The 72089-nt window shown below is 46.1% G+C and overlaps 2 protein-coding genes across 4 annotated transcripts; both read right to left on the bottom strand.

Moving 5' to 3' along the window:
• Positions 1–20593: 20593 nt before the first annotated feature.
• Positions 20594–23545, bottom strand: LOC123158918 (uncharacterized). Its single transcript, XM_044576736.1, has 6 exons — positions 23312–23545; positions 23151–23201; positions 22975–23026; positions 22828–22886; positions 21941–21986; positions 20594–20986 (listed from the first exon to the last, which is right to left on the bottom strand). The coding sequence occupies exons 1-6, from the start codon at positions 23444–23446 to the stop codon at positions 20847–20849; spliced, it is 483 nt and encodes a 160-aa protein (XP_044432671.1). The 5' UTR covers positions 23447–23545; the 3' UTR covers positions 20594–20846.
• A 21766-nt stretch (positions 23546–45311) lies between these two features.
• Positions 45312–53497, bottom strand: LOC123158916 (uncharacterized). Of its 3 annotated transcripts, none has more exons than XM_044576733.1 (11): positions 53135–53497; positions 52190–52233; positions 51465–51591; positions 50803–50908; positions 49949–50457; positions 48860–49229; positions 48262–48526; positions 47979–48083; positions 47773–47874; positions 46089–46541; positions 45312–45885 (listed from the first exon to the last, which is right to left on the bottom strand). In XM_044576733.1, the coding sequence occupies exons 1-11, from the start codon at positions 53319–53321 to the stop codon at positions 45544–45546; spliced, it is 2610 nt and encodes an 869-aa protein (XP_044432668.1). In that variant the 5' UTR covers positions 53322–53497; the 3' UTR covers positions 45312–45543. The 3 variants fall into 3 exon arrangements, with proteins under 3 accessions (XP_044432668.1, XP_044432669.1, XP_044432670.1); XM_044576734.1 differs by having other exon boundaries at positions 47773–47871; XM_044576735.1 differs by having other exon boundaries at positions 51477–51591; positions 53135–53465.
• Positions 53498–72089: the final 18592 nt, after the last annotated feature.

Raw genomic sequence — 72089 nt, 5'->3', positions numbered from 1 at the left:
AAAGATCCATTTATCTCAATGGCTTGCCGATCATTGGGCAAGTCCACCAAAGTCCATGCTTTGTTCTGATACATGGATCCTATCTCGGATTTCATGGCTTCTAACCATTTGTCGGAATTTGGGCCCACCATCGCTTCTCCATAGCTCGTAGGTTCATTGTTGTCTAGCAACATGACCTTCAAGACAGGATCACCGTACCACTCCGAAGCAGTACGCGTCCTTGTCGTCCTACGAGGTTCGGTAGTGACTTGATCCGAAGCTTCATGATCATATCATAAGCTTCCACTTCAATTGGTGTAGGTGCCACAGGAACAACTTCCTGTGCCCTGCTACACACTGGTTGAAGTGATGGTTCAATAACCTCATCAAGTCTCCACCATCCTCCCACTCAATTTTCGAGACAAACCTTTCCTCGAGAAAGGACCCGATTCAAGAAACAATCCCTATTGCTTTCGGATCTGAATTAGGAGGTATACCCAACTGTTTTGGGTGTCCTATGAAGATGCATTTTATCCGCTTTGGGTTCGAGCTTATCAACCTGAAACTTTTTCACATAAGCGTCGCAGCCCCAAACCTTTAAGAAACGACAACTTAGGTTTCTCCAAACCACAGTTCAAACGGTGTCGTCTCAACGGAATTACGTGGTGCCCTATTTAAAGTGAGTGCGGTTGTCTCTAATGCCTAACCCATGAACGATAGTGGTAATTCGATAAGAGACATCATGGTACGCACCATATCCAATAGGGTGCAACTATGATGTTCGGACACACCATCACACTATGGTGTTCCAGGCGGTATTAATTGTGAAACAATTTCCACAATGTCTTAATTGCGTGCCAAAGCTCGTAACTCAGATACTCATCTCTATGATCATATCATAGACATTTTATCCTCTTGTCACGATGATCTTCAACTTCACTCTGAAATTACTTGAACCATTCAATAATTCAGACTTGTGTTTCATCAAGTAAATATACTCAGTATCTACTCAAATCATCTGTGAAGTAAGAACATAACGATATCCACTGCATGCCTTAGCACTCATTGGACTGCACACATCAAAATGTGTTACTTCCAACAAGTTGCTATCTTGTTCCATCTTACTGAAAACGAGGCTTTTCAGTCATCTTGCCCATGTGGTATGATTTGCATATCTCAAGTGATTCAAAATCAAGTGAGTCCAAACGATCCATCTGCATGGAGTTTCTTCATGCGTATACACCAATAGACATGGTTCGCATGTCTCAAACTTTTCAAAAACGAGTGAGTCCAAAGATCCATCAACATGGAGCTTCTTCATGCGTTTTATACCAATATGACTTACATGGCAGTGCCACAAGTAAGTGGTACTATCATTACTATCTTATATCTTTTGGCATGAAAATGTGTATCACTACGATCGAGATTCAATAAACCATTCCTTTAGGTGCAAGACCATTGAAGGTATTATTCAAATAAATAGAGTAACCATTATTCTCCTTAAATGAATAACCGTATTGCGATAGACATAATCCAATCATGTCTATGCTCAACGCAAACACCAAATGACAATTATTCAGGTTTAATACTAATCTTGATGGTAGAGGGAGCGTGCGATGTTTGATCACATCAAACTTGGAAACACTTCCAACACATATCGTCAGCTCACCTTTAGCTAGTCTCCGTTTATTCCGTAGCTCTTTTATTTCGAGTTACTAACACTTAGCAACCGAACCGGTATCTAATACCCTGGTGCTACTAGGAGTACTAGTAAAGTACACATTAACATAATGTATATCCAATATACTTCTATCGACCTTGCCAGCCTTCTTATCTACCAAGTATCTAGGGTAATTCTGCTCCAGTGGTTGTTCCCCTTATTACAGAAGCACTTAGTCTCGGGTTTGGGTTCAACCTTGGGTTTCTTCACTGGAGCAGCAGCTGATTTGCCGTTTCATGAAGTATCCCTTCTTGCCCTTGCCCTTCTTGAAACTAGTGGTTTCACCAACCATCAACAATTGATGCTCCTTCTTGATTTCTACTTTCGCGGTGTCAAACATCGTGAATACCTCAAGGATCATCATATCTATCCCTGATATGTTATAGTTCATCACGAAGCTCTAGCAGCTTGGTGGCAATGACTTTGGAGAAACATCACTATCTCATCTGGAAGATCAACTCCCACTCGATTCAAGTGATTGTTGCACTCAGACAATCTGAGCACAAGCTCAACGATTGAGCTTTTCTCCCTTAGTTTGCAGGCTAAGAAAATCGTCGGAGGTCTTATACCTCTTGACGTGGGCACGAGCCTGAAATCCCAATTTCAGCCCTCGAAACATCTCATATGTTCCGCGACGTTTCGAAAACGTCTTTGGTGCCTCAACTCTAAACCGTTTAACTGAACTATCACGTAGTTATCAAAACGTGTATGTCCGATGTTCGCAACATCCACAAACGACGTTTGGGGTTCAGCACACTGAGCGGTGCATTAAGGACATAAGCTTTCTACTGTCCGCATAATCGCTACTGTCAACTTTCAACTATATTTTCTCTAGGAACATATCTAAACAGTGGAACTAAAGCGCGAGCTTACGACATAATTTGCAAAGATCTTTTGACTATGTTCAGGATAATTAAGTTCATCTCATGAACTCCCACTCAGATAGACATCCCTCTAGTCATCTAAGTGATTACATGATCCGAGTCAACTAGGCCGTGTCCGATCATCACGTGAGACGGACTAGTCATCATCGGTGAACATCTTCATGTTGATCGTATCTACTATACGACTCATGCTCGACCTTTCGGTCTCTTGTGTTCCGAGGCCATGTCTGTACATGCTAGGCTCGTCAAGTTAACCTAAGTGTTTCGCGTGTGTAAATCTGGCTTACACCCGTTGTATGTGAACGTAAGAATCTATCACACCCGATCATCACGTGGTGCTTCGAAACGACGAACTTTCGCAACGGTGCACAGTTAGGGGGAACACTTTCTTGAAATTTTAATGAGGGATCATCTTATTTACTACCGTCGTTCTAAGCAAATAAGATGCATAAACATGATAAACATCACATGCAATCAAATAGTGACATGATATGGCCAATATCATTTTGCTCCTTTTGATCTCCATCTTCGGGGCTCCATGATCATCATCGTCACCGGCATGACACCATGATCTCCATCATCATGATCTCCATCATCGTGTCTTCATGAAGTTGTCTCGCCAACTATTACTTCTACTACTATGGCTACCGGTTAGCAATAAAGTAAAGTAATTACATGGCGTTGTTCAATGACACGCAGGTCATACAATAAATAAAGACAACTCCTATGGCTCCTGCCGGTTGTCATACTCATCGACATGCAAGTCGTGATTCCTATTACAAGAACATGATCAATCTCATACATCACATATCATTCATCACATTCTTCTTGGCCATATCACATCACATAGCATACCCTGCAAAAACAAGTTAGACGTCCTCTAATTGTTGTTTGCATGTTTTACGTGGCTGCTATGGGTTTCTAGCAAGAACGTTTCTTACCTACGCAAAACCACAACGTGATATGCCAATTGCTATTTACCCTTCATAAGGACCCTTTTCATCGAATCCGTTCCGACTAAAGTGGGAGAGACTGGCACCCGCTAGCCACCTTATGCACCAAGTGCATGTCAGTCGGTGGAACCTGTCTCACGTAAGAGTACGTGTAAGGTCGGTCCGGGCCGCTTCATCCCACAATACCGTCGAAACAAGATTGGACTAGTAACGGTAAGCATATTGAACAAAATCAACGCCCACAACTACTTTGTGTTCTACTCGTGCAAAGAATCTACGCAATAGACCTAGCTCATGATGCCACTGTTGGGGAACGTAGCAGAAATTCAAAATTTTCCTACGTGTCACCAAGATCTATCTATGGAGAAACCAGCAACGAGGGGAAGGAGAGTGCATCTACATACCCTTGTAGATCGCTAAGCGGAAGCGTTCAAGAGAACGAGGTTGAAGGAGTCGTACTCGTCGTGATCCAAATCACCGGAGATCCTAGTGCCGAACGGACGGCACCTCCGTGTTCAACACACGTACAGCCCGGTGACGTCTCCCACGCCTTGATCCAGCAAGGAGAGAGGGAGAGGTTGAGGAAGACTCCGTCCAGCAGCAGCACAACGGCGTGGTGGTGATGGAGGAGAGTGGCAATCCAGCAGGGCTTCGCCAAGCACCGCGGGAGAGGAGGAGTAAGAGAGGTAGGGCTGCGCCAAGAGGGAGAGGTTCTCGTGTTTTTGGGCAGCCCCCTAGGCCTCAAGTATTTATAGGGGGAGGGGAGGGGGCTGCGCCCCCTCTAGGGTTCCCTCCCCAAGGGTGGCGGCAGCCCCCAGATGCCATCTGGGTGGCGGCCAGAGGGGGAGAGAGGGGAGGCGCGCCTGGGGTGGGCCTTAGGGCCCATCTGCCCTAGGGTTTGCCCCCTCCCACTCTCCCTTGCGCCTTGGGCCCCTTGTGGGGGGCGCACCAGCCCACCTGGGGCTGGTTCCCTCCCACACTTGGCCCATGCAGCCCTTCGGGGTTGGTGGCCCCACTTGGTGGACCCCCGGGACCCTCCCGGTGGTCCTGGTACGTTACTGAAAAAACCCGAAACTTTTCCGGTGACCAAAACAGGACTTCCCATATATAAATCTTTACCTCCGGACCATTCCGGAACTCCTCGTGACGTCCGGGATCTCATCCTGGACTCCGAACAACATTCGGTAAACACATACAAACTTCCTTTATAACCCTAGAGTCATCGAACCTTAAGTGTGTAGACCCTACGGGTTCGGGAACCATGCAAACATGACCGAGACGTTCTCCGGTCAATAACCAATAGCGGGATCTGGATACCCATGTTGGCTCCCACATGTTCCACAATGATCTCATCGGATGAACCACGATGTCAAGGACTCAATCGATCCCGTATACAATTCCCTTTGTCTAACGGTATTGTACTTGCCCGAGATTCGATCATCGGTATACCGATACCTTGTTCAATCTCATTACCGGCAAGTCTCTTTACTCGTTCCGTAACACATCAACCCGTGATCAACCCCTTGGTCACATTATGCACATTATGATGATGTCCTACCGAGTGGGCCCAGAGATACCTCTCCGTTTACACGGAGTGACAAATCCCAGTCTCGATTCGTGCCAACCCAACAGACACTTTCGGAGATACCTGTAGTGCACCTTTATAGCCACCCAGTTACGTTGTGATGTTTGGTACACCCAAAGAATTCCTACGGTATCCGGGAGTTGCACAATCTCATGGTCTAAGGAAAAGATACTTGACATTAGAAAAGCTTTAGCATACGAACTACGATCTTTGTGCTAGGCTTAGGATTGGGTCTTGTCCATCACATCATTCTCCTAATGATGTGATCCCGTTATCAATGACATCCAATGTCCATGGTCAGGAAACCGTAACCATCTATTGATCAACGAGCTAGTCAACTAGAGGCTTACTAGGGACATGGTGTTGTCTATGTACCCACACATGTATCTGAGTTTCCTATCAATACAATTATAGCATGGATAATAAACGATTATCATGAACAAGGAAATATAATAATAACTAATTTATTATTGCCTCTAGGGCATATTTCCAACAAGAACACCATGTGAACCTTGGAGGTTGCAAATCTATGAATGACGAGTACAATGGACAAGAAGGAATTGGAACCACTCTGGTTGAAACGAGATAAGAATGAATAAGAATGATATAATTTTGACAGCACTCCGACTGTAAATGGAAGAAATTGAACATGAACTTGAGAAGATGGGATGATACTTGATGAAATCAACAACACACTGCCTCCGGAACTATTGAAAGAGTGGCATAATGGGTAAGAAAGATTTCAGACAGCTCTCCGGTTGAAAAGAGAGGCAAAACTTGATAAGATGAAAGAACTTGAATGAGAACACAACTCTCCTGTTAAATGGATAAGCACGAGAATAACATGATCCTCACAATTCGAGATGATGAGTGAAGAGCACAACATCACAATGCCTCCGGAAGGAAAGAATAGAAGTTAGATTGTTGGGATAAAGGGACGGAGAAGGAAATGAAAACTCCTACCACAATTGCATTTGGAAAGCATCCTTGCAAAGAAGGATTGAACAGAGTTGTTGCAAAATCAACAACGAAAAGCACAAGTTTGTTGTGGGCTTATGGCAAACATCTCAAAACTTGAGGTGAAATTCTGCCACTAACGAAAGACAATTGCTTGTTTGAGATCAAAGAAGAGATGAAAACTGCTTTCGCCGAGAGGATAGGAGAAAACTTGGATCAATGATAAGCACCACAAATAGCAACATCCCTTAAGTTAAGGCTTTAGGTGAAATCTGACACAAGATAACTCCAAGGAAGAAAATGATGGGTTTAAAATACCTCATTTTTGACAACATGAGAATCATCAAACACGAACTCGAATTGTCAAGAATGACATAACACCACCTCAAAAGATAAGGTAGAAAGAATTTCACTTTGGAATGCAAGATGAAGAATACTTGAGCTCCTCAAAACAAGACATGTGTTGAGCACCATGTTTAATTTTGAGTATAGCTTGGCAGATCATAACTTCGAGAGAAATCTTGAAGAAAAATTGAAGAATGAAAGGAATCCTTGACAAACCACCATGTAGAGCCTCCATGAAGAACTCCGGTAATAAAAGGATGATAGAAAGAAAGAGAAGTTGAAAACACAAGGTGAAGCCTTGTAATGATTTAGATGGAGCTTCGTGACGAGATAAAGCGGAAAACTTGGAACTCCGAAAAAGAAAAGATGAAGCCTCTCGAACCGAGAATGTGATATGATTACCAACTCCGGAAAGAAAGATGAATCACTTGTAATCAAGAATTTATTCATCATGAATAATCTCCGGAAGTAAAGAATTAATCACTTGGATGAAACAAGAATAAGAATTATGTTATGCCTATCCTTCACCAATTTAAATTGATGCCAAGCAATGGATTTGGCATACTACTTATTCTCGTAGAAAGGATTAAGAGAGATATAGTGCAAACTTAAGGAAGGTCTTGAACGAACCACCGGTAGGATTGGAAAGAACGAATGAATCCATATGATAACGGAGGAAGAGAAATCTTGAACAAACCGCCGTAAGAATTGAAAATGAACGAAGTAAAGGGGTGAATCGCCGGTAAGAATTAGAGAACAAATCTTCTTGAGGGGATTTAGATGCAAAAGAACGAAGAGACAACGAGCTGATAAAAGAACACTTGAATGGAGCACCGGGATAATTGGATAACGGTAGCTGAAATTTGAGGACGAAGAATTCTTCTGGAATGATAGCCTCCGGTGAAAAGAAATGGAAAGACAACTTCTGACAAACTCCGGATGGTTAAGAAAGAATATCTGACAAATTGAAATGATTCGAGAGGATGGCATGAAGCTAGAATCACGAATATTCGAGAGAACGGACAAGATTTAAGAGATTCTCTTCTTCGGTCTTCAAATGTTGAGAATGATGATGAGAACCACCATGAATTGTTGAGATACTCCGGGAGAATGAAAAGCGAAGGGGGTTGAGCCAACGATGAAGAGAATTTGAAAGCAATCTTGGAGAAGGCATGTGACTGATGGAATCCATTCTTACGTCACACCTTGAAAAGAATTGAGAATAACTCCGGGGGAATTAGAGGAGTCAGGTAAGATCCTGGGAAAAGACCTGTGGGTTAGGGCCCACTCAAAACAACCATCGTTGGAAATGATTTAAAGAGATATTGCACCGGTTGAATTAAATGACTTGAATGAGATAATAATCTCGAAATATCTTGAACGGATTGAGAATGGAAACACGAGCCTTCTGAGATAGTTCAAACACTCTGGATCAAATGAATAGCAAGAAGTGAGCAATTAAGAGGTGCATCGACATGAGAAAGCATTTGACAGGAGGAAAAGAATATGATCAACACTGAAAGCTTGAAATGGATCCACCGGAGAAGAAAAAGAACGAAGGATGATGAACTTGAAGCTCATGAGCATCTTCACAAGGGATCACCGGAACAGAACATTGATTGAAAAGAGTGAAGAGACTTCACATGAATAAATGGATACTTGATTAAAATAAATGAGTCCTTGAAGAAAAAGGGTGGGAGGGCGGGAAAACAAAGGCAACTTGGGTACGGATGAAACGAACAACGTTGGGAAACTGAGAGATGATCTTGCGAATGTTGAAATGATCGGATCCACTTGAAAAGAAGCACACCGGTTGGAAAGAATTGACATGACAACCTCAGTGATCAAAAGGATTAGCACTCCCATAGAAATATGAGAACACCATTTAGGAAAGGTATGGATTCAACACTTGACTTCGAAGCAACTCGAATACCACAAATAAAACAAAACAAAGGATTTGGCTTGCAGAATAAGCCGGAAACAAACATATGATAGAGATTCTGTCTGAAGTTTTCATGGTGGGGCCCACACGGGCTCGAGTGTACAGCACCATCATGTACAAGGTAGTGCACATGACATACGAAGTGTCCCCGAACCAGCATAGCCAAGGGTTCTTTAAGACACAACGAGACCACTATAAAAATGACCGTGGAAAGGCGGACCACTAGACGTCGAACCCCAATCTCATATCATGCATCTGTCGAAAAGATATTCTAGGAGCTACTTGAATTCCCACCTATAAAACTCCCAAAACTTTCTGGTCATGCAATCTAGTGTTGGGGATACAGGGGAAGCAATATATCTCACCCAAACTAACAATACCTACATCCAGCTGTATCCATCCGTCAACACATAACCAAGAAACCTTCGGAAATCATGTACCTCAACCTTCAAAAAGCATCCGTTATACGAGTTATGGCAATACTCCCGAGCTCGCCCCAGTACTGGGTTATCGGGGTTATCTCACCAACAACTGCATAAAAGAGATTTTCGATGTCGACAAAACTCAGGTATTCCAGAACTGCAACGATAAAATTGTGACGACAACACCTCAGAGCTCGACTCCCCAGGTCAAAGCCACATAAATAGACAGGAGGCACCAAGAACAATGTTCTCGTCACAAAACCATCGAAACGATTCCAAGATACCCGCGTGATCCTAAAAAAAATTGAGTGAAATTTGAGGAGAGGAAAGTCAAACATCTACGTCAGGAAACCTCACCAGAGCGACGAAGGGGCTGAGGAGTAAAAAGAATCATACTCTCTGATATATATAATCCTAAGACTCAAAATAGTTTTCTTCTAGACTCAACAACGGCCAACAATCAAGGGGGATCCTAGGGTCGGTCGAGGCTCTGATACCAACTTGTCACGCCCAATATGCGACCCTATCCAAAAGGAACTCGAAGGTCCCACCAAGGATAGACCCGCATATTGAAACGCTTTTGCAAGGTGGATATCATTACATCAACATTACATAATAGATGGGGATACATACATAAGGCATACAATGCCACATGAATACAACATCACAATACATCAGAGCATCATCCGACTACGGATGAATCATAAACAGAAACTCAAACGACATCCACCCTGCTAGCCCAGGCTGCCGACCTGGAACCTATCCCCTGATCGAAGAAGCAGAAGAAGAACTCAACGCAAGCAAGCATCGCTCTCGCGTCATGATCATCGCATAACCTGTACCTGCAACTGTTGTTGTAGTAATATGTGAGCCACGAGGACTCAGCAATCCCATTACCATGGGTATCAAGACTAGCAAAGCTTAAAGGGGAAGGACGGGTAAAGTGGTGAGGCTGCAGCAGCGACTAAGCATATATGGTGGCTAACATACGCAAATAAGAGCGAGAAGAGAACAAGCGGAATGGTCGTGAAACTAGCAATGATCAAGAAGTGATCCTGAACTCCTACTTACGTCAAACATAACCCAAAGACCGTGTTCACTTCCCGGACTCCGCCGAGAAGAGACCATCACGGCTACACACACGGTTGATGCGTTTTAATTCGGATCTGGTGTCAAGTTATCTACAACCGGACATTAACAAATTCCCATCTGCCTATAACCGCAAGCACGGCTTTCAAAAGATTATACCCTGCAGGGGTGTCCCAACTTAGCCCATGACAAGCTCTCGCGATCAACGAAGGAATAGACCTTCTCCCAGGAAGACCCGATCAGACTCGGAATCCCGGTTTACAAGACATTTCGACAATGGTAAAACAAGACCACCAAAGTCGCCCGATGCGCCGACAACCCCGATAGGAGCTGCACATATCTCGTTCTCAGGGCAACACCGGATGAGACATCCTACGAGTAAAACCAGCCCTCGAGTTACCCCGAGGTGGCCCCGTAGTCTACTCGGTTCGGACCAACACTTAGACAAGCACTGGCCCGGGGGGGGCTAAAATAAAGATGACCCTCGAGAGAGCGACTCCCAAGGGAAAAGGTAGGTGGTGGTGAGGTAAATGGTAAAACCAAGGTTGGGCCTTGCTGGAGGAGTTTTATTCAAAGCGACCTGTCAAGGGGGTCCCATAAACCACCTGACCGCGTAAGGAACGCAAAATCCGGGAACATAACACCGGTATGACGGAAACTAGGGCGGCAAGAGTGGAACAAAACACTAGGCAAAAGGCCGAGTCTTCCACCCTTTACCAAGTATATAGATGCATTGATAATATAAGAGATATTGTGATATCCCAACCAAAATCCTGTCCACCATGGAGCAATCTTCAACTTCACCTGCAACTAGCAACGCTATAAGAGGGGCTGAGCAAAGCGGTAACATAGCCAAACAATGGTTTGCATAGGAAAGGTGTCAAAGGTTAGAGGTTCATGGCAATTTGGGATGGCTTGATAAACAGGTGATAGGTAGCGCAGCATAGCAATAGAACGAAGCAACTAGCATAGCAATGATAGTAGTGAGATCCAGGGTAGCGGTCATCTTGCCTGAGATCCCGCACGGAAGAAGAACGAGTCCATGAAGAAGACAAGCGGACGTAGTCGAACGAATCCTCACAATCGCAACATAACCGGAACTAAGAAGCAACACCGGAAAGAAACAAACAACATGGTAAACACACAAGCATAATCATGGCATGATGCACAAACAAGTATGATGCATGTCCGGTTTAATGAGGCATGGCATAGCAAGTGCAACAAACAATACTACAAGTTAAGTGGAGATCAATATGCAACGAGTTGCATATTGAAGAAACACCACATGCAAGTATTTAGTTCGCTCTCGTTTAGGTACACATCAATATTAAATGTTGATTAACATGGCAAGAGGTGAAGCATAAGAAAACTACCTAACTAGGCAAGTTTAAATGAGGCCGGAAGTAACAAACAACAATTCCGGAAAATCCCCATATGCAAATTATGGATTTGGTACTGTTCTGCCCTAAACACAATTTTAATGTTGTTAAACAGGAAAATAAAGTGCACCATGTTAAACTAGGCGTTTTTCCACCCCATTTACATATCAAGTTTATTAAAATCGGAGCTACGGTTAATTAGTTATGAAATAAATCATTTTAACATGGCATTTAAGCAAACTAACACAAACAGCATTTTAAATATTTTAACATGGGATGAAAATGACATATTATTAATCTACACAATTTTCTGATCATTTTACATATATAAAACATTTTAATATGATGCACGGTTTAAGAGATATTAAATGCATGATGCTTAGGGGGTTTTCTGTAAAACTGTTAATCCTCGGATAAATAGACAAATCGCAGCACAGGAAAAAAACAAGACACGGGCCGAATCTGTCTGGCCCAAAGTGCACATGAGAGGGGGAGGGGTCTGCTCACCATGGGCCAAGCCCAGGTCGATGGAGATGGCCGAAGCAGGCCGGAGGAGATGGGCCAGCGGGGGGGCGCAACCCACGTGCAGCCCACACGCGGTGGCAGTGCATGTGCTCGCATGCACACGAGAGCATGCTTGCCGGTGCGGCCATGGCGCAGGGCGGCACGGGTGCGCTGGCCGGCGGGGAGGCTAGGAGGAGGCCAGGGTTGCGGGAACAGGCGGATCCGGTCGGCCGGCGCCGGATCCGGGCAACAGTGACGGTGGGCGGAGGTCCGGGAGGCGCAGCACTCCGGCGGCGGCACCATGGGTGGTGGCGCTTCCTGGAAAGAGGGAGAGAGAGCGAGCCAGTGAGGGAGAGGGAAGGAGAGGGAAGGAGGAGAAGGGGCGGGCGGCGCTGGCCTGGCAGGGCGGCACGGGTGCTCCGGCGAGGGTGCTCACCGGCGGGAGGCGACAGCGGTTGCCGGCGTCGGGCAGATCGGGCGCGACCGAGCCCTCCTGCTCGGGGACGAGGGGAGCAGGCGTTGGGCGCGAGCGAGTGCCTGCGGGCCAGGACGGCGGTGGCTCGGGCCCGGGCGAGCTGCGCCTGGGCCTGCAGGGCCGCGGGAGGTGGGAGGAAGGCTGCGGGGCGCGTGGCGCTCTCCCGTTGGCTGGGAGGCGACTGGAGCGGCAGCGCTGGCGAGTGGGACGGTGCCAAGTGGTAGACGGGAGGTGGTCGGGCATGAAAAACGAGGCGCCGGCGGCTGGGAGGTTAGGGGAGGAGGCTAGGGGTAGGTTTAGCCCGAAAATGGACGTGGGGGTGTCCATTTATAGGTAGGAGGGGCTAGGTTAGGGGGAATTGAGGGCTTTCGAAGCCCTCCGATCATGATCGTGCGCTCCGGACAGAGAGGGGGACTAGGTAGGCTGTGAAGAGAGGTTGGTCTGAGTGGAGAGAAGAGAGAGAGAGGCCCAGCGGCAGGTTTCGAAGACCGAAACATCCGACGAAGGTACCGGCAACGGTACCGCTATATTTAACGGTTGGGCTATCAAATGGACTCTGAATGTGATGAAACTTGGCAGGCGCTCTGTCTACACTATAATAAGACCGCACGACAAGTTGCAACCCATTCCGAGATCATTTTTATGCCACTTATAAAATAATATTTCGGAGGTGCCGCGGGCGCGTGTGAGAGTGTCGGGGCTCGGAATGGACAACGGAGAGAACCAGCGGAACCCGAACGGATGCAAGTTTTTATGAAAACGATGCCGATGCAATGCGAATGATGACATGAGACGAGGTGCATAACAAGAACAAAATGCAAAACAACAGACAAAAACCCAACCACGGAGAAAATAATAAATCACATAGCCGGAAATGGCAAGAGTTGGAGTTACGAATATGGAAAGTTGTATCCGGGGCGTTACAGGCTTGAAGCTCATTTGAGATGTCAGTGAGGCGATCGAAGGTTTGTTGGACATTTTCATTGTCGAGTCTCTTGAAGCGGTTGAAGAGATTCCGAAGAACATCAACTCGAGAGTCACGCTGAGTTGAGACTCCTTCATTCACTTTGGACAGCCTATCCCAGATAAGCTTAGCAGTTTCCAAAGCACTCACTCTTCCATACTGTCCTTTACTCAGATGGCCACATATGATATTCTTCGCTTGAGAATCGAGTTGCTTGAATCTCTTCACATCGGTAGCGTTCAGTGAGGGTGAAACAGAGGGAACACCATTTTCCACAACATACCAGAGATCGTTGTCAATTGCCTTGAGATGCATTCGCATCTTGTTTTTCCAGTAGGGGTAGTCCGTTCCATCGAAGGTAGGACACCCAGCCGAGACCTTGATCATACCTGCGGTCGACATAACTAAAACTCCAGGCGGTTAAACCAAAATCACACAGAACAAGGGAGTACCTTGCTCTGATACCAACTGAAAGTGCGTTATGTCGACTAGAGGGGGGTGAATAGGCGATTTTTATGAATTCTTCACTGAGGAATTTGCCGGTGAGGAAATTCCTTAGCGAAGAACTATTAGCAGCGGAATAAGTACTCAAAAGTAAGCATAACAGAGTGCACGCATAGTCATCATGATGAAACGAAGACTAGCACAGAGTACAGAAAGCGTAATCACAGGATAACACAAGATGAAGACAAACAGACTGAAGAAATTGAACTGAGGAAATTGAGAAAGTCTTCAGTCAAAGTCTTCAAACACAGATATGAACAAACACTCAACACAGTAATGAGGAAATGAAAGGGTTGAGGAAATAGAACCAGTTAGGTTGGTGAAGACATTGATTTGGTAGACCAGTTCCAACTGTTGTCTCAGTTGTACGTCTGGTTGGAGCGGCTGAGTATTTAAACTCGAGGACACGCAGTCCCAGACACCCAGTTGCTGAACACGTAGCTCAGGACACCCAGTCCTCACCGTATTCTCCTTGAACTAAGGTCACGCAGACCTCGTCCAATCACTCGTGGTAAGTCTTCAGGCGACTTCCAAACCTTCACAGACTTGGTCACTCGACGATCCACAATTCCTCTTGGATGCTCTAGACCTTCACACCTAACCGTCTGGAAGAAGCACAGTCTTCAAAGGTAACAAGCGTCGGATCCACGCGGGATCAATTTCTTCAGTGATGCTCAATCACTTTGGGTTTTGTAGGTGTTTGGGTTTGGGATTTTCCTCACTTGATGATTTTCGCTCAAAGTCCTCGGAGGATGGGTTGCTCTCAAATGACAAGTGTCAAGTTCTCTCGGAGCAGCCAACCAGCTAGTGGTTGTAGGGGCGGCTATTTATAGCCTAGGGAGCAGCCCGACATGATAAGACATAAATGCCCCTCAATGATATGACCGTTAGGTGGATAAGATATTTTGGGACAGCTGGCACGCAGCACAGCAATGGTCGGAAATTTGACTCTCAAATTCCTCAGGTCTATCATGTTCCTCACTGTGTAGGTAATTCGCACTGGCGAATTCCTAACTCCTCAGTCAGAACAAATTCATCAGCGACTAGAAGAACTTCGTCTCTGTCACTGAAGAAAGTGGCTGAACTGTATGAGATTTCCAAAGGCTTCACTCGAAGGGATTGGTAGGTGTAGGATTTTGAGTTGAGCATCACATGGAAATTTTTTCCTTAGTATTTCCTCGACCCCCTTTAACAGTACGGTGTTTCCTATGACTCAAGAAAGAGAAAATGAAACTACGAAAACAAAAGTCTTCACACTTCATGTTCCACAAATGAATACCAAGTCTTCAAGGTCACACCAATTTCTTCACTTTCAAAGTCTTCAGAAAGTCTTCAGAATATCAAAGTCTTCAGTTGAAGAACTTCATTTTTAGGGGTCGACTTTCTCTGTAAATATCAAACTCCTCATAGACTTATAGACCTGTGTACACTCACAAACGCATTAGTCCCTTAACCTATAAGTCTTCAATACACCAAAATCACTAAGGGGCACTAGATGCACTTACATATAGTTCAACAAATAAAAACTCATATTTCATCACACGTCGCGCCCGGCGTCGCCCTTGAGCCTCCATAGGTGCTCTATCAGATCTTGCTGCAGTTGATGATGCACCTGTGGGTCTCGGATCTCCTAACGCATACTGAGGTAGGCAGTCCAGGTTGCTGGTAGCTGGTGATCAACTTGAGCAAGAGGACCCTGCCTATGGTATGGTTCAGTGTCAAACACTGGCTCTTCCTGCTCGCTCTCAATGATCATGTTGTGCAAGATGACACAGCAGGTCATGATCTCCCACGTTTGATCTTTCGACCAGGTCTGAGCGGGGTACCGGGAAACAGCAAATCAAGATTGGAGCACACCAAATGCCCGCTCGACATCCTTCCTACAAGCCTCCTGAATCTTCGCAAACCAGACGTTCTTGCCTCCAGGCACAGGGTTTGAGATGGTCTTCACAAATGTCGACCATCTTTGATAGATGCCATTAGCTAGATAGTACCCCTTGTTGTAGTGCTGCCCATTGATCTCGAAGTTCACCGGAGGAGAATGACCTTCAACAAGCTTGGCAAAGACAGGAGAGCACTGCAGCACGTTGATGTCATTGTGAGTTCCTGGCAATACCAAAGAAGGAGTGCCAAATTCAGAGGTCATGTGTGGCCACCGCCTCAAGTACCACACTGCAACTGCTTTTGGCGCCTTTGTACATCCCCTGTCAAGCAAATGGGCAATTCTTCCATTTCCAATGCATACGGTCAATGCTTCCAAGCATCCCAGGAAATCCTCTTGCTGCATTCTGTGCTAGGATCCGAGCAGTGTCTTCCGCATTGGGTGTTCTCAAGTATTGTGGTCCAAACACTGCCACCATTGCCCGACAGAACTTGTAAAAACACTCTATGCTGGTGGACTCGGCCATGCGCCCATAGTCGTCCTGTGAGTCACCGGGAGCTCCGCATGCAAGCATCCTCATCGCTGTCGTGCATTTCTGGATAGAGGTGAATCCAAGTTTGCCGGTGCAATCCATCTTGCATTTGAAGTAGTTGTCGAACTCCCGGATGGAATTCACAATCCTGAGGAAAAGCTTTCTGCTCATCCGATAACGGCGCCAAAATGTTTTGTCGCCGTGAAGTGGAGCATCGGCGAAGTAGTCAGAGTAGAGCATGCAGTAGCCTTTGAGACGATGACGGTTCTTTGCTTTCACCCGCCCCGGCGTTGAACCACCTCGCCATGGCTTTTCATTGCTCGCCAGCAGCTGGGCGAGGGTGGCGAGTACCATGAGATGCTCTTCTTCCTGGACGTCGGCCTCGGCTTCCTCCTCCAGCAGCGCGGCGAGCGCTTCCTCGTCATCCGAGTCCATCGCCGAGGCAGGCAAATCGCCGAACACCTTGCGCCCGGTTGGCGTGCACCCGCCGCCAAACTGCCCCTCCACGGCCGGAAACGTCGGCCGGAAATGCCCAGCTGCTGTGGGAGGGGCTGCCGCGGCGAACCTCTGCTACTTTTCCAGCGGGAAATGGCTATCTAGCGGTGAAGGGCAGCGGGCGGCGCCGGGATATAGCTAGTGGCGGCCGAGAGCGCGGGGGGTGGGAGGCGAGTCGGGGAAGAAAATCTTGACTTTTCACCTGACGGCGTGGGCCAGTCGCGCTTTTCCCTTGCGTCGGAGCTCCCGAGCGCCCCCAGTGCGCCGGGTTCGGCCTGCAACCGCCGGGCAGAAAAAAGAATCGAACCGGCGCTTTTCGTCGTCCTGGGGGCGCGACTGGGGCGTCTTTTTGACACCGGCGCCAAAAAGTCGCTCTGAAGGGGTCTGTTGGGGGCTCGGCTGGAGATGCTCTAAGGCCCTCAACGAGTGCAGCTAGCTCACCCGCAAGATCTAGCCTTAAATGACGCGTGGCGCTTAAAGATTTTCTTCTATAGAAATATACGCCTCTAAAGGCTAATATGGGATGGTCTTGTTTTTTCTAATTGTTATTTAGCCCATTTTAATATGTATATGTACGTACAGGGCCCAGCTAACTTCAATAGCTCAGTCGCTCTGCATGCATGTTAGCATGTAGATATAGTGATGTGGCATACCTACCACTATGGATGGCTTTACTTAATCTCTGCACTCCACGGACCTTTTCAACACAACACACACGTACGTACGCCCCAACCGATGCTGCATGGATGCAACCATGCAAGCACGGTGCGTCGTCGTGTACGTACGTACGTACCGGCACCGCGCCGGTCGACCGTGAGCAATGGACGTACGCGTGCGCGGGACAGGCCGGAGCGTTGGCTGGCTAGCCCAACTGGCCAACTAGCACAGGGATCAAAGCTAAGTACGCGTGTACGTGTACGCGCGCAAGCACGTTGGGATCAAAGCCGCTCACGATGTAGTAGCAGCAACCCTTTTGTGCATTTGTGTGTGCTGTCGGTCCTAACAAAATAACCGTGGCGTGCGTGCAATGATGCGCTGTATCCACACGTACGTGTACCTCGCTGCATGTCGTGTCGTTTGCCCATCTCCATATCTCTGACTCCATGCACTGCTGCGTACTACGGTACTAGTACGTACTTATGTACTGGTCCAGCATATATGGGCGATCGGTCGAGCTTATTGCTCATGAAACACCAACACTGCACGTACTTTGTACTCCGTATATACAGTGTTTTACCGGTAAAGTACGCACGCTGGTCGTTTCCTCTCTCGGTAAAACGATGAAGTTAACTGTGCCAAAAGTGTGGGAGATCGATCGACCAAACGGCGGCTCTGAAGTTTACGGTATGGTCCATGTACGCCTTGTCTAGTGATGTTTTTCTAGTACTCCAGCAAAGCTCTGATGAACAGATCTGACACAGACGGACAACTACTCCTGCTTTGCAACATGATGGTTGGTTGACTACATGTGCATGTACGCGGTCTTGTTGCCCGGCCCGACTGAGTTGGTGTGTGTCCTAATAATTACATATGATTCTGATCACGGCCGATGATGCATGTTACCACCTTGACTCTGGCCTCGGTCACACCATCGCCATCCGAGCGCGTACTTGAAGGTCCAGATGAAGTGGTGGCTATACACACATCGGTTCCACTGTTAATTAATCTCATCCGGACACGTGCAGACTTTTCAGCTTAACGCGTGCCACTAAGGCAGAGGTGGGTGGTATCAATCCATCGCAATCACAAAGTCTAGGGGTGTCAGTGAAGTTGCTTGCCGTATGCGCATGTGCCTTGCGTTCCTTCTGCGTGTTTGCTACTCCCTTCGTCCCATAATATAGAAATATTTTTTCATATCTTGATAATAGCGGGTTATCATTCGATTTTACTAGGAAAAGGACACGTGACATGGAACTCTGACTCCCCGGCAGGAGACAAGGACGTCCTTGTGACGTTCCCATGACAATGAGTTCGAGGCTTGACTGTGCGGGTGCGCAGGTGGTTGATGGTGCCATAGCGAGGGATTACAATGATGGTCAGACGGCGACGACTCATGCAGAGTCTGGGGTTTTGGGATGGGCAGTGTTGTCGGTTATGCAGGTCTTGGAAGGCAGCTCGGGTGCAAGCTGGAAGACAGCCAGGAGGAAGAAAGCACCATGTACCGGAATCGACTTACACTGATTTTCTTTTCCAAACGATTAAATATGACCTATCCCTTCCGTCCTTAAATACTTACCCATATTCATACGAAGAACAAATGAACAATACAACAAGATAATTGACAAAATATGAGTGATTTATGTCTCAGATCATCCTTAAATGTGAATCGCCGATGTTCATCGAAGAACAAATGAACCACACAATGAGGTAGGTGACTCTTTCCTCTTCTTTTTTTTTTGAAAAATGGTCAACCACTATGACAGTTGGGGGCAAAGGTGATCACGCCACAAGCCTGGGCGACCCCGATGAGAAGAAGTTTTTGGCCGGTGAGACCAAATTGTGAGCTCCTCAATAATTGAGCGGATTGTATCCACATGTGAGAGGCACACATCATTAAAGACCACTTGATTTCTCGCCTCCCAATTTTTCCAGAGCACTGTTTAGAAGGATGAAATCATTGATGGTGGAAGGCAAAAAAAAAATGAGACAATGTTAAGGCCCGCAATTTACTGATTTGGGTAGCTCAGATTCTCCTTAAATTTTGGAAGAGCGATGGTACTACAACTCCATTGTGCGAAGAGATTTTGTACGTGTGCGGCCCAACCGACCGACCGACCGACCGACCGGCCGGCCGAATCGAATCGGGTCCGATAACACGCGGAAGCGGAAGCGTGGTCGGTCGGTGTTCCGTCGCGCACACGTGACGGAAACGAAGAGACGGTCAGACACGACGCGCCAAGCGGCGCGAAGGCACACGCCACCGACGTCGTGCGTGCCTCCATAATAAGCGCGCGAGCAACCCCCCGCCGCCAATCCCCAGCCCTGACCGGCGCGATCAACCGACCATGGCCAGCGACGAAGCGCTCCGCCGCTTCTACTCCGACGACGACGACTCCGACGGCGGCATGTATGCGTATCACCACTACTTTGACGACGGCCAGGATGACGCCGGGAGGGACGAGGAGGGGGCGCCGCAGCAGCCGGTGGTCAGGAGGAAGAAGGCCGCCGACCGCAGGGCGCCGCGTGGGCCGCTGAGGTCGGTCAGGCGGCGCTCGGGGCTGCCGACGGGATGCGGCGACGGCGCCGGGCCGTGGGGCGGAAAGCAGCGGAGGAAGCTCCTGGCTTGGCGGCTGCGGTGGAAGGTTCAGCGGCGGCAGGCGAGAGAGAAGGCGCGGTGGTCCGGCGTCAAGGCGCCGCCGGGCCTGCTCGACCCGATCTTCCTGGACCTCGAGATTGATCTTGGTGATGATTAACGAGTGGCCTGAGCATACGAGTAGAGTAGTATCTGCTTAGTTCTTCTGTGTGGGGAACGTTTCCGCTGGCCCTAAATAAAATGGAAAGTACATTCAGTCTAACTTGATTCGCAAATGGTGGAAACGCTGTTAAACCGAGCCATTTGCTTATGGTCGTTGCTTTGGTTAATTTATTATCCATGCGAGGAGTTATGTTCCAAGTTCATTTAGTATAGTGGGTTATGAACTTACTGGATTTTTCATGAATCTACAAAGATGGTTTTGATCTGTCATTTTCAAAAGTTAAACAATCAGGATCATCTTCTATTAGCATAAGCACGGTGATAACAATCATTTGATTGAAATTTGGTGAGCATCCCAGTGACCAAACTGATCCATCTTTCAGCAAAGACCATCTTCCTCGTTATTGAACCAAAATAAGAGCCTTCTCATTTTGAGTGCCTTGTACTTGAAGGAACCAAGAGTGATGACTGAATTTGGCGGAGTTCTTGCTCGCTCCTTTTCCATTAATGGATGTACACATGATACATGCATTCCAATACGAAATTACATTCTGAATTCGGGACCAATAGTTTCAGATAACATTTTATCCAAACAGCAAAAGGAGCCAAGGAATCCAACACAATATTGCTCTTAAACGTGACATGAGTAGCAATTAGCAGAGTTACATACCGTAATAATTAATTATACTTATGTAGAACAGGTTTGCGCCTGGAACTCAACAAAACTATCAGACTACCGCGACATGGAGAAGCAGGGAGTCCATATATACCATGTGCATGGCATGTGCACCAAACAAACTGACTGATTGCGAGCAGCTACTCAAGACTTCTCGTCAGGAGCGCCAGATAAATGGGCCTTCTCGATGTGGCGTGTGATCTGTGAAACTGCGTAGTGAGAGGCACTTGATGCGGCATAGTAGGATGTCACAGTGAGCTGGGCAAACGTTGGGAGCGCGTAAGCTGCAAAAAACAAAGCAGCAGATGATCAGGCATTATGTCTCAAAAATGCGATTCCTCTGACTACATGCTCCAGCGTATGGCTGGTGAGTCTTCAGGAGTATTTTTAGTTTTCAATATAACAGGCACAGGATAAGAAATTGCTAGTTTACCTAGCTAATGTTGGCAACATGCCTGACAACATGTAGATACAAAAAAAGACTTAACATCCAACAATCAATTGAGGCTAAGATTAAAAATATCTTTAAGAGGAGCATCGGAGATTTGTAATAACCCAAGATTTACCATATCCTCTAATAGATTAGAAATAAATGTAGGAACTTCAGAGATTTGGAAGCCAAGATTTATCATAGGCTCTAATCTGCCAAAGTGCAGATGACCCACTTCGAGTTTGAGGTCACGTCTTGTTAACCTAAGAAATTTAAGACTCGTAGAACTAGGAAGAACAGGATACATGTCTTCTGTAACTTTGCTCAGCTGTCAATTTTTACGTGGTTATTAGGATAACAGAAATTGGCAAGGTATATGCGATGCTTCAAGAAAGCTAAAATGAAGCATACCCCATGTCCAGTCCCAACCTGATCAAATAATTCCTTTCTATTGCACCTAAAATCTATATCTGCAACCTCAATACAGGATTTGCAAGTAAATGCTAGGCTGAGAACTATATAGAAATATACAGACAGATACTAAACAAAAAATGATGGTGGATCACACTATTTTCTTATGGTCACTTTCTCTGTGCACCCTTAACAAATGCGTACAGGCCATAGAGGTTCACAATGATTACCAATGAATAAACAAAACAAGAAGAAAAAGAACATATTCCAGGTTTTTTAGCTATAATATGCAAATTTCTATACGGGGTGGGGGGGGGGGGGTATTTGTTGTCAACGCTAATTTCAAGATCCTTTTTAGATAAGAAAATGATAACTGAACTTCGTTGCAAAAACTTACCCCCAAATAAAGCACTGGCACCAGAGAATAAGATCAAAGGAGGGACCTGCACAAATAAAATATCACCTCCAATTAAATGAAAATGTAAAAACAATGTGAACTTAACAGTTACAGAAACTGCTACGAGTGCCAAACATAAAGCAGATAAATGAAAATCCATTGCCAGTTGCACCGAGAACACATGATAAAAAAGCTCCAAGGCAAGTAAATAACACATGTCATAATCTCAGCAGTCTAAAAGATGGCAGCAAACCAGAACTTATGTTAAGTTTGAATTTTCTAATGCTGAAAATGAAGAAAACCCATGTTTATGATCCTAAACTTAACCCTTTTTTTTCCAAAAATCTGTCCAGCCAGTAATACACTCGAACAGGTGCCTTGGAAGATGGCGTTTCTTTACCTACGTCAGTATCATTTGTTCAAAAATTAAGCAAATATCATTTGATCCTTTAAAATTCAGTAAATACCCTGATCTTGTTCTTGAATGCTACACACAGCTATGTTCAAAATCGTAAAGAGAGGTTTTGCTAATTAGTTTCCTTTAGTGTTCCTATCCGTATAGAATGGCAGAAGTTTTCTTGATTAACTTATCATTCCTGTAGCATACACCAAACAGCCTATACTCGTATAGAGTTTGATGTGATCATATACTTATTTCTAGAGGAACTGGGATCAATTTGCGCCAAACTTTCAGTCATTCTCCTGATTAACTAATGATAGATAACCTCCTTCACTACATACATCTTCTAGCGTCACAAATGTAATAAGATGCATCAATCTTTTAAAGTATCCTGACAAAAATGTAAATTCAACAATCAAGATGACTAAGCTGAATCAAAGGGATTTTCTTGCATACTAGCATCTAATGAACCGAAATCAAGACTTACCCCAACAAGTAAGTGCAGCCACTTGGGCCCCTTCACATGCTTCTGGACAAACGGGATCCCTGTTTCAAAAACCAAAACATTCAATTTTTCATCCAGAGCATACCTGGCTAACAACTAAGCAATGGGCCGAAATCAAACACAACGAACCTGTATTAAACCCGTGCACCGCACTGAGCATCGCCCCGGCGCCAGAACCAGTCTGCAGCAACAGGACAGGCAGGAAGCAAGCACACAAGTTAGCGACGAATCTCCCCAATTAAGGATCTCGGGCAGGCGCCCGTAGAAATTAAGCAGCAAAAAAAAAGGGGGCGAAATCGCGTTACCACGGCGGTGGCGTCGTGCAGGACGGAGGTGATGGCCCAGTCGCGCCCTCCCTGCGCAGCCGTCCAAGAGAAAAGCATAAGCATCCGTTCAGAACGAACCGCGGGGCGGATGGAGGAGGAGGAATCGGGAGAGGGGGGAAGGGGGGTTGGCGAGTACGTACGGAGCTGGTGGTCGGGTTGAGGAGGGAGAGGCAGCGGGGGCAGCGGGCGGAGCCGAGGCCGGGGTTGATGGTGGGGTCGCGGTGGAGGTGCGCGCCGCTGCGGAGCTTCTCCTCGTACACCTCCCGCGTCCCCATGTTCGCCGGCGGCTCCTGAGTTGAGGGAGGGGGAGACGTGGACGGCTTTGGGGGAGAACGTGCTGGAGGCGTCAGATTTACCGGGCTAGGCACGATCAGAGCCCAAATAGATATCGCACTTTTCCTTTTTGGGCCGGGATGGCAGCCGAGCCAACCGCCGGCAGAACACGCCCATCGTGGGAAATACCCTGGCGCAACAAAAATGTGCTGTTCGGGAGAGCAACTAGTTGTTTTTCAAAAAAAAAAAGGTGAGGGTGGAGGAGAGCAACTAGTTTATGAGCCCTCCTTCGGGAGTATTGGCACGCTCCCGGCCGTCGCCACGTGTCGCTTTCTCGGCACTCCCTTCAGATTTTATTTTTTATTTTTTTCACACGATTTTTCGGCTTTTTAAACGGGTTTTTTCTGGTTCTTTTTGAGTTTTTGGTTTTTCATCGGTCTTCCTCAGCTTTTGGAACAAAAAAATCAGAAAAAAAAGCATGAAAAAACGCATTTCCTTTTTTTGGCTTCTGAGAGACGCAGGTTTTACTTTCGTGAGAGCCAATGTTTTGCTTTCACGAGAGACACGGCCGTGCCTCTTGAATACGAAAAAAAATGTGTTTTCTTTTTTTTTCTTTAGCGAGAGGCACGGCCGTGCCTCTCGAATACGAAAAAATGTGTTTTCTTTTTTTTCTTTTCGCGAGAAGCACGGTCGTACCTCTTTCGGAAAGGGGAAACAACCGTGCTCCTGATTCGGTTTTTTCTCCGATTTTTTTCGTGAAACAAAGTACGTCAACCTATCAATATGGGATCTAGTTTTGAAGATCTCGACGCGAGAAATCCAATGACGAAAACGGTTCAAGATTTAGACGCATGGTTTAAAAGATAAAACGATTTGAATACACGAATCTACGAAAAAAGAGAAAGCTCTCAGGTTGTGACAAGTGACGAACATGCAGCACGCCACTTGTCATAGCTTAGGAAGGCGGGAGTGTTCTTTGCAAGGAGAACTCCCCAACTAGTGATTTTTGTTGTTCGGTTAAGCAAGCCCCTGTTCCCCGACGATAGCCCCACAGCTAACGCTTTCGCGCAGGGCCCGATCCTAATAGGCCGACACATTCAGCGACGCCATCGCGAAGTGTCCTGCGCGACTGCTAAAATCCCCCACAAAATGCATCAGACACCCAGTGTTCCTTACAACTTGAGCTGCTGAGTGTAAGCAATTCATAGGCTGTGCGAACATTTAAGAACTACTAGTAAGCTTGCACGTGCAACGCACGTATATACTAACACGCATTATGTCAAACATCTATAGTTGCAAAGAAATGTGATATGCTAGTCTATAGTTGCAAAGAATTGTGATATGTGCTAGTCTATACGCATAATATATCAAACATCTATAGTAGTACAGAAATGTAATATGCGCTATTCTTGAAAACAAATAAATGAAAATGCAGTCTGTGTAATGAATAAGGATTATCTGAGATGATAAGTACAACATCTTCCAAAATATTCATGGGATAACAACTTAATTATTTAAAGTGCATTGTTTGACCATTTACACAAAATAAGAGCTTATTTGAACAGTTGGCAAAAAAGGCTTGTAAATACAAGCTCCGTCCTGAACTAACTCTCGTTGTAATGAGTGTATCTAGATACACTCGTTTCAACAACAGTTAGTCTGAGCGAAGAAAGTATTAAACAAGGTGTTTGAGTTGTCCAAAACAAAAAAAATCAGAAACGAAGATACATCCATGATATAAACAGAAAATGTGTGGATACCTATTACATAATATAAACAGAAAATTCTTTTAGTTGATTATTCATATGAAGTCTGAGCTACTCACTGATGTCTGCCGAGAGCCTGCTCTCTGCAAATGCTAACGAATAGAAGGCCACAACGTGTTCATCCGTCTAATAGACGGGCCCTCGCCTTCTGCCGAGAGCCGTCATCTCAGATATAGACTTTGAAGCCATTCTTAAAGATACCCATTCATGTACAAAATTGCATAAATTTGACAAGCGCTCATCGATACACGAATCTTTGTTTTGACCATCTTGATGGCCTTGTAAATGCCTGAAATATGAGCAGCCACAACTCAAAGCACATTTGACGGTGTTCCTCTACAGTACTAAAATATTTTTAGTAGTAGTGAACCTTACAAAATAATTTATTCAAAATCAGTAACGTCTTCTCTGTTCATTTTTCCAGGATCAGGGACCATCATGTATGAGCCCAATATATTCCTGGAAAAAACAAAGATTACCATGTAAATGTGCTATAAATATCAAACATAATCTTTACTAAACGTGCCGCATGATTAGGCCCACTGAGTTCAATCTAATGGCTAGTGTTAATGTAATATGTTCCCAGTGTGCACTTTCAGATTTACATTGACTGACCATATTCCACCGCAGAGGATACAAACTCAGGCACACTCCACCGCAGAGGAGGATACAAATTCAGGCACACTCCACCAAAACCCCTACAATCACGCATAATGCAAGCCACGCAAATAAAAAGAGACATATATCCCATAAAAAAGGAACAGATCCCTAGGCTGATCCCCTCGCCGCACGGAAGCATCGTCGCCTTCCTGATTACCTCGCCGCTGACAGCAGCGTCACCTTCCTGGCCGGCACCCTCCCCGCCCTGCACCTACCCATCAAGTGTGGGGTTGTTTCTCCATCACCTCCTCACCACGGACAGGCCGTCAGCTCCCTGCACCTCCTTCGCCATCCTCTAAAACATCACACAAGATTTTAATACGATATTAGACATATGTTCTTCTCGTTCTTCTAATTAGCATGAACAGTAATGGTTACATGGTGTGCTTCATGCCTCTTTCCCAAAACAATGTTAAAACAGACTATGTTCTGAATAGAATGAGCAGATTATGGATTTTTAAGTGCGGATGAGAGAGTGGTCTGAGCAAAAGAATGTTAAAACAGACTACCTTACCAGAACTACCTATCAAAATGGTTTGCTGCAAAAAAAGAACACATTTATAATTCCTTATGCTAATCTCTTTGTTCAAGAACACTTCCTGACAAGCCAATCTCTATCAGATTTTGCAATGTCATTAGATAATTTTCTTATAGCCTCCTGCGGGTCTGCATGCCAACATTTTTTTCCACATGATCAAGCATGAATGCCTTCGTAAATAAAGCAACTCAAAATGGTGCAGTCGATTCATAGGGTGCTCTCTAACCGTGCTTGAATAATAAATTTGTTCGTGAGCTGCATCTGCAATATTGGGCCATGAATTTACTACAAATACATCTCATTTATAATTTAATCTTGGTATGGTTGCAAATGTCAGAAGGGGAGCCTTGGCGCAGTGGTAAAGCTGCTGCCTACGAATAGAAGTCAAGCTATATTTAATCTTTTGAGTATGATTTCTTGTGCAATCTATTTTCCATGTAATACCAATCTGATATCTTGGTGATAACATGATCGAGTGAAAGAAAAAAAAATACAGAACAACATTGGGAAAATATATTGCTAATGAAAACAATGTTCCCAGAAAAATATATTGCTTATATTAGAAACATGTTGTAGAAAATGAATCTAACCTAGGGATATATAATATAATATAATAAATATCCTATATGCTTTTGTTTCTTCTATTTTGTTTACATATTTTCTCATTTCTATTGAATAGGATTCTAAAATCATTTCTTAGAGTGGAAATGCGCATAAAAGAGGACACCACTTATAGTTATAGACATTAAGGATATTATAGTATTAATTTAGCCTGACTCCACCCTCCTTAAAGTTTGACTAATTTGAATTACATAGGTGGTGGGGCATATTTATAACAAGTCATAAATAATACATCTGTATAAATGTTTTCTCTACATTCGCTCTATATTACAAGGCTAGCATCTTTTACTGTTGCACAGAATTGAAATCTAAAAGGAAGGTCACATTACCAAGAATTCAACTTTCAGACAATATGCAAAAATGGGAACCATAATCTCAAAAATCTTTTACCACCCTCGTCCATGTCGATGAAAGATTAAATAACTATAGAAAATATAGATGGTACAAAATCTCGTTCCATGACATCACAAGCTCAACGATGGTACAAACGAGCGACTAAACTGATGATAAATGTATACCATGCAGATTGTAGACTTTCGGATTTAACTCCACCAGCTGGTAACAAAACATAACATGGGTGTCCTAATTCCTAAATGGGCGTTGAAGTCCTACAATGATCATAGGACCAGTCCTCTTCTTATGGTTCTATCTACAGGGATCCCAGTGTGTTGGCAGAATCAACATGCATGTGGCCTCAAAACAGAAAGATAAATCATGCCAATATTTTGTATGGACAGATTTGATAGCGATCAAAATGTACCCAATATGCATGACCTTTGGCCTGCGATCCAAATGCATCCAAACGCCCGAGCTCCCGCAGCTCCAAGCTGCCGCCGCCCTGTAGGCTCGCGTCGGCGCCGCGCGCCGCCTCTCGCTGGAGACCATCGCAGCCGGAGGTTCACCGTCAAGGCTGCCACACCCCTGCCCTTCCTCCTCTCCCTTCCTGCCGTTCTTCTATATCTCCTCCTCACCTTCGAAGCTCTCTCTCACTGGAACTGCAGCAGGCCATGGAGAAGCTCAGCCGCTGCCCATCCGACTCGCCGGAGCGGCCTGTCATACAGACATCATTTAATGGCAACCGAGTCTGCATATAACCCTGCATGATTTACTACCTCAGCTATGCTCTATTATGATAGTTGATTAGAGTGATTAAAACCCCAAGAGTATATGAAATGGGTATGATTGTAAAAAAATTATAATAAGCTATACCATGTTTCTGGAGTTGCAATCATTAGGTTGAGAAGGAACAAAACCAAATGAGATGCCTGCTGCATAATTTTCTAGCGGAGAGCCAAACAGTATGGCATCTCCGTCTATCTTAGGAGGTACAATCTGCAGTTTTATGTATGATTTGGACAATTAGCCTCACCAATAATGTTTTTTGTATCACTGAAGAGAAAAGAAGGCGAGACACAATGTTGAATGGATAGATAGCCATCCAGTATCAACCATCTAACAGGAAAAATATGTGAAGACGGTACTAACATCCGGCATTCAACGCTGCTCCCATGATTGCAGAATGGGCAGGAAAAGACCGTATCGAGCTTGTCCATCCGCTTCCGGTGGGTGGCTTAGCGGCCGCCTTCCTCTTCCCCACAATTCAATTTCTCTTCTTCCTTGCAAAACCTACGCAGAGCAGCGGTTAGAATCTACCTATCAAATGATGAGATGATATTTAACACACTAATGGAGTTGCTAGCCGCGAAGAAGAGGACCATCGGGGCTGCGACGGAGAAGAGGACCTGCAGGGCGGCGGCGGAGAAGAGGACCGATGGGCGGCATCCGAGAAGAGGAGGACCGGCGGGCGGCGCCGAAGAAGAGGACCGGCGGCGGAGGGCGAGCGAAGCGGGAGCGGAGGAGGGCGAGGATGGGGGCGGCGGACGGCGGGCGCACGAGGCCCGAGGCACGGCGACACCTGCTTCCGTTGCAGTCGCTGTGCGCCTCGTCGGTGTCGCCCTTGTCCCCTGGCGAGCGGCAAATTGGAGGTCGTCAATCCCTGTCAGCCGGCGTCGGCGGGGCCGAGCGGGCCGAGTAGCGGCTGCGCTTGGCAGCGAGAAGTGGCGGCGGGATCGAGCGGCGGCTGGGCGGACGGCAGGCGCGGAGCATGAAGGGGCGGCGGCGGGGTCGAGCGGTTGGGGGAGAAAGGGCGTGCGGGACTGCGGGAGTGCGGGTGGGTGCGGTTTTTCTTTTTGAGAGAGTTTCGTTAGCGATCTGGCTTAATTGCGTGGCTTGTTGGGTTAAACACGGAACGATTACAGACCATCGGATCTTGTCTATGGACGCGCCTGATTGTTTGGATCTGCCCCTCTCTTTCTTTTATAGTGGTAGTAGAAAAGCAGCGGTAATACAAAAAATTCGAATTTTAAGGACCATTTCTTGGGAAATTGTGAATAATTTTCTTTAAAACATGTTATAAAGTCAGCAATCATGAACAAGTTTCAAATTCGAAGAAAAACAATAGTAAGCTCAGCTAAGGTTGTCTGTACAGGAAAGCGAGAAAATGCGCACTACCCTGCGCGCGCTTCAGCCGGGCCCATTGAGGGGCGCAGCCCTCTTTTTTTCTTTCGATTTTACATTTTTTTTCTTGTTTTGCTTAAGTCGGCATTAAAAAAAATACAGAAGTAGAAAACGCCTTCACGATTAATAAATGTTATTGGATTTTTAGAAATATGCTGAAGAATACGAAAATTGTTCCTGAATTTTAAAAAATGTCATGAATTTTAGAATTGTTCCTTGTTTACTATATAAATGATCTGACTTTTAAAAAATGTTCACGAATTTAATAAATTGTTCCCAGATTTCACAAAATGTTCATAAATTTGGAAACAGAATCAGAATTTCGAAAAATGTCCCTATATTTTAAAATATTAGTGAATTTGAAAGGTGCTCCCACGTTTCAATGAATGCTATGAATTTTAAAGAATAATGCATTTGAAAAAAAAACTGTATTTCAAAAAATGCTCCCATGCTTCAAACAATCATGAATTTGAAAAGTTACCAAATTTCAAAAAATGATCCCATGTTTCAAAAAATTATCCAAAAACAAAAGAGTTCACAAAATAAAAAAATGAAAACAGGAAAAGGGAAAAAACATAAAATAAAAAACTAAAAAATGAAGAGAAATTGGTTCATGGAAGGTTCAACAACCTTCCCCAAATCCATTGAATAAAAGCTCACTATAACTAAAATATGAGCCAGCCCATATATCGTTCGAGCTTTTCTAGGGGTATGTGGTACCTGGCTATTATGTGAACTGTGTGAAAAAATATGATTCGTCATCGAGAAGTGTACTCGCGTGCATCCCTGTCAAAATCTCTCCATTTGGCTCGACATTAAATCATATCATCACGAGACATGGGTTGGGGAGAGAGGAAAGTGAGCACAATAAGGTGATGTTGCGGCGGACAGCCTCCTCGGCTGCTGAAAGGATCGATATGGTTGACTAGAGGGGGGTGAATAGGCAACTAACAATTTTTAGACTTTTCTTTAACAAATTAAAACTTTCAATGAAATAAGTTGTCTAGATGTGCAACTACATGGACAACCTATATGATGCAAAGACAATAAGCACACAAGCAAGCAATGGATATAACTCAAGTAAGCTTGCAAAAGTAAAGGGACAAGATAACCAAGAGTGGAGCCGGTGGAGACGAGGATGTGTTACCGAAGTTCCTTCCTTTTAAGGGGAAGTACGTCTCCGTTAGAGCGGTGTGGAGGCACAATGCTCCCCAAGAAGCCACTAGGGCCACCGTAATCTCCTCACGCCCTCACACAATGCGAGATGCCGTGATTCCACTATTGGAGCCCTTGAAGGCGGCAACCGGACCTTTACAAACAAGATTGGGGCAATCTCCACAACACTTGGAGGCTCCCAATAACACCACGAAGCTTCACCATAATGGAGTATGGCTTCGAGGTGACCTCAACCGTCTAGGGTGCTCAACACCCAAGAGTAACAAGATCCGCTAGGGATAAGTGGGGGGAATCAAATTTCTCTTGGTGGAAATGTAGATCTGGGCCTTCTCAACCAATCTCGAGCAAATCAACAAGTTTGATTGGCTAGGGAGAGAGATCGGGCGAAAATGGAGCTTGGAGCAACAATGGAGCTTTGGGGAAAGAGGTAGGTCAACTTTGGGGAAGAAGACCCCTTTATATAGTGGGAAGAACAATCCAACCGTTATCCCACTCACCAGCCCCGCACAGAGCGGTACTACCGCTAGGGAAGGGCGATACTACCGCTCCGGGCGGTACTACCGCTCGACCCAGCGATACTGCCGTGCTGCCTGGGGCCCTGGCCCCAGGGTGGTACTACCGCCAGGGAAGAGCGGTACTACCGCTTCGGGCGGTACTACCACTTCGACCCAGCGGTACTTCCGTTGTCGGTGTCAAAACCGGCGGATCTCGGGTAGGGGGCCCCAAACTGTGCGTCTAGGCGGATGGTAACAGGAGACAAGGGACACGATGTTTTACCCAGGTTCGGGCCCTCTTGATGAAGGTAAAACCCTACGTCCTGCTTGATTAATATTGATGATGTGTGTTACAAGAGTGGATCTACCACGAGATCAAGGAGGCTAAACCCTAGAAGCTAGCCTATGGTATGATTGTTGTTCGTCCTATGGACTAAAGCCATCCGGTTTATATAGACACCGGAGAGGGCTAGGGTTACACAGAGTCGGTTACAATGGTAGGAAATCTACATATCCGTATCGCCAAGCTTGCCTTCCACGCCAAGGAAAGTCCCATCCGGACACGGGACGAAGTCTTCAATCTTGTATCTTCATAGTCTTGGAGTCCGGCCGATGATGATAGTTCGGCTATCCGGACACCCCCCTAGTCCGGAACTCCCTCAGCCGCGCTGCCCAGGGCCCTGACACCAGGGCGGTACTACCGCTAGGGAAGGGCGGTACTACCGCTTAGAGCGGTACTACCGCTTAGAGCGGTACTACCGCCCCTACTACCTCCCTTAGTGCCGCAAAACCCGACATGAAAAATTCGTTCGAGAATCGAGGCGGAAGTAACCCAGACGCACAGCGGTACTACGGCCAAAAAAACCAAGCGGTACTACCGCTCTGAGAGCGGTACTACCGCTCGGAGCGGTACTACCGCTCTAAGAGCGGTACTACCGCTCTAAGAGCGGTACTACCGCTCTAAGAGCGGTACTACCGCTGTGGAGTTTCGGCGGTACTACCGCTGTGGACGCAGTACTACCGCTAGGGCAAAGCAGAGCATAGTAAGGGGAAAACGGCAGCTCCAGAGATGCGGAAGGAAAGACGATGGGTGTGATAAGGATGTGTACGTGTGATTCCACCCAAGTCTTACCAAAACGGATCCCCTCTTGATAGTACGGTGACTCCTACGAAACTAGTCCACCAACAACGAAACGAAGGAGCTACACCGTCTTGAATTACAACACCGAGGGGAGGAAATCGTCTCGTGCCAATGGATGAATCTCTGAAAGAACTAAACGCACACGATTAGTCCGCACAAGCATTGTCATCAATCACCAAAACATATTCGGAATAAATATGCCCTTACAATCTCCCCATTTTTGGTGGATTGATGACAATATGGGATTTGCACAAAATGATAGAAATAGGATAAGCGCAAAAGCACAAACGTCCTAAAATGTAGAAGGGCTCCCCCTGGATGTGTGCTACCTAGAAAAGTGCTTTGGACTGCACGGCACAGATGCCAGGATCAATGCTCCCCCTACATTTTAGAGACCAACTACCTAAGCAAGATATGAGAGCAACATATATATAACAGGATAAGCATGGAACTCATAAGCTAGATAGACATAGATAATGATACGAAGAGATAAGGTAGCATATGTCTCACACCATATGACTCGAGCTTAGGTCTAACTGACAGAACCAGAACTTAGGTCTCACTGACACAAACCAAATAAAGCAACAAGCGAAAGCACAAACACAAAAGATGGAAGACACGAAACGCAAATCCCTAAACTCTCTCCCCCTTTGGCATCGAGACACCAAAAAGGAGAGGGAGTGAAGCTACGGCTCCAGGTGAAGGCAAACGATGGACACCCATCAGATCTCAGAGGGATCATCTGCGGTGCCATCGTCAGCCGGTAAGTGCTCAGCATCAGAATCAGTCCAGGGGCAGTGCTGCTGAATCCACTCCTCCTCGGTAAGCTGATCCTCAGAACCACTAATCACAACAGCACCCATCTGACGCATAAGCTCCTTGTGGCGACCTCGGGCCTTCTTCTCAGCCACATGAGTCATGTACTGACCGTGAGACTCCATGCAAAACAGCTTCTTCACCTTGATCTTGAGCTTCTTGGCCCAAGAGGGCTCTGCCTCAGAAGGCACGTAGTCATCATCTTCATCCTCAGCCTCAACCCCAAACTCCTCCTCAGTCTCCATGGCAGCAGCAGATGAAGGAACTCCAGTCCTAGGGGCCTGAGTGCCCCAGTTATCCTTCTTCCTCAGACGCTTGACATCGTGAGAACCCAACTCTCCAATATCCAGCACCACCTTGGGATAGACACGATCCCAGGCCTTCTCAATGAGCAGCATAATGAACGGACCATAAATCGGGCACTTGCGCTCGGAGATAGCAGAAACCAGCTCAGACCACATAACATGAGAGATATCCAAGGACTCTCCGGTGCTCTGCCCCTTCTCCCGCTGACAAAAGAGAAGCATGTCCACGAGATAAGAGTGAACCTGGTCCAGATTCCCGATGCGAGGGAAAAGAGACTCTCTGAAGATACGGTGAAGAATGTCCAGATAGGCAGGCAGCTCATAGGTCTCCTTCTTCGTCTCATGGTTGATCCTCAGAGTGCAGTAGGGCCACAGAGCTTGCTTGTGAGTGGCATTGGCGCGATGGTGGGGGCGAAAGCCGACAGAAGACTCAAGTCCAAGATCTTCCACCCCAATCAACTGCATGAAAGCTTTCCACTTGACTGACAGCAACTTGCCATTTGTCATCCAAGTCAGAGTCCTGTCCTCATCGGTCCCAAGGTGAACCATGCCATAGAATTGGGCCACAATATCAGCATCATAGTCCTTGTTGAATTGCATGATCCCGAGAATGTTCAGCTGAGTGCACATCTGAAGAGCTTCACCAAAGTAGTCAGGATCATTCTTCATATGCTCGGTGTCGATGGAGTGCACGTTGACATAGAGATTCTTCTTGGCTTTGAGAACATCAAAATAGATGGCAAACTGGAACCTGTTCCAGAACGGACGGTTGACCAAAGTGGGATCTTGGTCGACCTCATACGGGTTGCGGCGGCGCCTTGCCCAGAACTCCTTGGGCGGCATTTCTGGCACGGTTTTGCTTGGCTTTGGCTTGACCCCAGGCTTCTTCTGCAGTTGGGGAGGAGGTGGAGCACTAGAAGATCCTCCGGCAGGCTCAGTGGGCTCAGTGGTGCGGTAGCGCTTGGACGAGGCACGACCGGGGTTGACACGACGAGCCTGATGCTCAGGAACCTCATCACCTGGAACCACACACACAAACACGCAAACAACCAGAAAGAATGAGCGTAAGCCACAAACACGAACAAAAAAGATCACTGAGAGGTAGGAGGAGGATGGAACTGGGTAGAAGGCGGTAGTACCGTGACCCTTGAGCGGTAGTACCGCTCCAAGCGGTAGTACCGCTCTGGGAGAGCGGTAGTACCGCTTGAGGCGGGGAAACAGCAGTTTCCTACTACCGTGGTCAGATTCGGTACTACCGTCCTACCAAATTCAAAAATACTCCAACCAAACACTAATCCAAACAGTCTAGAAGCATTCTCCATCCTACTCAAGCCTAGATCTGGACAAAAATCTAGAGATGCAACTGCTATTGCCCCTAGAACGCTAGATTGGAAATCTAGACAAAAGGAAACAAGGAACGGGGGCAATACCGGCATCCATGGCAAGAGGACAAGGTGGGGATCGATTCCACCGAGGGAAATGGGGAGGAGCGCCCCGGAGAGGGAGATCCGCCGGAGCCCTCCCGCGGAGCCGGTTGCTGAAGAGAGAGACGAACAGGACGAAGGGGGTGAGTGAATGGGTATGGGGGAGAAGAAACTCCCCCTGCCCCCGATATAACCCCCAGCCCGTGCCTCACAGCGGTAGTACCGCTCTGGAGGGCGGTAGTACCGCTGGGAGCGGTAGTACCACTCTAGAGGGCGGTAGTACCGCTAGGAGTGGTAGTACCGCTCACCACCAGCGGTAGTACCGCTTCAGCAACCACACTGCTTCTAGACCAACGACTAACGCTCAAAAAGAAACGGAAAGCAAAGCCAAAAGAACGAGAGGACCGACGCGGCAACACACACACACACAACAGACCAGAAACAACTCAAACACAAACAACCACACGAAACAGAGCAAGCTCTGGCCTCTCTCAGGAGAGGGCGGTGGCCGGAGCCACCTATGTTTGAGTCAATTGGTATGGCACCGCGAAGAATTATCCTTGGGCCCATGACCAAAACTCGTCTTTGAAGCACAAGTACCATCAAAAATGGCTATTGTGAAAGAGTTGATCGTTTTATGCATAATGGGGGGAGGGAAAGTTCATTGAGAGAACAACACTCCCCCTATGTCCATGCCTATCTAAGCAAGATACCAAGTTGAGTGGGGTGGGGTGTGCAAGGGTTCAAGTCACATTGCTCGAATCAATGATAGTTAGCTCATGCCTTAACTCGTGAAATCTTGCTTCATCCAAGGGCTTCGTGAAAATATCTGCAAGGTTATCATGAGTGTTGACATACTTGAGCTTGATCTCTCCTCGCCTAATGTGATCCCGGATGAAGTGATACCGAATCTCAATGTGCTTCGTCTTGAAGTGTTGCACCGGGTTGAGAGAAATCTTGATGGCACTTTCGTTCTCACACCAAAGAGGCACTTTGTCACAAATGACACCGTATTCCTTTAAAGTTTGCCTCATCCATAAGAGTTGTGCACAACAACTACCGGCCGCCACATATTCTGCTTCGGTGGACGAGAGAGACACACAACTTTGCTTTTTGGAAGACCAACTCACCAAAGAGCACCCAAGAAACTGGCACCCTCCGGAAGTGGACTTCCTATCCACTTTGTCTCCCGCCCAATCGGAATCCGTAAACCCTTCAAGCTTGAAGTTTGCCCCTCTTGGGTACCATAAGCCAAAGTTTGGGGTATGAGCCAAATATCGAAAGATTCGCTTGACCGCCACATAGTGACTTTCCTTCGGTGCAGCTTGAAACCGTGCACACATCCCCACACTCAACATGATATCTGGTCTAGATGCACAAAGGTAAAGCAAGGAGCCAATCATGGAGCGATATACCTTTTGATCCACCGCTTTACCATTGGGATCAATGTCAAGTTGGCACTTGGTGGGCATTGGAGTAGAAGCCGGCTTGACATCACTTAACTTGAATCTCTTGAGCATGTCTTGAGTGTATTTGGCTTGGTTGATGAAGGTACCTTCTCTTCTTTGTTTGATATCAAAACCAAGGAAGAACTTCAACTCTCCCATCGAAGACATCTTGAACTTAGAGGTCATGAGAGCGGCAAATTCTTCATTGAAAGCTTTGTTAGGGGAACCAAAGATAATGTCATCAACATATAGTTGGCATACAAACAACTCCCCTTTGACCTTCTTAGTAAAAAGAGTGGGATCGATTAGCCCCACTTCAAATCCACGATCTTGTAACAACTCGGTAAGGTGGTCATACCACGCACGTGGGGCTTGTTTAAGGCCATATAGCGCCTTATCGAGTTGATACACATGATCCGGGAAGAAGGGATCCTCGAACCCGGGGGGTTGCTTGACATAGACCAACTCATTAATAGGACCATTAAGAAAAGCACTTTTAACATCCATTTGTTGCAACTTAAAGTTGTGATGGGAAGCATAAGCAATCAACAAACGAATTGATTCAAGACGAGCAACAGGAGCAAAGGTTTCACCGTAGTCGATACCCTCGACTTGGGAGTAGCCTTGTGCTACCAATCTTGCCTTGTTGCGAATGATGTTTCCATGAGCATCTTGCTTGTTCTTGAAGATCCACTTGGTTCCAATGATGTTATGGTTCCCGGAAGGCCTTGGCACCAATCTCCACACCTTGTTGTACTCAAAGTTGTTGAGTTCTTCATGCATGGCATTGAGCCAATCCGAGTCTTCGAGCGCCTCATAGACCTTATGGGGTTCAACACAAGAGACAAACGCATGATGTTCACAATAGTTGGCTAATTGTCTACGAGTGCTTACCCCCTTTCTTAGACTTCCAACCACATTTTCCATGAGATGGCCTTGGGTGGTGAGTTTGGAAGCAATCTTCGCGGCACGACGCTCTAATTCTTCCTCGGGTGTGGAAGGAGGAAGGTTAACTTGATCATCTTGAGCGTCATCTTGAGCTTGCTCATGATCTTGAACTTGCTCGAGGGGGAGAACTTGACCTTGGGCATCATTTAGAGGTTCACCTCCATCTTGAGGTTGATCTTGCCCTTGGTCTTGTTCATAAAGGTGAGGGCCTTCACTTTGTTCTTCGGAAGCGTGTGGGTCTTGGGGAGGTGATGGCTCCACTTGAGTGGAGCATTGTCCTTCTCCTTCGGCCACAAGGGGTTCCTCAATGGGTAGGATATGACCAATACCCATTCTTCTTATGGCTTGGGGAGGAGTTTCATCACCTACATCACAAGTACCACTTTGCTCCACTTGGGAGCCGTTATTTTCATCAAACTCTATGTTACACGTCTCCTCAATGAGTCCGTTGGACTTGTTGAGAACACGGTAAGCATGAGAGTTTGTAGCATAACCAACAAATATGCCCTCATGAGCTCTAGCCTCGAATTTAGACAAATGAACACCTTTCTTAAGAATGAAACACTTACACCCGAACACCCGGAAGTACTTGAGATTGGGCTTGTTCCCGGTGAGTATCTCATACGGAGTTTTGTTCAAGCCTTTGCGGAGATAGAGCCGATTGGATGCATGACAAGCTGTGTTGATGGCCTCGACCCAAAAGTTGTATGGAGACTTGAACTCCGCCATCATGCTTCTTGCCGCATCCATCAACGTCCGGTTCTTCCTCTCCGCAACACCATTTTGTTGAGGGGTATATGGTGCAGAATATTGATGCTTAATCCCTTCATCATTAAGAAACTCATCCAAGGTGTAGTTCTTGAACTCGGTGCCGTTGTCACTTATTATTGTCAAGATCTTTGCATTGTGTTGACGTTGAGCTTCATTTGCAAAGTCGATGACGGTTTGTTGAGTCTCACTCTTCCTCTTGAAGAAGTATACCCAAGTGTATCTTGAATAATCATCCACTATCACCAAGCAATACTTTCTACCCCCAAGACTATCAAAGGATGGGGGCCCAAAGAGGTCCATGTGGAGGAGCTCCAAGGGTCTCTTCGAGTAGATGATAGTCGTGGGAGGGTGAGCCGTCTCATGAAGCTTTCCTTCGATACAAGCACTGCAAACACGATCTTTGGCAAAACTAACATTCGTTAGTCCATGAACATGGTCCCCCTTGAGAAGACTTTGCAAAGATCTCATATTGACGTGGGCTAAACGGCGATGCCAAAGCCATCCCACATCAACTTTAGCCATTAGGCATGTCGCGGTCTTAGTGGGTTGCTCCGAGAAGTTAACCACATAGAGACCGTTCTCGACATGCCCAACAAAGGCTACTTTAAGAGTCTTGCTCCACAAGAGGGCCACGGTATCAATATCAAAGAAGGTGGCAAAACCCATGAGTGCGAGTTGACGAACGGAAAGTAAATTGAACGCAAGGGACTCAACAAGCATGACTTTCTCGATCGTTAGATCATGAGAAATGACAACCTTGCCAAGACCCAATACCTTAGAATGTGAGGCATCACCCCATTCGACATTGGTGGGCATAGATGGGATCTTGTGCACGTCCACCACCAAGTCCTTGCTCCCGGTCATATGATTTGTTGCTCCACTATCGAGCAACCATGATCCCCCACCGGAAGCAAACACCTACAAGAGATCAATGCTTGGTTTTAGGTACCCATTGAGTAATGGGTCCTTTGATGTTAGTAACAAGGGTCTTAGGAACCCAAATAGACCATTCAATGTACTCATAAGGAGAACCAACAAATTTAGCATAAACATGCCCATCACTAGCACGGCACAACACATAAGACGGGTTAAAGTCGCCGGCTTTGTTGGGAGAGATGGCTTTGCGCTCTTTGGCATCACCACTCTTCCCATTGTTCTTCTTCTCCTTAGGAGCACCTTCTCCCTCCCTCACAAAGGTTTGCGTGAGCGAAGGAGGTCGATCGGTCTTGCTCTTCTTCTCCTTGTTCTTCTTCTTGTTCTTGGATTTGGGTGAGAACCCAACTCCCTCCTTGCCCACAACTTCCTTTTGATTGCTCAAAAGGTCATTTAGGTTCTTCTCGCCTTGTATGCATGACACAAGACCTTTCTCGAGTTGTTCCTTCAACTTGGCATTCTCCTCCACAAGATGCACATGCTCACAACAAGGGTTAGTAGCATTTGCATTATCAATTAAGACCATGTGAGGAAATGTGGCCTTTTCCTTGGTTAGCTTAACTTGGAGTTGAGCATGAGACTCCTTGAGGGTAGCATGAGCACCTTTCAAGACCTTGTGGGCCTTGTCAAGTACATCAAACTCCTCCGTGAGTCTAACATGATCAACCCCAAGCTTAGCCTTCTCGGAAGCTAGAACACGAGACACAACAAGAGCATGATCAAGATCTTTCTTTAGTTTAGCATGACCATCGTTGTGTGACTCCTCAAGAGCCAAACGATGCTCACGCTCTTCCTCAAGAGCATTAGAGAGATCCGATATCTCATCGGCATAGTCACGACTATGACTTTCCATCTTAGAGATGGTTTCTTCGTGAGCCTCGATCATGTCATTGGCTTCACCAAGTTGTTCCAAGAGAGCAACAAAGTGCTTCTTGGATTTGCCCTTGAGCTTACTCATGAAGGACTCAAATTCATTGATCTCCTCATTAGACCCCTTACCATTATCAAAATCATCCGTTGAAGGAGGGTTAGGAATAATGGTGGTTTTGATGTTGGAGGTTACCTTGTTGGTGGCCTTAGCCATGAGGCACTTGGCGGTGATGTTCTCGTTAGGTGCATCGAAGAGAGACACCCGGGGAGTTGTGACAATGGCAACGGATGCCATGGCCATTGTTTCACCATCTTCATCATCATCGTCATCCTCACGGTATTCTTCTTGAACCACCAACCCGCGAGACGGAGTCTTCTTGGTGAAGTTGTTCTTGTTTGGGAAGGACTTGGCTTTGTCTTTTCGGATGAACTTGCCACCATTGTCTTCCCGCTTCTCGTAGGGACAATCCGCAACGAAATGGCTAACATTGCCACAGTTGAAACAGGTTCTAACTCGTTGCTTCCCTTTGAGGCCACTTGAGTTGTTCTTGTTGAAGTTGGGTCTTGTATTCTTCTTACTCCAAAACTGTCTTGAGGCAAGAGCCATGTGCTCATGATAATCATACTTCGTGTCCTCGGGGTTGCTCTCCTCATCTTCCTCTTCTTCTTCTTCTTCCACACTAGCCTTGGCCTTCAAGGCAAGATTGGGCTTCTTTGCCCTTTGGGAACGGAGCACCGCATTGTCGGCGGTCTTGTCCAAGATGCTCATTGCAACAAACTCATCCAACACTTCACTAGAGGTCATGGAGTGGAAGTCCGGTCTTTGGCGAATGACGGAGGACATGGCCTTGTTGTAGGGCATCATGGCCTTGAGGAACTTGCGCTTGATCCAGTTGTCATCCGTGTCCTTGCTTCCATGATCTCGGAGTGCGACCGCGAGTTTGGTCACTCTTCGAAAGAGCTCACGAGGTTCTTCATCCTCCTTCATTGCAAACTCATCGGCTTCATCTTGCACCACTTCATAGTTGGAGCGTTGAATGCTAGCACTTCCTCGATAGAGACGCTCGACACATTTCCATGCTTCTTTAGCCATGGCATGAGGTCGAAGATGAGGGAGATCTTCGGGAAGGATTGCATCTTGGATGATGAAGAGAGCACTTTCATTGAATTGATTGTCCACTTCTTCTCGAGGGGTGAAGTTGCTTGGATCATGAGGATAGAAACCTTCTTCAATAATTCTCCAAAGGTTAGTGTTCACATGTTTTAAGTGACGCTTGAAGCGATAGAGCCAAGCATCAAAATCTTCATTTTTCACATATTTAGGAGGAGGACCGGCATGATTCAAATGAGTAGAGGGGATCGGTCCTCTATACACCGGGGGTTCCACATGGGCAAAGATGCCGGTGCCATTTCTACCACTAGTAGATGGACTCTTTTCATTGTTAGCTTCCCCCTTATCGGAGTTAGCATCCGTCACCTTGTTAGTGGGATCACCCACTTTCATTGGTGAGGTAGATAGTTTAAGTCCCTCTAGAAATTCAGTAAACATGCTTTTAACCTCGGCCGTCATGGAGGTTTTCAATGTGTCTAAAGCCACATTGAATTCCTCACGTGAGACCGAGGTTCCCCCTTCGGCCGAAGACGAGATGGGATTCACACCGGAGTGTTCCTCCGCACCGTCGTTGACGTCAACCATACTCTTCGGACGGCAAAGTCCTTAATAAAGAGACGAGGCTCTGATACCAATTGAAAGGATCGATATGGTTGACTAGAGGGGGGGTGAATAGGCAACTAACAATTTTTAGACTTTTCTTTAACAAATTAAAACTTGCAATGAAATAGGTTGTCTAGATGTGCAACTACGTGGACAACCTATATGATGCAAAGACAATAAGCACACAAGCAAGCAATGGATATAACTCAAGTAAGCTTGCAAAAGTAAAGGGACAAGATAACCAAGAGTGGAGCCGGTGGAGACGAGGATGTGTTACCGAAGTTCCTTCCTTTTAAGGGGAAGTACGTCTCCGTTAGAGCGGTGTGGAGGCACAATGCTCCCCAAGAAGCCACTAGGGCCACCGTAATCTCCTCACGCCCTCACACAATGCGAGATGCCGTGATTCCACTATTGGAGCCCTTGAAGGCGGCAACCGGACCTTTACAAACAAGATTGGGGCAATCTCCACAACACTTGGAGGCTCCCAACAACACCACGAAGCTTCACCACAATGGAGTATGGCTTCGAGGTGACCTCAACCGTCTAGGGTGCTCAACACCCAAGAGTAACAAGATCCGCTAGGGATAAGTGGGGGGAATCAAATTTCTCTTGGTGGAAGTGTAGATCTGGGCCTTCTCAACCAATCCCGAGCAAATCAACAAGTTTGATTGGCTAGGGAGAGAGATCGGGCGAAAATGGAGCTTGGAGCAACAATGGAGCTTTGGGGGAAAGAGGTAGGTCAACTTTGGGGAAGAAGACCCCTTTATATAGTGGGAAGAACAATCCAACCGTTATCCCACTCACCAGCCCCGCACAGAGCGGTACTACCGCTAGGGAAGGGCGGTACTACCGCTCCGGGCGGTACTACCGCTCGACCCAGCGGTACTGCCGCGCTGCCTGGGGCCCTGACCCCAGGGCGGTACTACCGCCAGGGAAGAGTGGTACTACCGCTTCGGGCGGTACTACCGCTTCGACCCAGCGGTACTGCCGCGCTGCCCAGGGCCCTAACACCAGGGCGGTACTACCGCTAGGGAAGGGCGGTACTACCGCTTAGAGCGGTACTACCGCCCCTACTATCTCCCTTAGTGCCGCAAAACCCGACACGAAAAATTCGTTCGAGAATCGAGGCGGAAGTAACCCAGACGCACAGCGGTACTACGGCCGAAAAAACCCAAGCGGTACTACCGCTCTGAGAGCGGTACTACCGCTGTGGAGTTTCGGCGGTACTACCGCTGTGGACGCGGTACTACCGCTAGGGCAGAGCAGAGCATAGTAAGGGGAAAACGGCAGCTCCAGAGATGCGGAAGGAAAGACGATGGGTGTGATAAGGATGTGTACGTGTGATTCCACCCAAGTCTTACCAAAACGGATCCCCTCTTGATAGTACGGTGACTCCTAAGAAACTAGTCCACCAACAACGAAACGAAGGAGCTACACTGTCTTGAATTACAACACCGAGGGGAGGAAATCGTCTCGTGCCAATGGATGAATCTCTGAAAGAACTAAACGCACACGATTAGTCCGCACAAGCATTGTCATCAATCACCAAAACATATTGGGAATAAATATGCCCTTACAGCTGCGGTGTCGACGAGGCAGTGATCCTACTCTTCAACGTCATCTCTACTCCATGTCTCACAGGTACATCTAGGTGCTCTTCTTCACCTCTTTTTCCGGAGATGTTCTTGTTTGTTGATGGCTAGGGTTAGGTCAAATGAACGAGTTGATTCATCGGCAAATGCATCGCCATCCAACATTGTGCGAGGCGACTGATGATTGCTGAAATTAGATTGTCTCTAGTGCTCGCATTTATTTATATTAAATTGTTTTACTTTTATGTAATTATAATTATAATTTATCTTTCCAACATGCAAACTTAATCGATATATTTTTCTATTATACTGAGCAACTACTCCCTCTGTTCGGAATTACTTGTCACAAAAATAGACAAAATGGATATATTTTAGAACTAAAATACATCTAGATACATCTATTTCTTCGACGAGTATTTCCGGACAGAGGGGGTACTTAATAATATAGCTAAATGTTAAGAAATAACAATGTCTTAACTATAACATCAGTCGGGAAAAGCTAATTTGGTAAATTAACATATATCAGAAGAGTTTGACGTAGTTAGATATTTTCAAGATACTAATTGTCTCTTTTTACTACTAGATCTTAGAAAATACTCTCTCCGTTCCTAAATATAAGTCTTTTTAGATATTCTAATATAGCTGCATACGGAGCAAAACGCATGAATTCTACGCTCTAAAATATGTCTATATACGGAGTAGTCCATATTAAAATATCTAGAAAGACTTATATTTAGGAACGGATGGAGTAGAACATACCAAATCATAAATATTTAGCGACTTAATTAGTGTCGGTTAAATGAATTGGAAATATGTGTTGTCATTTGAGTTTATTTAGTTTTCTTAAATATCATGGTTGAGAGCAATAAAGTTGGCCAGGGTTTGTAGAATGCAAGCTTTTCACCTTTTAAGTGTAACAAAACAAAGGGATAATTATCTTCATACCAAATCGAAAACTCTGAATATGGACTATATCTATAAGTGGTTTGTCTTGGAACTACCGCTTTTCATGTTTACTACTTTTTCCATCACCAAATATATCTTCCATATTATTGGCTCAACTATCAACTCCCATCCCAAAACTTTGCACTTTACCATGAATTAGCATTATTCAGCTGACCAAACACATCTAACCTTTTTCTTGGTTTGATGTGCAATCTGCATAAAAAAAAGTTTGATTCGTACGAGTTGGTAAAACCATATCATTTGAAACGGGTATGCATTGATGCATCATTTTTTTCGTGGTTTGGACAGCAATGTGTATAAGAAATGTGCAATTCAACCATAAAAAACAATGCCTTGCACACCTCGACTTGTATGGTTATTTATACACCTCGACAAAGTACGGGTATACAAGTCGATGCATATTTATACACTTGCATTTACCAAGTAAGATTACAAAAAGGATTGATGATTTTATACATCCTAGAGAATTATATTTATACATGACAAAAAGAGGAGTGGAAATCAAACGTAAATTTATACACCCTGAAAAAAATTGAACATGTACATGATAGAATAAAATAGACTGCAAATAAAAAAATGCGGTAGCACTATTCACAGCACTAGATCACCGCATTTAGTTTTTCTACGCAACTGGCAGGAAGAGCTGTTTATTTTGTCAATTTTGTTCATCAGTAATAGAAATGAAACTCATTTTTGAATTTTTCCTCTATTCTCGAAATAATTTGAAAATAAAGGGCAAGCAAAATAGAGGACATCTTCAACTCACATTGAATCCAGCTTTAACTCCAATGGTTCAGGTAAGACAAACCGGTGTCCCATACTCCCATAGGACAACTCTTCAGAATTGTATACGTAAAATTGCTTTGTCCAGGGGACGTGAGGTATCTACAAATTCATTGCTTCACTCAAAGAAAATAAAGACAGATCACCAATTCATGATTTGGAGGATAACCTAATATAGTATTCCCTCCGTCCGAAAATACTCGTCGGAGGAATGGATGTATCTAGATGTACCATGCAATAACAGGCAATAACATGCACAAGCTGCAGAATTCACAAGCCCGTTACACATGCATAATTGATGATTGAGAAAAGAACAAACAGGAACATGCTGAACCAAACACATACGCTCTTGCAAGAACCTAGCTCAATGTTTAGCTCGCAATCTACCAGTTCACATGGGCTACTGATTTCACATGGGAGCAAAGAAAAGCAGTTCACAAGGAAATACCGATATCACATGAGAGAAAAGAAAAGCTAACAAAAACTTGTTAAACCTTAAATAGATCAGACAGAGCTGCACTAGAAAACAGAGGTGGTTCCTGTTAAAAGGAGCCAATTGTTGTTACATTAAAGGCTCTTGTGACCCCCCTAATTACAGATAATTAAGAAACCATCTTTAAAAGTAGGGCTGTCTCCAGTTCATATGACCAAGCTGCTGTTGTTGATAGGCCCCCACTTGGGGACCTGGTGCAGCCACACCAACTCCAACATTGGGACCAATGGCAGATGGGACCTGTTGATGCACCATGGGATGTGGACTTACGATCGACGGAGGCTGCTGCGGATGGTACATGCCTGGGAATTGTGCGTGAGAGGATTGAGCTGTAGCACTGAAAGATGCATTCCCAGGATTTGGCATATAGGCACCAGGTGTGGCTTGACCTGATAAGTTGTAATATGGGGGACACTGCAAAGTTGGGATCTCTCTATTCTGAATCCAGATATCAGATGTCTCTACCTGTAAAAGATACCCAAAATATTAAATCAAGTAGGCCTTGTCTGAAATTTTGTGAGTGAAATCGAATTATGTACTCAATATATTTTTCAGACTAAATGTGAACTCCCTAAATACAAGCAGAATGATCTACTCCAGGAGTATGTAACAAGCAGAAAATAATTTTAATCCATATAAATTTCAGACTCCACATCCACGATTTGTACCTGTGGGGTTGGTGCATAAATGTTGTTATCCTTGTACTTCATCCTATTGACGTCATCAACACCAACTCCAGCTCCAATAACACCAGGAGAACTAATTGTATAACCAGCTGGATGAGTGTAATTTCCATAACCAGAAGGGTTACCAGCTGGGACTGGTTTATATTGTGATACTCCATACTTCACTTGGCCTGCAGTTAAATGTGAACCCCCACCGGCCATCTGAAGATAATTATTTCCGTTTGCCGGATAAGGGACATTTGCTGAATAGTTTGGCATAGCCATGGGTGGGACATAAACTGGAGAATAGAGAGGATGTCGATATGGCATGAAATTCGGATAATGCTGCACGTGCATTGGAGGGTACATCTGCGCTGCTTGTTGTTGCTGGGACATATGTTGCTGCTGTGTAGACATTGCAATAGGGCTGCTGCTCGCAAGCTGTGAACTTAGGGCCTGCAAAAGCACAACAGATGAAAGATACCATGAGATGATAGTACTTGCAATCAAGACATTAGTTGCCACAGGTTAGTGAAGTTGAAGAAATTTTGTTTCAGGAAAAATTAAAGGTGGCAAAATCTCGAGCTCGCAATCTTGTTTGTCCGCCCACGACAAAATTAAGTACTAAACCAAGCTAAGCTTCTCACTCCTATCTCAAGTCAAGTATACAGGAGTTTTGCTTGGATAGATCTGAATGAAGGCAGTAGAAAGCAAAGGGCACAAAAGTCCACACATAACCATAAGGTGCACGAAAAACTAGGCAACAATATAGAAGAGTAACACGCCCATGTAAGAACCTTGGTTGCTTGGTTTGCTTGGCCCATGATAGGGGAGAAAATCAGCGGGTTAATTATGTTTTCTTTCCTTCCCTGAAGCATAGCCACCAAACATATACTCCCTTCGTTCACAAATATAAGATGTTCTAACTTTTTCCTGAATCGGATGTATATGCACGTTTTAGTGTGTTTGTTCACTCATTTCAGTCTGTATGTAGTCCATACTGAAATATCCAAAACATCTCATATTTGTGAACAGAGGGAGTACCTAACAAGAACACGAGGGAGAAACAAGGGTGAGGTGGTTGGGCTACTTCGCTCTTCCTGCAGCATGAGGCAACTTTGCCTTGCCGGGCCTCATCTTCGCAGCTAGGCCTTTTGAGCTTTTATAAGCCTATATGTGAGTGTTTTTGCAATTCAACGTCTAAGTGAGAACTTTTTGAGCTTTGACTGCGCTGGTCCTAAAACACACTATGCCAAACTACAGGATGCTGGCTCAAGCAGTTAACTCAGTTTAGCTTAACAGTCTAAAGAACTACTCCCTCCGTTCCAAATTACTCGTCGCTGAAATGGATGTATCTAGAACTAAAATACATCTAGATACATCCATACGTGAGACAAGTAATTCGGAACAGAGGGAGTATACGAGATCATTAGATAAGAGAACAGGTCAGAGTGGAATAGTTAATATGGATTTATTTAGCCAGCCCAGCCCTAATCAGCACGATGGCAAGTCAAAACTTCACGGGGAAGAAATAGGAGTCAGACTGCTAGGTGTTGGGCTCTCTCTGCCGGAGCCTGCACCTGGCCTTGGGTATAACAAGTAATGGTCCTTGAAAGCTAGTGCAGTAAAAGGTACGTTGGAAAATCTCAGTTAGTTAACCCCAATTGATAGCAAGGTGAGTCTCTACCTCAGATGCAGAAGGGAGAACTTGTGAATGAACACTGGATTCTGGCATTCTGAATACTTGCACAGCATTATCTGCTCCTGGATTCACCGAAGTGTAACCCTGCTTACAGAGAGGATGGGGTGTCAGTATATAGTAGGTATGGCATTTGTTTCAGATTTTATACACACAAGAGACCCAAGATAAACTAAACTCAATGGAACATCTACCTGAGAAGATGAAGCCAACACTTGTTGGTGCACATTAGGCTCAACCAGCCCGTATAACTGTGCCTCATTATTAGGATGCATATTAGGATCCTCATGACCATATGCCTGGAACAAAATGCCACAATTATCATTTTAATTCAACGACTTGTCTTAATAATGCAGTAAAATTTCTTGTCTAAAAAGTAACCTCAGAAAACAAATGGCAGATGAAAAGTAAGTTCAATCATCCCAGCATCAGTGAAACAAAAAAAAAACTTTCAAGGACACTTCCCAATTGACTTACAGAAAAGGCAGTCAAACTAGAGGTGCTTTGAATATTATGGTCATCTGCTGCACCAAGTGGAGTATCACTCTGAACTAAGCCCAGTCCGTCATCATCCTCAACTTCTTGACCATTCATCTGTTCACTATCCTCAGATGGTGGTAAAGAACTCTCTGCCGCCGATGTGGATATAGTAGTGAGTTGTGATCCAACTTGCTCATCCACTTCGTCATGTTCAGTATCAAACTCATCCTCTTGGACAACCAGTTGAGCAGGTTCTTGTACACTACACACACAAGAAGCATAATCAGAATCAGCCTACAATTATCGATTCCAAAAGAACTAGAGCATTACTATCATTACCGTGCAAAAAGTTACAAAACCATCCTGAGGTGAGATCATTTAAGAATGTGAAGCCCTAATGTTATTAGGTCTATCAGAAGAAGCTGGCTCTATCAGCTATATATATGCTTCCTACCACTACGCTATAAATTTTTAATGAAAATTCAATAATCAAGTGCTTTTCAGGGGACAGATAGACAGTACTTATTTTTAAGTAAAATTTCATTGATATTGTCAAGTATCATCAATTCTTATAATTGGCAAAGGTTCACCTAACTGTTCTGGTTGTTCCGGTTCTGGAGAAGTTGAAGTCGGTAATTGGTCTGAATCAAACCCAGGAGAGAAACTGCCGAATCTTATTCTTGTCTGCTCATGCTCAGGCGAATCAAACCCAGGAGTGAAACTGCCGAATCTTAATCTTGTCTGCTCATACTCTGGCACACGGAGATGTTCTGGGATAATCACATGCTCCATCTCATGCACGTTAGCATGAGAACTTTTGTCACACGAGCTGTTCACATCCGGCACATTAGCATTTTCAGCTTTGCTATCTAAAGGAGATGTTGCATTTGTCCCACTGTTATCCGCGTCGTTGGTGCAAGACTTATTTGTCGATTTTGGCTTCCATTCCTTAGCTGGTTGTATGACTGCAGAAAGAAAGAAAACAAAAGGAGTAAAGCATCCCTTAGCATTTCATTTCTAAGCTTGTAAACCTAAAGAACATTTGTGACAAATCACATAGCTTCCTTAAAACAAATCCTACAGATAAGAGAACTAGTGATTCCAAAAGGTAAAACCTAGATATGAGGTACACCACAAACTATTATACTCCCTCCGTCCGGAAATACTTGTCGAAGAAATGCATAAAAATGAATGCATCTAGAATTAAAATACGTCTAGATACATCCATTCCTCTGACAAGTATTTCCGGACGGAGGGAGTACTATTTATTCATGTAAATTTGCACAAATTTAAATTTTTACTGGTTATTGAGCTTATAAACATAACTTGTTGGTGAAAAGAGAAAAGTATACTCCATTTCTTACAAATGGTGTTTCTGACTTGCGCACACATGCTAAGGAAGCAAACAAGATGATGACCCAACCGTGTTAAGTTTATCATAGTTACTTTGTTAAATGTGTTTTCTCTCCTAACCAGCCTATCTCAGTACTAGACTCATAGAGCAAGAGAAAGAAGCTCCTATGATGGAGCAAAGCATAAAAGAAGAAATGTTTTTATCTCTAACATGTAAAACTCCATCATTTTTAAAAGAATAAAACTGGTTCTATATTACGTCATTCAGAAAATAGCAGAGCACAAAATTTCAGACATGACACTGCCAACATTATATCACCAAGAATATTACCTTTTTGGTTGCTAGCAGGACCCTGGTGATACCTGCTGTGATTTTGGTTACCAAAAGGTCTACCAACAGATCTGCCACGAGTAACTGTGTCTACTGCAGGTCTATGATTGGGTTGAGTGTTTCTAGGTATAAATGATAGGCGGCGAACAGAAGGCCCAGCTGAGGCAAAATTCCCCCTTTGAATATTTGCATGATAAGAATCATTTGGTCCATGAAACTGTGAACCTGGACGACCAGAATACTGCCTCGGAGCATTAGCCACTCCAGCTTCACGTCGATTGGCTCGAACAAATCCTCCAGCAGCTTTGTAATTGGATGAAGCATGATGTAGATCAGAATTAGGATACTGGTGTTCATTCTGAGAATTCTTCAGATATGGCCTTGCATGCCTCTGAGCAGTACCCTGAGCATCCCTCTTCATATGATGCATGTCAGAGTTGTAGCTACTCTTTGCGCTTTGATTCGTGATCTGACCTTCCGAGGTTGTAGGTGGAGGGCGATCAACTCCACTAGAGAGAGAAAATCCAGTAAGCAAAGTAGTAGTTTACTTGTTAGAATGTTTAGTCTCTAAGTTAATGGTAGATTACACACATATAACAAAATGAAAAAACAACTGCAGTATTCGTGACTAGAAACATGCAAGTGTGAAGATATAAAGACTCGGCACCAACTGGTGAACAAGTACAGTGCACTAATGAAAATATGAGCTGTGGTCTGAATGCTGAAAACCAGAATGTAAGCAGAGATGCAGAAATGCCCACGGAGAGACTGGTCTCATGTCTCTAAGCACTGATATATGCTATTGTAATACAGGAAATAAGAGTAATTTCAAAAGAAATATAAGACAATTATACCTCCTATCAGACACTGGCGTATATGTTGAAACTTTGTGTTGCTCTGCTCCATTTTCCACCGCACCGTGTCTGTTATCCCTCACTACCCGAAATTCTCGACTTGGTCCTGCATCGAGCCATATGTGTCACCCATTAGGAAAAACCTAGTGTATAGAACAAATGCAATAATCATACCAACTAAAATACCATAGTACAAATGAACCAAAATATATATATGAAATTTGGTGTCCATTCAATGATAACAGTATTTCTAATGTTAAAGAGAGGAAACAAATGCAATAGAAGCCTTCGTAGCAATCAGAAAAATAAGATACTTTTCCTATGAACCAAATGGGGCCTCAAAAGGTTGCGGAAAAAAGAAAATTCAATTAAAAAAAATTATGGATTTTGTTATGACACCATTATCAATGTAAACAAAGATTGTACAAGTACCAAATGACTAAAATGCAAGGTACACCCAGAAGAAAACTCAGATAAGTACTACAGCAGTCAATATAACTCCACCGGTAGACAAGACAGTAGAGAGCAATCTTGAAAGTGTAAATGTCACTTACGGTGACAGAAAGATAATCCCCATTCAGGAATAACTATGTAAGAGCAGTTGCCCTTTTACACCGCAAAAAGGATTGGAAAATATAAATGATGAGTTCAAACTATGGTACCATATGTCTGACCATGATTGTGCGCTCTTCTCTGATCGATCTCAACCCTTTGAGTGTGTGGCTTTGTCCGCTGTGTGCCGTGCTCACCTTGTGCTGTGGTCTCAGCAAGGTTCTTCTGGCCAACACTCTGAAAAATCAACAAAGACGCTTCAGCAAAAGAAAAATAGCTGTAGTAATGCATGTATTAAACATAAACAATGAGTTCCAAAAAAACAGTGGATAAAGCAGAATGCATAAAAATTTCTAAATTAGCGGTCAATGTTTACGTGTGGTCAAAAGAACAAAGATAGGCTATCAAGTAGCGACCAAAATTTTGAAGTGTTAAGGCTACAAAAATAGAAGAATGATTCAAAGGGCAAAGATATAGGCCTAAAGAATGCATGATGTTAATGAAGTACTCTATAGGTTTTTCAAGTTTCAACCATCAGTCACGAACCTTCAAGAAGGGAAAAGAGAAGCAGGGCAACAGCTACGAGTTATATACGTATGGAACTATGGACAGGCCGTTAATGTTTCTCCTCTTATGCTTCGGCCTAGAGCCCTAGAGTCTCACAACACAGCTTCTATTTTTGTTGGCACCTTAGGCAATTACACTACATTGGCGAACTTAACCCCTTATGTGTAGCATTAGCCTTTCACTACATTAGCGAATTTAGGTGTAAACATATTAAGGTATAGAAACCATAAACATCAAATTCAAATGTTACAAAGAAAGCAAAATATACCTCTCTTTTCTTGTCCCTTTTCCGTTTCACTTCATGAAATGGATCTGCAAGTCCAAACATTAGAAGAGTAACTACCACAATTATAGTAGGTTCCATAAAGTAACATGACATGTCTACAAATCAACTATAAGGATATAAGTAGATGGCACGTGTCAGTAATACCCCCCGTTACTTAAATGTACCCAAAAAATAATAACCAGGTACATGCACCAAGATATGCAATTTACTATGGTTGTTGGCTTACAAATATCTCGGATTCAAGTTAAAGCAAACTAGTAGCTGGCAATTTACTATGGTTGTTGACTTACAGACATGTCTGCTACTATTATCAAGCAAACAAGCCAACAGACATCACTAGGTGCTACCACTCACCTTGTTTTGGGATCACAAATCATAAACTTACATACTCCCCCATTCACAAATATAAGATGTTTTGGATACTTCAATATGGACTATATACGGGCTGAAATGAGTGAACAAACACACTAAAACGTGTCTATACACATCTGATTCACAGAAAAGTTAGAACATCTTATATTTGTGAACACAGGGAGTACTAAATAGTGAACTTATCCTCGTTTCAGTTGTACACATCTAAAAGATTAACTGGTTGATTTACCAAAGTCATCAGGAAGCACAAATCTCTAGCCACTGCTCCAATCGGATAAACAAGTCCACACAAACCTGCCGATATACGCCTAGGAAACTCAAACAATCCAGCTGAATAAACGTGAAGTCAGTGGCGTCAGCACTGAAACCGCAACAGATCGAACAAGCTCCAAAACCCTAGCCGGCGAATCCCAATCCCCCGCGCCCCGCAAACTACGCTAGCAACGGCTGGACCTACCCAATGCGGCGCGAGCGCACGGACGCCCCAAACCCTAGCTCCCAGCGCGTGGGGCGAGATCGAGACGCGCAGATCGGAGAGGGGGGAGGGGGGCGGACCTTGGTTGAGGAGCCTCTGCGCCGTCTCGTTGGGGTCCATGTTGGACTCGCGGAGGGCGTCGTAGATGTCGTCCTCGGAGTGGCCGCCGACGACCTCCTTGATGGACTTGATGGTGGAGTCGATCGCCGGGTTGGGCGCGCGCGCCGCCTTGCTGTCGGAGGAGGCGCGGGGCCCGCCGCCTGCCATGCCCGCCGGGGGGTAGATCGCCGAACGCTACGCCGGGGGCGGTGGGGGTGGTGCCTTGGATCGCCGCCGGAATCGCATCAAACGACGCGCAGCCCTGGGTTTGGGTCTGGGTTTTGGTCGGGGCGGGGGTGGGGGGTGGGGGTGGTTGGGGGCCGGCTGGGCTGGGGTGCGTGCGTGGTTCAAAAGGAAACGCTGGCGAACGCGATATATTTGCCGAATAAAAAATTGGGAGGAAACAAAAGGCGTTGGGGGTCTGCGCGAGGGGTGGGCTCCGCGCACGAGTTTTACGGCGGTGGCGGCGACCGGCGAGCAGGCGCATGGACCGATGACGTACAGTGTCTACTCCACCCCTACGCGTGAATGAAAAGGCAAAATTTCAAAGTAGACTGACACATGGCTGAATTTTGAAATAGTTCTACGGTGATGGTGTCAGGCAAACGTCGAACGCCCCGAGAGCCACACAAACGCGGACAGCGCACTACTCATAGTGGGAGTAACTTCAGGAGTAAGAGCATCTCCAGCCATTCGGTCCCAAGGCACCGAAAAAGAGCGGCATGGGGACGAATCGGCGCTAGATTAGTCCTTGGGGTTCGTTTTTGTTAGTGGAATAGGAATAGCCAACAGTCTAGAAGATGAAATGTGTATGCATGTAATTTGTTCTGCTTCTGAAACTGTACGTCTACTTGTGTACTATATTAGCCCATGGCTAGCTATGCAATACTAAGTGCGTGAGTTTAATCAGCCTTCATGGTATCAAGATAGGTCTTGATCCGGACCTGACCAACCCTCCACCTCTTCTCCTTCTCGTGCGGCCATGGCATCTCCCGACGCTGAAGCCATCGTGGCCGAAGCCGCCGCCAAGGCTGCTCTCTGGGCACTCGTCGTTGTTGTTCCCAGCGCCAAGGCAGTGATCCCGGTCACCCTTGACCTGCACACCTGCAGCTACTCGCAGTGGCGCGGACTTGTCGAGAATGCGCTCATCACGTATGCGCTTGAGGACCACATCAACGACGACCCACCGGCGGAACCCACGGCCCATTGGCTCCGCCTTGACGCCCTGGTCAAGCGATGGTTGTATGGTGCTATCTCCCCCGAGCTCCTGCCCATGGTGCTCGATACCGCCGCCTCTGCTCGTGTCCTTTGGGAAAGCATCGAAGCAATCTACCGCGACAACACCGATACGCGAGCTATCTACCTCGAGCAAGAATTTTATAGCCTTCGTCAAGGTGCTATGTCCATCGGTGACTACTGCCGCCGGCAGAAATCACTCGTCGATGAACTCACAGCCATTGGTACTGTCATCAGCGACAAGTCCTTGGTCCACAACGTCCTGCGTGGTCTCAACGACCAGTATAAGCACCTCCGTCCGATCTTCTAGATGCAGCGTCCGCTTCCTTCCTTCGCTGACGTCCGCTCTGCTCTCATGCTCGAGGAACTTACGTCGGAGTCCTCCGACAGCTCGCCCCATACTGCCTTCTACACCAACATCGGCTCCGGCGGCAGCGACAAGCCACCACCCAGCGGTGGGTCATTTGCAGCACCACCCCATGCCTCGTCCTCTCGCGACAACAAGGGGAACGGCCCCAACACCGGAGCTGCTGGTGGTTAGCAGGCCCACAACGGCAACTCCAACCGTTCCAACTCCGGTACTAACAACCGTCGGCGCCGTGGCAGTAATAGTGCTGGTGCTAACATGGGTGGCAAGCCTGCAACGACATGGCCCTCACTCCAGCACTCCTGGTCCGGTGCCATCCACATGTGGCCTGGCCAGTCGCGGTCCTCCGGCCAAGGGCTTCTCGGGCCGGCTCCTCCTGATGCACTCGCCGCCGCACAGCCACCAGCATCTCCTATGTCATGGCAAGGTGTGCCGTGGCAGGGTAATCAATGGCAAGGTGTGCCATGGCAGCCCACCTCACCTGGTGCCTCGTCCAGTGCCTCGACTTCATATGCACCATCGTGGGATCAGCGACAACTCATGCATTCCTTCAACACCATGTCGCTCACACCGCCATCCTCGTCGGAGTGGTACATGGACTCCGGAGCCTCTACTCACATGACCTCGGACCATGGTAATTTAACTTCCTTTTCCCCGCCTACTTCCGCTGCTTACCCATATGTCATTGTCGGAAATGGGTCTCATCTTCCCATAACCCACACCGGCACTGCCTCTATCCACACACCATACTCTACATTTAATCTTAATAATGTTCTTGTCACTCCTAATCTTGTTCTACTCGACAATTTACTATTGATAACCAATGTTCCGTTGAGTTTGATCCTCTCGGCTTTTCTGTGAAGGATCTTCGAACCAGGAACATGATCGTCAGGTGCAATAGCGGGGGCGATCTCTATCCCTTTAATTGGCAGTCCCCAACACATTTGCGCTCTCCACCACCACTCCGTCTCCTACCTTGTGGCATCATCGTCTTGGCCACCTCGGCGCTCAAGCTTTAGATCATCTTCGTAGTGCATCTTTTATCTCTTGTAATAAATGATCAGAGGACTCCTTATGTCATGCATGCCAATTAGGCCATCATGTGTGTAGGACCTTGAAGTATGTCTAGAGGAGGGTGATTAGACTACTTCACCAATTAAAAACTTAATCTTTTCCCAATTTTAGTCTTTGGAAGATTTTAGCTATTTTAGCACAAGTCAAGCAATCTTCACACAATTCAAGCAAGCATGCAAAGAGTATATGAGCAGCGGAAATTAAAGCATGCAACTTGCAAGAATGTAAAGGGAAGGGTTTGGAGAATTCAAACGCAATTGGAGACACGAATGTTTTTGTCGTGGTTCCGATAGGTGGTGCTATCGTACATCCACATTGATAGAGACTTCAACCCACGAAGGGTAACGGTTGCGCGAGTCCACGGAGGGCTCCACCCAAGAAGGGTCCACGAAGAAGCAACCTTGTCTATCCCACCATGGCCGTCGCCCACGAAGGACTTGCCTCACTAGCGGTAGATCTTCACGAAGTAGGCGATCTCCTTGCCCTTACAAACTCCTTGGTTCAACTCCACAATCTCGTCGGAGGCTCCCAAGTGACACCTAGCCAATCTAGGAGACACCACTCTCCAAGAAGTAACAAATGGTGCGTTGATGATGAACTCCTTGCTCTTGTGCTTCAAATGATAGTCTCCCCAACACTCAACTCTCTCTCATAGGATTTGGATCTGGTGGAAAGAAGATTTGAGTGGAAAGCAACTTGGGGAAGGCTAGAGATCAAGATTCATATGGTAGGAATGGAATATCTTGGCCTCAACACATGAGTAGGTGGTTCTCTCTCAGAAATGGTAAGTTGGAAGTGTAGGTTTGTTCTGATGGCTCTCTCCACGAATGAAGAGGAGGTGGAGGGGTATATATAGCCTCCACACAAAATCTAACCGTTACACACAATTTACCAATCTCGGTGGGACCGAATCAACAAACTCGGTCGGACCGATTTAGTAAACCTAGTGACCGTTAGTGATTTCGGTGGGACCGACATGCAACTCGGTAGGACCGATATGGTTAGGGTTAGGGCATAACGTAATCTCGGTGAGACCGATTACACAAACTCGGTGAGACCGATTTTGGTAATTAGCTAACCAGAGAGTTGGTCAGGTCGGTGGGACCGATTCTCTCATTTCGGTGAGACCGAAATGTTACAAAAAGGAAACAAAGAGTTTACATTGCAATCTCGGTGGGATTGATCGCTCACTTCGGTTAGACCGAAACGTTACAAAGGGAAACAGAGAGATTACAATCCCATCTCTGTGAGACCAAGATCCCTATCGGTGAGACCGATTTGCCTAGGGTTTGTGGCAGTGGCTATGACATCTGAACTCGGTGGCGCCGGATAGAAATGAATCGGTGGGGCCGAGTTTGACTTTGGGTTTAGGTCATATGTGGATATGAGAAAGTAGTTGAGGGTTTTTGGAGCATATCACTAAGCACTTGAAGCAAGAAACTCATTAAGCAACACCTCATCCCTCCTTGATAGTATTGGCTTTTCCTATAGACTCAATGTGATCTTGGATCACTAAAATATAAAATGTAGAGTCTTGAGCTTTTGAGCTTGAGCCAATCCTTTTCTCCTTAATATTTTGAGGGATCCACTTTCATCATCCATGCCATGCCATTCATTGAGCTTTCCTGAAATATTTTTCTTGGAATAGTATTAGCTCAATGAGCTATATGTTGTTATGAATTACCAAAACCACCTAGGGATAGTTGCACTTTCAATCTCCCCCTTTTTGGTAATTGATGACAACATATAGATCAAAGCTTCGACAAATGATAATAAGATAGAAAAAACATCATCGCTTTGAGAAGTATGTGATAAGCAAGAGCTCCCCCTAAATTTGTGCATAGTTTAAGATTTGCTTTGGCCTGCAAATGCACAAGGAATTAGGCTCATGGGTTACTCTTCCATGTCACATACATCTTGGTGGAGCGCTCAAAATAATAAAGATTGAATACATGCACTCATCACCAAGCAAAGTGAATGATCATATAAAGATAAATAAGATAATATCATCTAACAAGCATAAGTGTAGCTTATGATCAAACACATGATCATCAATGTCTCACAGATAATAGCATAGTATCTCAAGCAAGCAAAAGCAAACAAAGTTCAACCATGAAGACAAGAGAGAACAAAAGCAAACTCTCTCTCTCGAAGCCTATGATCTATACATTTTTCTCCCCCTTTGGCAACAAGTTACCAAAAAGTTCCTAGAAAATGCATAGTACTATTTCGTCTCTCAGGCTTGGTCTTCAGTTGGTGGTGTAGAGATGGCTCCTTGGATGAAGACTTCAGTTGATGTGGATGGAGCTGAAGGAGTTGATGTTGGAGCTGGTTGCACTGGAGCTGTAGCTGGTGCAGATGAAGTGGCTCTTGTGTCTGTCACTGGCTCTGCAGCTGATCTCTGAGCTCGAGGTACTCTAGCAAATGCATCAGTGGTTGTCCTGCCCTTCCTCTCCTGCATGTCATCCTGTAGCTGCTCCACAATTGGCTGAATCTCAGTTACTTTGACATCTAAATCATAGAATTTTTGTTCCATGATTCTTTCCAGGCTCTCCTGGTTTTGAGTTAGGGTGGCCAACCCCTTCTCAATCCTCAGAGTTGATGCTATCAAGTAACTAAGCTAGTCCTGCTTGCTCTTCAAAAAGTACTCAGATGCCTCCTCTAGAGTTGGCATCTTGGCAGCCTTCTCCTTCTTTGCTTTCTCCTTCTTCTCTTGAGCTTGCACTGAGGATGGTTTATTCTCATTCATCACAACTTGATTGTCCTCAAAGTCTGGATAGAGAACAAAATGTTCCTTATCCAATAGATATCTACCTGTGCCCATCTTTGAGTTGATCAGCTCCTGGATTTGTGGGGCATACCCACAACTTCTCTTTTGGTCTGCTACTGTCCTCTTGATAGTCTCAACCATGAGGCTCATGACCTTGAATTTCTGTGGCACATCAAATATGTGTAGCAAATTAATTGCATGCCCTCTGATCATGTTGTGGTCACCTGACTTGGGCAAAAGAGTGTGCCTAAGGATCCAGTTGATCGTAGGCAGCCCTGATAGAAGAAAATGGACAGACCCAAACTTGAAAGTCTCAAGTGCCTTGTCTGGGATCTCCTTGTACATATGGGACATGTAATTGTGGTCCTTTTTCTTCTTGGAGTAGACATACAAGTCATCTTCACTCTCCTCTGGGGCATTGATCAGATTGTCCCATTCCTTAATAGTTGATTGGTACCTTGTACCTTCAGACATCCAGACAATTCTGCCATCAGGATAAAAATGAGTTGCGGAGTAGAATTGCATAACTAGCTCATCATTCCAGTTTGTGAACTTCTGTCCAACAAACTCATCAACTCCACAAGCCTTAAAGCTGTCATATACTCCTGGGTAGTGATCCTCATTTTCCTTCATGAATTTCCAGTCCACCCACCTCATGTCACAAACTATGGGCTTCTTATCCAATAGCACATTCTCATAGAAGTCATGTTGTTCCTTAGCGTGGAACTTGTAATCAACAACGGTTCTTCTCCTTATTGCATATGGATTAGACATTCTCCACTGCCTGAGCCCTGCATCTTTCCTCATCTTCATATTCTCAGCCACTGGATGAGCATCGTTGTGGTATGGAATCTTGGGTTTGAGCTTCCTCAGGACTTGTCCTTCATCATCTTCCTCAGCAGCAACTTCAGGCACTGGGGCCTTGTTCTTCTCAGCAGCTGGTATGCTCCTGGTATTCCTCTTAGGTTCAGACTTGGCCTTGGAGGCAGCTTTGGGTGCTTCTTTGGGCTTTGATGATGCAGCCCCTGACCTTATAGCATCACCCATCAGCTTTTGTGCCTTGGGTGCTGGTGCAGCAGCCTCTTCTTCCTCCTCCTCTTCCATCATGGAAGGTTGTCCAACAACTCTGACCATGGTCTTTCTGACCCTTTCCTTTCTCTTCTTTCCTTCTGCAGCTGACTCTTTGGGATCAGGTTTCTCTGGTTCTTGTGTTGATCCTCTGACCTTCAGCATAGGTGTCCTCTTGGCAGGGACCTTCCTATTAAGTCCAGGCTTTGTGGTCTTTGCTGAGCCATACTCCTTCTTGAGCACCACTTTCTTGGAAGTAGCCTCATCTTCAGCTGCCACATAGTCCTCATCCTCTGAGTCTGAGGTTCTCTTCCTTCTGGCTCTTGTGGCTGCTTTGGGCAAATTGCTAGGGGTGCTCCTGTTGCCTTCATCTGAGGAACTAGAGGGACTAGTGCCCTCACTCATGTGAATCTGCTCTTCTTCCCTGTTCTGGCTGTCACTTTGGTCTGACATGTTGAAAATACTGACTGCTGACCCTGTGAATAGTTATAGATGAGATAGAATGGATGCCATCACAAAATGTAGAGATTTTTGCAAAAGAATGATTCAAAAACTTAGTTTTAGTTTTCCACAGAAAGCGTTTCGGATCAACCGATTTTCAAACTCGGTGATACTGAAGCAGCTTTTGGAACCTAAACTAGTGATCTCGATCAGACCGAGTCACAATTCGGTGGCACCGAGACTGCTAGGGTTTCACTGAGTTCTAAAATCGGTCACACCGATTAGCAATTATCGGTCAGACCGAGAGTCACTTGTGCAATGGCGTTAGACGAATCGGTGGGACCGAGTTTTTCAACTCGGTGGGTCCGAGATGGTTTCGGTGGAAACCTAACCCTAAATTTTCAAATCGCATCTATTCTAGAGATTGTTTTGACTGGATAGAGGTGTTTCAATCGTGGCAAGAATCTTAATGAACACAATGTGCTAGGAATTGGACGGGGATAGCACTGTGATCGAGTCCATACCCTAGTTTGGCAATGAACTCGCTACGGCGGCAACGACAGGGATGAATTTCGTTGACGGCGGCGGAGACCAGCGACTGGAGGCAGCTGGCGATGAAGTCAATGATCCGGAGACCTAGGAGGCAGAGCAAGCTATGCGCGGGCGAAGTGGTTCGGAGAAAGTTTTCCAAATTTTGCTCGTGTGTATATATAGCCCGACCCTGTCGGTGTGACCGAGTGGAACAACTCGGTGGCACCGAGATGCATAACTATTGACAGTTACAGCAACTCGGTTTGACCAAAAGGTTCAAATCGGTTGCACCGAGATTGAAAACCTAGATCGACTTAGTGATCTCGATATGACCGAAATGGAAGACTCGGTCAGACCGAAACACACAAAGAAGTTTTGGAAGTTTAAGTCCATGACGAATCGGGGACTCCGAGTGCTTCTCACACAGAGTGGTTCGAATCTGACTTGATCAAATTTTGTGATGTAGCATGAATAGAGTTTGAGACAATAAAAGCATAGATAGCTAGAGAAGGTTCTTAGGCATTCTTGTTCATCCACTTGGCAAAAGAAAAAGAAACCAATCAATCAAAACAACAAGTGGATGTCCTCGAATGAGTTAAATATGCAACCAACATGCTCACACAACAAAATGGCAAATGAAATATGTGGCAAAACATGCACATACAATTCTAGCATCTATCAAACAATTGGCGATGACTAGGTCATCTATATATGAGTATATTGACTTAGGAGTCAAATGAGAACATTTGATCACAGGTCATACTCATCGTTTAAGCTCAAGTGGGGTTACCACTTTTACATAATGCATTGATGTGTTCACATCATTAGAGTTGCTTTGACTCAATTCTTAGAGTTAAGCTCCCCCTAGATGTGAGATCCCCCCTTAGAGGGATGAACTAACCTTGGGTTTTGTCGATGATGACTTCATGTAGGTGTTGAAGATGTGGATGCTCAATGTTGATGTAGATCATTTGGAGCAATCCTTTGGAGTGAGTTGCACTTTCAATACCTACACGGGTTAGTCCCACAAGGAACAAACAAGTATATCCATAGACATAGAGTGATGCACACACAATATGATGCCCATGAAAGCATTAGGTTACCTTGTCCCTTGCCTTACCAACATGAGGGTTTGTGACTCCTTGAACTAGTGCAAGATGTGGAAGTTGATTGCACTTGTCCTTGCCATAATGATATGAGTGAAGAATGTTGGCGGAGTCACCCTCAAGAACTCTCTAGTTCTTCTTCTTCGGGATCCACATCATCTTGATGGGAATCCTTGGAGTTCTAGTTGTGCTTGATGAAGTAGAACTTGACGTAGTCTTGGGAACCCACTTGACCAAGGCCTTAGGAGCTTCTTCAAATGCATCTATCTCCTATTGAAGCTTGTCCTTGCCTTTGTTCTTGTGGTCTTGTGGTGGAAGATCATCTTGAGCTTGTGTTCCCTTGAAGGAAGTGGGATCATACTTCTCTTGTTGAGGAATAAACTTCGTCTTGGGGTATTGATCTTCTTCCCACTCAACTCCATTGGCATTGAATTTTTGTTCAAAACCAACACCTTGATTCTTCCGGTGCCTTCCTTGCTTGCGTACAATTTCCTCGAATTGCTTACTCCCGGCAAGGCTCTTGTATACACCTTTCTCTATAATTCCCTTCAATAAGCTATTTTCTTGCTCAAGTGTAACTTGGCTATGAGAATCATTAGTGGAATCAAGAGAACTACTAGAAGCAACAATATTGGATTTAGCATGATTATTGTTACTACTAGAGGAAGAATCCTTCTTATTCTTGTTACTAGACTTGACTTGAGGCATGTAAGTAGATAAGAGTAAACGCTTGGCAATGTAAGAAGAACTTTTCTTGCGAAGATCATCATTGATTGCTTTTAAGAACTCATGCTCTTGCTCAAGATTGAGCTTTTCAAAGCGTAACTTCTCATGAGTCCTCAAAAGTTCTCGATGATCCCCTAAGATAGTTTCATGAGCTAACTTAAGAGTGTTTAGTTCTTTTGTTAGAAGCTCAATCTTCTCCTTATCATTGTCATTCGTTTTATCTTGTTTAACATGATTAATTGACGTTTCATCATAGTATTCATCACTAGAGTTGTCAACAAGTAGATCATCATCACCTAACAAGTCATCTTCATCACTATTGAAATCAACATACTTGAGGTGAGTTACCTTAGGGCCTTTAGCCATGAAGCATCTTCCAATTCCTTCATTTGGTGAATCAAATATGTCGTAGGAGTTGGTCGACACAAGTGCTAGACTGAGTATGTTCGGAGTCAGAGTGATAGCTTCTCTCAGAGTGATGTTCAGAGTCGGAACCGGATACCCATTCACCAACATGAGCTTGATGTCTTTGTTTTGTGTAGCTCTTTTATGACTTGTCCTTCCTTTCCAAATCCTTGCTTCTTTGGGATGTTCTTCGTTCATAACGATCATCTCTACTCCTTCTCTCTCTTGGCGGTGATTCTGCTCTTCTACTTATTCTCTTGGGAGAATCTTCTCTTCTTTTGTAGGGTGCCGTACACTCATTGGAATAGTGTCTGGGTCTCCCACAATTGTAGCAATTGCACTCTCGACTGGAAGATCTTTTATCATTGTAAGACCTTGACTTGGAGCTTCTTTCTTTGCTTCTACTCTTGTAGAATTTGTTGAAGTTCTTCACCATTAAGCTCAATTCTTTATTGAAGGTTTGTTTCTCACTTGATGATGTAGGGGCTTCACATGAGGCTTTGTAAGCACCACTAGACTTGTTGTGAAGTTCCTCTTTATCCTTGAGCGACATCTCATGAGCAACAATTCTTCCAATGACCTCTGTTGGCTTGAGATTCTTGTAGTTGGGCACCATCTGGATCAATGTGCACACGGTATCATATTTTCCATCCAATGCTCTTAGGATTTTCTTGATGATGAATCTGTCGGTCATCTCTTCACTTCCTAAGCCCGCAATCTCATTTGTGATAAGAGCAAGCCTAGAGTACATTTCAGCGACACCTTCACCATCCTTCATTTTGAACTTGTCAAGCTGACTTTGGAGCACATCCAACTTGGATTCCTTGACGGAGTCGGTACCTTCATGCATATCAATCAAATTATCCCAAATTTCCTTTGCATTCTCAAGACGACTGATTTTGTTGAATTCTTCCGGGCACAATCCATTGAAGAGGATATCACAAGCTTGAGCGTTGTACTGCAGCATCTTCAATTCATCCGCACTAGCTTCATGGTTTGGTTCCCTCCCATCAAAGAATTCACCTTGCAAGCCAATACACACAATAACCCAAACGGAGGGCTTCTCGGGCCGGCTCCTCCTGATGCATTCGCCGTCGCACAGCCACCAGCATCTCCTATGTCATGGCAAGGTGTGCCATGGCAGGGTAATCAATGGCAAGGTGTGCCATGGCAACCCACCTCACTTGGTGCCTCGTCCAGTGCCTCGACTTCATATGCACCATCGTGGGATCAACGACAACTCATGCATTCCTTCAACACCATGTCGCTCACACTGCCATCCTCGTCGGAGTGGTACATGGACTCCGGGGCCTCTACTCACATGACCTCGGACCATGGTAATTTTACTTCCTTTTCCCCGCCTTCTTCCGCTGCATACCCATATGCCATTGTCGGAAATGGGTCTCATCTTCCCATAACCCACACCGGCACTGCCTCTATCCACACACCATACTCTACATTTAATCTTAATAATGTTCTTGTCACTCATAATCTTGTTAAGAATCTTATTTCTACTCGACAATTTACTATTGATAACCAATGTTCCGTTGAGTTTGATCCTCTCGGCTTTTCTGTGAAGGATCTTTGAACCAGGAACATGATTGTCAGGTGCAATAGCGGGGGCGATCTCTATCCCTTTAATTGGCAGTCCCCAACACATTGTGTGCTCTCCACCACCACTCCGTCTGCTACCTTGTGGCATCGTCGTCTTGGCCACCTCGGCGCTCAAGCTTTAGATCATCTTTGTAGTGCATCTTTTATCTCTTATAATAAATGATCAGAGGACTCCTTATGTCATGCATGCCAATTAGGCCGTCATGTGTGTAGGACCTTGAAGTATGTCTAGAGGGGGGGTGATTAGACTACTTGACCAATTAAAAACTTAACCTGTTCCAAATTTTAGTCTTTGGCAGATTTTAGCTATTTTAGCACAAGTCAAGCAATCTTCACACAATTCAAGCAAGCATGCAAAGAGTATATGAGCAGCGGAAATTAAAGCATGCAACTTGCAAGAATGTAAAGGGAAGGGTTTGGAGAATTCAAACGCAATTGGAGACACGAATGTTTTTGTCGTGGTTCGGATAGGTGGTGCTATCGTACATCCACATTGATGGAGACTTCAACCCACGAAGGGTAACGGTTGCGCGAGTCCACGGAGGGCTCCACCCAAGAAGGGTCCACGAAGAAGCAACCTTGTCTATCCCACCATGACCGTCGCCCACGAAGGACTTGCCTCACTAGCGGTAGATCTTCACGAAGTAGGCGATCTCCTTGCCCTTACAAACTCCTTGGTTCAACTCCACAATCTCGTCGGAGGCTCCCAAGTGACACCTAGCCAATCTAGGAGACACCACTCTCCAAGAAGTAACAAATGGTGCGTTGATGATGAACTCCTTGCTCTTGTGCTTCAAATGATAGTCTCCCCAACACTCAACTCTCTCTCATAGGATTTGGATCTGGTGGAAAGAAGATTTGAGTGGAAAGCAACTTGGGGAAGGCTGGAGATCAAGATTCATATGGTAGGAATGGAATATCTTGGCCTCAACACATGAGTAGGTGGTTCTCTCTCAGAAATGGTAAGTTGGAAGTGTAGGTTTGTTCAGATGGCTCTCTCCACGAATGAAGAGGGGGTGGAGGGGTATATATAGCCTCCACACAAAATCTAACCGTTACACACAATTTACCAATCTCGGTGGGACCGAATCAACAAACTCGGTCAGACTGATTTAGTAAACCTAGTGACCGTTAGTGATTTCGGTGGGACCGACATGCAACTCGGTAGGACCGATATGGTTAGGGTTAGGGCATAATGTAATCTCGGTGAGACCAATTACACAAACTCGGTGAGACCGATTTTGGTAATTAGCTAACCAGAGAGTTGGTCAGGTAAACTCGGTGGGAGCGATTTGCTCATTTCGGTGAGACCGAAATGTTACAAAAAGGAAACAGAGAGTTTACATTGCAATCTCGGTGGGACCGATTACTCACTTCGGTTAGACCGAAACGTTACGAAGGGAAACAGAGAGATTACAATCCCATCTCGGTGAGACCGAGATCCCTATCGGTGAGACCGATTTGCCTAGGGTTTGTGGCAGTGGCTATGACATCTGAACTCGGTGGCGCAGGATAGAAAGAATCGGTGGGGCCGAGTTTGACTTTGGGTTTAGGTCATATGTGGATATGAGAAAGTAGTTGAGGGTTTTTGGAGCATATCACTAAGCACTTGAAGCAAGAAACTCATTAAGCAACACCTCATCCCTCCTTGATAGTATTGGCTTTTCCTATAGACTCAATGTGATCTTGGATCACTAAAATATAAAATGTAGACTCTTGAGCTTTTGAGCTTGAGCCAATCCTTTTCTCCTTAATATTTTGAGGGATCCACTTTCATGATCCATGCCATGCCATTCATTGAGCTTTCCTGAAATATTTGTCTTGGAATAGTATTAGCTCAATGAGCTATATGTTGTTATGAATTACCAAAACCACCTAGGGATAGTTGCACTTTCAATGTGCGTCTTCCATTTTATCCATCCACTACTCGTACATCAAGAGCTTTCGATTTAATACATTGTGATCTGTGGACCTCTCCTATTCCAAGTGTTTCTGGATACAAGTATTATCTCGTTATTCTTGACGACTTCACGCACTACGTCTGGACGTTCCCTCTTCGTCACAAATCTGATGTCTTCGCCATTCTCCATGATTTCTTTGCCTATGTCCGCACCCAATTTTCTGCCATCATTCGTAGTATCCAGTGTGTCAATGGACGCGAGTTTGACAACAACGCCATGCGCAACCATCTCCTCTCTCATGGCATTGCACTCCGCATGTCATGCCCTCATACTTCTCAGCAAAATGGTAAAGCGGAACGCATCATCCACTCTATAAATAACATCCTTCGCTCCCTTCTTTTCCAATGCAGTGCTCCCCCCCGCCTATTGGGTTGAAGCTCTTCACGCAGCCACATACCTTATTAATCTCCATCCCACCAAAACCCTGAACTTTGGTATTTCCCACCAAATTCTATTTGGTTCTCCTCCCGATTATTCACACCTTCGTGTTTTCGATTGTAGATGTTATCCCAACCTCTCAGCCACAACCCTACATAATCTTGCACCTCGCTCCAAGTCTTGTGTCTTCTTAGGTTATCCTACAAACCATCATGGGTGTCGTTGTCTTGATCTGTCCATTGATCGGATAATCATCTCTCATCACATCACCTTTGATGAGGCTTCCTTTCCATTTGCTGAAACTCCTGCTTCCCCAACCTCTTATGACTATGACTTCCTCTCCACAGTTGCACACGTACCCCCACCACTCCCGGTCGTTACGACGGCACCGCGCTCTACACCAGCACCCGAGTCGCCTCATGTTGAGGCGCCACCCATTCCTCCTACCGCCATTCTGATTGCTCCAGTTGTGAACAGCCACACCATGCGCACCCGTGGAAAGTCTGGCTTTCGACAACCTGTTGATCATCTAAATTTGCATGTCATGGTTCCTTCCCCTATCCCACGTATGTATCGTGCAGCTTTCAATGATGAAAATTGGCGTCTTGCCATGCAGCAGGAGTTTGATGCCTTGAGTGCTAATCATACTTGGGACCTTGTTCCCCGTCCACCTGGTACTAATCTTGTTACAGGTAAATGGATATTTTGGCACAAGCTTAAGTCCGATGGCACGTTGGACCGCTACAAGGCACGATGGGTGGTTCGAGGGTTTTTTCAATGACCCGACATTGACTTTGGCGAGACATTCAGTCCGGTTGTTAAACCAACCACTGTACGTACCATCCTCACCATTGCTTTGTCGAACGACTGGCCGGTTCACCAACTCAATGTCAACAACGCTTTCTCAATGGAATGCTCATCGAGACCATCTATTGCCAACAAATGTCCGGCTTCGTCGACAACGCATGACCCGATCATGTATGTCGGCTAAATCAGTCACTCTACGGGCTCAAGCAAGCACCCCCGTGCGTGGTTCAGTCGCATCACCATGTTTCTCACATTCATGGGCTTCGTCGCCTCAAAGGATGATCCGTCATTATTTATTTATCGACATGGACCGAGTGACATGGCGTATCTCCTACTATACGTTGATGACATCGTGTTGACTGCATCGTCCACAGCACTGTTGCAGCGCTTCATCGACTCCCTTAGCCATGTGTTCTCCCTCAAGGACCTTGGCGAGCTACACCACTTCCTCAGTGTCTCAGTTCAACGTGCTGGTGCTGGCCTTTTCCTCTCTCAACGTCAATACAACAAGGAGATTCTTGCTCGTGCAGGGATGAGCAACTACAAGCCTTGCAGTACACCTGTCGACACCAACCCCAAGCTTTCCATCACAGGGGCTCCCATCGACAACGCCACTGACTATCGCAGCATCGTCGGTGCTCTTCAGTACTTGACGTTCACTCATCCAGACATCACGTATGCGGTTCAGCAGGCTTGCCTACACATGCATGACCCTCGCGAACCCCACGCCAACCTCTTGAAGTGGATTCTTCGCTACCTCAAGGGCACTCTCGACCATGGTTTGCAGCTCCATCGCACCTCCCCGGCATCCCTCACTGCATATACGGATGCTGATTGGGCTGACTGCCCCGACACTCGCAAGTCCACCTCGGGCTATGGCGTCTTCCTCGGTGACAACCTTGTGTCGTGGTCATCCAAGCGTCAGCATACAGTCTCACGTTCCAGTGCCGAGGCCGAGTACCGCGCTATTGCACATGCTGTCGCTGAGTCATGCTGGCTCTGCCAACTCCTCGCTAAACTTCATCGTCCACTTCAGCAGGCCACTATTGTCTTCTGTGACAATGTGAGTGCGGTGTATCTCTCGACTAATCCAGTTCAGCATCAATGGACGAAGCATGTGGAAATTGATCTCCACTTTGTCCGAGAGCGTGTAGCTCTAGGCGATGTTCATGTTCTTCATGTCCCGACGACTTCGCAATATGCTGATGTCTTCACCAAGGGATTACCAACTGCTATCTTTCGAGAGTTCTGTTCCAGCTTGAACGTCCATGCAGCTCCTGCTCCAACTGCGCGGGGGGGGGGGGGGTGTTAGTGGAATAGGATTAGCCAACAGTCTAGAAGATGAAAGGTGTATGCATGTAATCTGTTCTGCTTCTGAAATATACGTCTACTCGTGTACTATATTAGCCCATGGCTAGCTATGCAATACTAAGTGCGTGAGTTTAATCAGCCTTCAGTTTCGCCTCAGCCATGCCCCCAGGTGCCGCCCCCAAGGCGCCAGACACGCACCCCATATTCAAACTCGATCGTTCCCGCTGCAAAAAAGCCACAATCCGGCGATCATCGCAATATTTCGGCGATTCGGTGCCACAGTTCAGCGATCAAATGAAAGGATAGGCAGTAGTTTGACGCACAAAAAAAGGAAGGGCACGAAAGGAATGCATCAAACATCGAGCTCGACCTCCGGCGTCGTCATCGGCGTATGCAGGCTGGGAGGAGTCGGCGTTGCTTCTAGATTGGTCGACGCGGCTTCTGTGCTGCTGGGTGTCGCAGAGACATTAGTCGGGCTGGGCGGCCGCGGCGGCGGCGTTGGCGGCGTCGGTATCTGGTTCGGGATGAGGCCTCGCTCCACCAAGAACCACGCCTTATGCTTCTCGTCGCCTCTCTGGAGCATGTCAGTGCCGCCCATCAAGAAAGTCAGGTCGTTGTTCCTCTTCTTCGTGGCGACGTTGGACCGGAGCAAGTCGAGTTTGACGTCACTGTTCGTCATCAAAGCAGCCCACCTCGCCTTAGTTTTCTCTTCTCGTTGAGCGGCCCTGGTCTTGGCGTCGGTGAGGCAATGCTTGATGGACTCTTGCACGCGTGCGGTAGCCGACTCGGCGTGTTTCGCCTTCTTGGCCCCTTTGTTGCCATCCGGGTGCCCATCGGCCGCGCCCGGGGTCGGCGCGTCCGGCTTGTACATCACCTTAGCCTTGGCGAGGGTGCACCGGACAGCCGCCCACTTCTCGCACTTGTCGATCCGCTTGAAGACATGGAGGTACTTGAACTCTTGGCCGTTGTTGTCATCGCGGAACATGGAGAACATGCGTAGCAACTGCGCCGAGGAAAGAACATCAGTTGGTGCTAGCACGCGCATGGGCGCGCACACGGCGAAAGCAATATGGTGAGGACGGCATGATATACCTGATCCTTGATGATGGTGCCGCTCTTCGGGCGAGCCGCGACCTCCTCGATGATCCCATGCCATTTGTTGCACGCCATTTGGATGAGCCCCCAATGGTTCGCCATCGCCTTCGACCCACGCTTCATGTGGATGCCTTTCAAGTAGGGGTCGACGAGCTTGTGCTCGCCGAACTCGGCCTTGATGCGGTCCCAATACGTCTCGATGTTCTGGTTCGTGCCTGTAAACGGGTCGAGGCAGACGACCTTCCACGCTTCGGCGAGGCACTCATCTTCCTTGGTCGCCCACTTGATGCGCGGCTCGCCGGTCTTGGCCAACACTTTCTTCTTCTTCTTATTCTTCTTGCCTTTCCTCGTCGGCGTCGGCTCCTCCTCCTTCGGCTCTTCCTCGCCGTAGTCGAGCTTGGCGTCCATGTCGCCGAGATCAGTCGAGCCGTCTTGGGTAGTAAACCTGGGGAAGCGGCGGTGGCAGCCGAGCCGGCCGCGATGATGTCTTCCATGTCGGCCTCCGTCGCGTCGGCGTCGCCAAGATGCAATGAGGAGGAAGCTTGCGATTAGAGGCCGCGGCGGAGAGGTGGCGTCGGTGAAGCTGCGTAGTCCGGCGGCGAGTACGCGTACGGAGGGTACTGCACGCCGGCGAACATGGGCGAGGGCGTATGCTGGACCGGGCGCCCATGGGGGAAGGTGATGTTGGGGTTGAAACCACCCTAGACGTTGCCATCAACATAGCTCGGCGATGGCATGCTCCATGGGTGTGGCGACGATGAGAACCCGACCGGAGATCCGACACTTTGCTGGCTCCAGGCAGCGTGCGGGCCGTGCCCACCGGGTGGATTCATCATCGCCGCGCGCGCCGCCTCGGCTTGTTCCACTGCTGCGCGCTCCACCCGCTCCGCTGCCGCCGCCACCGCGTGCGCCGCTCTCTCCCTGGCCTTCTTGGCCCTGTTGCGCCTATCGGCGGTGACCGCCTCCCGGCACTGCACATCCGCTTTCTAGTCGGCGTTGGTCATGCCCGGGGGCTTGGACGGTGGCGCCCTTGGCTTCCTTTGCTTCGGTTGGACGATGGCGGCGGCTGTGGTATCCGTCGCGGCGCGGGGCATCACGTACTTCTTCGGCAGCATGGCGGGCGTCTTGGAAGGGAGGAGGCGGAGTTTGGCGGGAGGAATGGAGAATGAGAGGGAAGTCGAGTGGGGAAGTGGGAGGAAACAACGGGAAAAGGGCCTCCTCTCGCCGACGCCCCAGGCGACCCGGTCGCTTGGGTTCGGGGCGGGATCACTGGTTCAGGATTTGGCCCAAATCGGCGCTAAACGAGGTCCTGGGGGCGCGACTGGGCTGATTTTTGGCCACCCTCGCTAAAAATTCGCTTGGGGGGGCTGTTGGGGGCACGACTGGAGATGCTCTAACATAAGTTCCAACTCAACAAGTTTGTTTATGTGGCAATGATTTAATAAGGATAGATATTATTTGAGTAACATAGATAGGAGTAGTACTCACGCTATGAATAACATCATACATATCAAGACAAGATGAGTCTACAAGCTAATACATGAAGTGTTGCATGATACCATACATATATTACTCCCCGCTATAAAGGTAGCACTCTCTCTGTCTAGGTGTATAAGTCACCTTACGAAAACCAAATAATCCCAAAACACTTGGGCGCGGGACATTAACTTCCACCTTGTTTCTTATTGATTCTACGTTGATGATACGTGACAAACGTTTGTTGGGAGTGAGATCCCAGTGAACGCCCCAAGAGCCACACAAACACGGACATCCTATGTCGCCATTGGAAGCACATCGTGTGTCGAGCAGCTTTAGACGTTGGACCCAAGCCGCCTAGATCGACCATGCTAACCAGGGACATCCCCTAGTCGCAATAGAAGGCAAGGCCCCGCCACCACCTTTGGTCCTATGAGATTCACTCGTAGGCTTTCTACGGCGGTGGCAAGGAGAACAGAGGAGCATGAGGTGGACAGGGCATACAACTAGGGTTTACACACCCCCTCTTAAGGATGACGCAACACATTTTTCTTCCATGGTTCAATTTTT

This window comes from Triticum aestivum, chromosome 7B (genome assembly GCF_018294505.1).
Source record: "Triticum aestivum cultivar Chinese Spring chromosome 7B, IWGSC CS RefSeq v2.1, whole genome shotgun sequence".
NCBI lineage: Eukaryota > Viridiplantae > Streptophyta > Magnoliopsida > Poales > Poaceae > Triticum > Triticum aestivum.
The sequence above is the reverse complement of the archived record's forward strand: the minus strand, read 5'-3'. Positions and strand labels throughout refer to the sequence as shown.

Bases quoted from the DNA above. Each gene is read 5' to 3' on its own strand.
- LOC123158918 (XM_044576736.1), bottom strand. From the start codon at position 23,446: ATGGGGACGCGGGAGGTGTACGAGGAGAAGCTCCGCAGCGGCGCGCAC. The intron at 23,202-23,311 runs GTACGTACTCGC...ACGGCTGCGCAG, and splicing joins TCAACCCGACCACCAGCTCC to GGAGGGCGCGACTGGGCCAT. The intron at 21,987-22,827 runs GTAAGTCTTGAT...TTATTTGTGCAG, and splicing joins GGCTGCACTTACTTGTTGGG to GTCCCTCCTTTGATCTTATT.
- LOC123158916 (XM_044576733.1), bottom strand. From the start codon at position 53,321: ATGGCAGGCGGCGGGCCCCGCGCCTCCTCCGACAGCAAGGCGGCGCGC. The intron at 52,234-53,134 runs GTCCGCCCCCCT...TTGGACTTGCAG, and splicing joins GCAGAGGCTCCTCAACCAAG to ATCCATTTCATGAAGTGAAA. The intron at 48,084-48,261 runs GTAAGTCAATTG...ATTTTGTTCCAG, and splicing joins CTAGTTTGACTGCCTTTTCT to GCATATGGTCATGAGGATCC.